Raw genomic sequence first — 62,238 nt, forward strand, 5'->3', positions numbered from 1 at the left:
TAAATAATGTGGTGCCAGCCCCACTAAAATTCCGGTTCTCTACCGTGAAGACGACAATCAAAAGTCTTAAGGCTGGAAAATCACTTGGTATAGATAAAATTACTACCACGATGCTGCCCAACTCAGCACTGAGAATTATTTTGTTCATATTTAACTCAATACTACATATTGGATATTTCCCATCCTCATGGAAAATATCTGATATAGTTATGATACCAAAACCGGGAAAAGATGTCACTCAACTGACGTCATACCGTCTTATTAGCATGTTATTAATATTATCAAAACTTTTTGAAAAGTTGTTACTTGAGAGACTTATAGCGCACCTTGACGAAAATTGCATTATTCCTGACCATCAATTTGGTTTCAGAAGGGAACATAGTACTATCGAACAGGTACATCGGATAACTACAATTATTCGGAAAACCTTCGAGAGCAAGCAGTATTGCTCCGCATTATTTATTGATATATCTCAAGCCTTCGATAAAGTCTGGCACTATTGACTAATACACAAAATTACTAGATTACTACCTGCGAATGTACATAAACTGCTTAAAAATTATATACAAGAACGATCTTTCCAAATCAGATCAAAGGATGTGATCTCGACACGTCGAAAATATCCGCTGGAGTACCACAGGGAAGTATTCTTGGACCGTTCCTATATATTTTATATACTGCAGATATGCCTACGAGCGCACTGACTCTCACATCTACATTTGCGGACGATACCGCTTTTTTAAGAACACATGAAAACCCCGCAATAGCTTCTGAATCACTCCAGTTTCACATAGGCGATTTGGAAAAATGGCTGGACAAATGGAAAATTAAGGTCAATGCAACAAAATGTATTCACGTTACATTTACTCTAAGACGATATCTCGGTATCCATCTTGATCGCCGTTTAACATGGTCCCACCATATTGAAGCCAAGGTAACACAAATAAAATTAAAGTCAGTTCAATTGTACTGGCTAATTGGCCCACGGTCTGCTCTAGACTTGGAATACAAAGTGCTTTTGTACAAAACAATTATAAAACCGATATGATTATATGGCATTCAGCTATGGGGAACAGCCTCCTCATCTAACGTTGAAAAATTGCAAAGAAAGCAGTCAGCACTGTTAAGGACAATAACAGGTGCCCCATGGTACATTCGCAATAGTAATATCCATAGGGATCTCAATGTCCCCATAATACGCGAGGAGATCAAACTCTCCAGTTTAAAATACTTTTAAAAACTAATGGATCATCCAAATCCCCTTGCCAAGGAGTTGCTGTCATTTGATGGTCATAGACGACTGAGGCGATTGGAAACACTGGATCTGGCCAGATAATCATTTAACGAGCACTCATTTTGGACATTGCAGCGGTAATAACAACTTTAGTTTTAGTTTAGGTTAAGATTTTAATACTTATTGTAAATTTCTCAAAAGAAAGATTCAATAAAGAAAAAAAGAAAAAAAATATCCTTCAGAGACACTAGGCATTCTTGGAAATACTAACCCTTTGCAAAGAGTAACTATGTAAATATTCCTGATATATTGTATATCTTACGATACTAGTTAATATCTGATTAAGGTTTAACGTTGTTGAAAGCAACCTCTATATCCAGCACTCTAAGGCGGCTAAAGTGTATAGTTCAGGGATCTTTATACTTATAGGTTAACTAAAGAGTGAGTAGATGTAAATTGCATGTAGTCATGTTGATAGCTTCTAACTGCCCATCGATTTCGATATTAACGTCAAAGTTTTTCTGCCTTAAATTATTCATGGATTTTCACTACAAACCTAATTTTAGAAAACCTAAGTCCTCAGTTTTGTATACCTTTCAAGTATCTGAGAATCCTTTTTACAACGATTCAATGTTCTGTACCAAAATTTGTGTTGAATAGACTCAAAACACTTACAGCATGTGTTATGTAAAATAATAGTGATATAATCACTGAACAAGTTTCACATCCCTGAATTGTATTAATGTGTTAGTATGTGTATGTTGTATGTGAGTATCCTTGTTATAGTTTAATGAATGACATAACGGTTCGTTAAAGGGTAAACTTTGAAGCTTGTTAAATGGGTTTAATTGAACGGTCTATAATTAATGCTCTGGGAAGGCAATTGTTTACATATCTACATACTATTCTTTTCAATTGCCAGTTAATTATAAGTTTGTCAACTGTTTCTAACATTTAGTAAATAATCAAGCAGAACGTTATAATATGCATTGTAGAATATATTATTTCGGCTGGACTTTCTAGAACTGATAAGATCTTTCAGCTCAGGCTTAAGTGCAAGCCGAATCAATTATCCTCCACTGTTTGGTAGGGTCTGTATATTCCGAAAAGCTATTTCACTGAGATTTTGTATTGGCAGAACTGGTCCGTTTTATTTTAGTTCCACTGTCCACTAGAACGTCCGTAAAATCCACTAGCGTATGTGACATAAATTGGACAGCTGGTGGTCTGTAACACCAAGTGATTCAAAACTAAATAATATAAATCCAAATGCAGCGTGGTGCCTCTGAAATACAATCCAAGTACTTCGAAAGCTGATCAGGACCGTACCTACAAAGGATTTTGTTTCGGGAGCTATCAGTACAAAATTTCACGATACAGTAAACTGCGAACAAGATATCGGGAAACCAAGCTGCACCTCTCACCCTTACTGTTGAAATTACGAACAAGTTTTCAGGTTCCCAGGAAGTGTCTTCTGTCTAATCAGGTGATACGAAACCGCTAAGTGATCAAAGGTAATCTCGTGTTTGATGTCATCTCGAAATAGGTAGGATATGTTATGAGAAAGTTCTAAAAGAGAAACCGACCCCCTTTCGCTCTACAATTCGTTGATGGTATTACGACTTGGTAAAATTGATAGCTTGAACGTGCGATTTGTCAAGTTTCTCAAGCTGGCAATCGCACTATTGGTTGGCCTTTGGGATGGAGCAAGATGTCTCATCCGACTCTGTGGACGAGAAACCACGAATCATCTAAACAGAGGAAATACTGAAACTTCATTATTCAACACATTATTGGACTCTTACCAAGAGATAGGAAATCGTCAATACTTATGATGACTTCTTTCGAGTTTATTTTGTAAAAGAGTAAAATTTAGGTGTTTTTGTTCTTAAACTAATAGCGGTGTTCACTGTTAAGTGCGAATGGTCTAGCATCATTGCAAATGCAAAATTTTACCGCAATCCAATAACAAAATACACACAAAAACATTTACAATTTTGCATTTGCAATGATGCAATACCATTCGTACTTAATACTGAACTCCGCTAATGTGTATAAAATTGTGAAATATAGAAAATATTTGTTTAATTGATAGCTTCTTCTTACAAATCTCTCAGAATGGCAATATTATTGAAATCTGTGAGTATCCTATCAATTTTAATATGAATCTTATAAATACTTTTTTAAACTAAGTAGTACATAAGTACATCATACATAAGTAAGTATTTAAGTAGATGCAATAAGTCATTCTACGCCTTATTTGTTTAATTATATTACAATCATTTCACCTCATTTCAAATACAGTACATACTCTGTAGTTTATTGTTGATTTAACGTTTAAATGATTTTCGTCTGGCAAAAAATAAACGAAAAGAAATAAAACAATATATTTAAAGAAAATCAGACAATTCAGAAATGTTTGTGATGATTTGTGTCTCTTGTTCTTTTATTTTTCTGTTTGGCAAATGGAAATTATTTGAAATATTTAAGACAATTTGTCAGTAAATAACGTGATGATGATTTCTTTGTTAAACACTATAGAACGAAATTATGTGAAATGACGCTGCATCAACATGACAACACTTTAAATTCATTTATCAATTTAATTTGTTAAATCTGCCCATAATGTTTATTATTTTATTTTTTTTTCTTCGACACACTTGGGCAAATTTTACAACATCAAATTGTCTGACAAGTAAATTCGTAAATGAAAATTGAATACATTTTATACATTCGTACATGTAAAGAAGAGGAAAATAGGTATTTCAATACAACAGCTAACATGTCCATCCCCAATATAAATTTCAACATATTGGAGATAAATTCACAGACGAACGACGAAAATATCTGTGAAGAAAAACCGCTGATCATACTTGTACTCTGGTTGAAACTACGACCGACCACAATTGTGTGGTGATGTGGGACTACAGTATGTAGGGAAAGGAAAAGATACATGAACACAAGATGTATGACTCGAGGGTGACACCCCGTATGTCAACAGTATTCTGATTTATACGATCATATGAAACGCTTCGTTGCAACTTGTTAATTTGTTCGTTCTTCTCAAAAGCAAAAAATTTATACAAACGAGCACTCGAAGTATGCACTTTTTATTTTCTGAGGATTTCCTGCGTTTTCAAACAGCTTTGAATTCCAAACTACCATGATCAATGTTATAACAAATAAGAAAGTATAGCCGGTTAAGCCCGACCACATGATACCCTACATCGAGCAGATAATTATTTTATTTGGATACCAATATTTTTAAGATATTTTATTTGTTTACTGTAACCATATATATGGTTGATACAATCATGTGAATCGTAAATTAACCATATTATGGTTACCACAATCATGTAAATGGTTACTGTGACTATAATATAGTTAAAAAACTTGTAACAATATTGAAATGGTTACAGTAACCATGCCCAACTATATTTTTTCTCAGCTTGTAGAAACCAAGAGACTTCACATGAAGTTAAAATCATCTAGCCTTCACTGGTTAATAAATATATACTGAAACTGCAATACTACCCAAATCCGCTTGGTCGGCTTTTCGCACAGAGCCAAACCAGATCAAGGCTTTGGAGAGGAGATCTACCACCCCGCTAAGATGAGGTCCATGCATCAAGCAATGCTCTCTTTAGAGAGCAATTAGTTTTAATTTTAGTTATAAGATTTAATCACTTATTGTTAGGCCTAATGATATAGGCAGATTCAATAAATATGTAAATAAAAAAGTTAAAAAAAAGACATTAACTTACAACATTTTTTTCAGTTAGTATACTGCTCCCTTCAATCAAAAAATTAAAACTTTGACCCACTGTAAAAAAAAATTCAGACCAACATGCCCTTTCAGAATTATACCATGATCAATGTTATAACAAATAAGAAAGTATAGCCGGTTAAGCCCGACCACATGATACCCTACATCGAGCAGATAATTATTTTATTTTGATACCAATATTTTTAAGATATTTTATGGAGTTAAATAAGGGTACCATGAATAATTACACTGTCCAACAGCATGTTTGGAACAGAATAGCGACCGTATAATTCTGAAAGGGCATGTTGATTAGATCATTTTTGTAGAATAAACTTGTAGTCCAGCTGCACAGTGTGGTAGATAGCAAATCTAACTGGACAAAATTAATAAATCACGTTGGGTCCACTTCTCACTTATGAATCATATAAAAAATGAGTTCAAATATATAAACGATTATAAAAAACCAAAATTTTTTTTCGCAATGTATTTTGGGAGTTTTTACCCATTCTTCAAAAATTTTCTTTCGTGAAAAAGTAGAAGTCATACTGGAAAAGTGAAAAAATGTATGGCGGTCGCAAGAATGCGCAAGATGTTTTTGATTTACCTTGAAGTGAACACTTGAAAGATTAACTCAAATATAGTTTTACACCGGAACTATCCGGAATAAACAGCTTTAACTCTACTTGAAAAAAGGAAATATTTTATTTTTTCTTTGTGTAGGACATACTGGAAAAGTGAAAAAAAATGTATGGCGGTCGCAAAAATGCGCAAGATGTTTTTGATTTACCTTAAAGTGAACACTTGACAGATTAACCCAAATATAGCTTTACAGCGGAACTATGCGGAATAAACAGCTTTAACTCTACTTGAAAAAAGGAAATATTTTATTTTTCCCAATTTCTGATCTTCTCACAAAAAATATTTTTTTTTAATAGTTACAATGGAAATAATTAAATGAAAATTGTTGCATATTTCCTTGAAATCGAGCTTAATAATAATATAAAAAATTATGACAATAAAATCACCGTAGCCTTTTTAATCATAAACCAAAGTCACACAAAAAATACACTTCTCTTTGAAATCTTAATGTACCTGTTGACAACAGCTTAGTTTTTCCTAATCGGAGCTAAAAACGAAAAAAAAACAATACATGAATTACAGTTCCCTATTGTATTGAGAAGCTCATTAAATGATCAGATGGAATGTTGCCAGACATTTATTTTTTAATTTTGTCCAGCTAGATTTGTGATTTACCACAGTGTGAGCTGGTCTGAATTTTGTCTAAGAGAATTGTTATTGGCAGAGTTATATTGTGGAATTTTATGGGGATAATTTTTGTGTAAGATCTTAACCCTCTATCTCCTCTCATTAGGGGTCAATTTGACACTTTTTTTTTCGAGAAAATCAAAAAAAGTCCTTTCAAAAAGGACATTTAAGATCCTCATAAAATTCCACCATATAACTCTGACAATAAGAATTCGCTTAGACATTAACTTTTTATTATTATAATGATACCAAAGCACTATAGGTTAAACGGCTACCAAAACTGTGCTAAAGTCCAATTTTTCAAATGCAAATATTGCACTTTTTTAATGCCATTTTGTAACCAATATTCCAAATTAAATAAGTCAGCTTTTTGTTTCTGGTAAATATTAAATTCCATTTGACAACACGCAGTCAAAGACGTTGCATCGTAATTACTTAATAAAATTTGTTGAAAAGCCTGTATTGCTTTCAAATTAATTGCATGTTTAAATAATTTCGCGAGTTATAAACAAAAAAGTGAAAATTGAGAACAATATTAAGTAATGTTTTTTGTTAAAAAATGTGATAAAATTGTTTAACTTACTTGAAATAAATCCACTTTTATAACATAACCTTAAAAGTGCTGCGATTGTTTTCAAAATGTAACTATGTGGAAACTTTTAAAATTTCGGCAAAGTTCGGCAGATTAAATGAAATCAGAAATGAATATATTGAAATGTTATAAACCAATTTTCATTTACATATAATAGCCATTTTTAGCCGTTTTCGAATAATACTATCTTTTTTTGGTTATTGTTTGAAATTTGGCTTAACAAAAATTCAAAAAAAGAAAAATATTATGCCGTTTTCAAACATGTAGTGGACAAAATTGAAGTAAACATATTTTCAGATGAAATGGAGAAGCGTATAACGAAAACAGTAAATTTGTTATACCCTACACCACCATAGTGGGGAGGGTATAATGCGTTTGTGCAGATGTTTGTAATGTCCAAGAATATTAGTCTAACACCCACCTTAAAGTATACCGATTAAACGATGTCCGTCCATTTGAAATTTGAAAAGCAAATGAGACTCTTGCCAATGTTTCTTTGCAATCTATTTTACTTCATATTGCTGAAAAATTTTTGAGATGCAAAAAGACGCTGTAATGGAAGCGGAGACGACATATTTTTTAAGCTCCGAATTAATATTAATATTAAGCTGTACCTCAGATCCATTCATTTCCACATCATTTTTAAATAGGCGCTTAAAAAAATGGAAACTTTCCACACTTCCACCTGAAGTAATTTAACTGTTATGTTGCAGTGAAGAATGGAAGAATTTCACTTTAGCCACCAAGACAATGAAATTAATGAAAGAGAAGAGGACCATTTTGATTTAAATTTACAAAATGAATTAGATTTAAGCAATTACTAAAAGTTTTAATATAATTAAAATAAATTAATGTATTAGTTTGCATTAATGATTGCAAATGGGTTAATTTTTGGTCTTTAGTGGGTTAAATTCCATTTTTTTAATAGAATTATTCTTACTTTTGAAATACTTTAAGGTTTTGGTTTGAATATCATGATTTTGTAGTCGTTATTAATTTAGCACAGAAAAAGTAGTCATTTAACCTATAGTGCAAAGCCAGGTTAGGATTTGACCGTACCATCCTCCTATAGACCAATAAGCTTGCTTCCTTGCTTATCGAAACTGTTCGAAAAAGTGTTCCAAAAGAAAATCATATCATTTTTAAATGAGAAAAATATAATCCCAGTTCATCAATTTGGTTTCCGGGAACGCCACGGAACAATCGAACCGGAGAGATAAGAAAATCCTTTGAATTAAAGAAATATTGTTCAGCTATATTTTTGGATGTCGCTCAAGCCTTCGACAAAGTATGGCACAAAGGCCTGGTATATAAAATAAAATGTTTGCTGCCACCATCTATCTACTCAGAAACTATTGGAATCTTATCTATCGGACCGTATATTTACAGTTAAGTACAATGATTACGTGACAAGAGAATATAGGATTGGAGCAGGAGTACCACAAGGAAGTGTTCTTGGACCTACCCTCTACTTGACTTACACCTCTGATTTGCCTACGAGCGATGACTATTTCTACATTTGCTGATGATACCGCAATTATTAGCTCGCATGAAAACCCATATATAGCATCTAGTATACTAGATGGCTACTTAAGATGTGTGGAAACATGATTAAACAAATGGAGAATACGTGTAAATGAGTTAAAAAGCAAACATGTTACGTTCACACTGAGGAGGGGATGCTGTCCACATGTCACACTTAACAATGTTAATATACCTCAGTCCGATTATGTTACATACCTTGGTATTCACATAGATAGAAGACTTACTTGGCGCCGTCATATAGAAACCAAGAGACTTAACATGAAGTTAAAATCATCTAGCCTTCACTGGTTAATAAGTGACCAATCAAAGTTAAGCCTGGACTATAAAGTCACCCTGTATAATCATTTTAAAACCAATTTGAACATATGGAATCCAATTGTGGGGAACGGCCAGTAATTCCAGTATTGAGCTTATACAGAGGGCCCAGTCGAAAATTCTTAGGACCATGACGGGTGCACCATGGTACATAAGAAATGAAAACATTCACAGGGACTTGGAAGTGCCACTAGTGAAGGATGAGTTTAAGAAAGTCCGCGATAAATATATACTGAAACTGCAATCCCACCCAAATCCGCTTGCTCGGCTTTTCGCACAGAGCCAAACCAGATCAACGCTTTGTAGAGGAGATCTACCACCCCGCTAAGATGAGGTACATGCATCAAGCAATGCTCTCTTTAGAGAGCAATTAGTTTTAATTTTAGTTATAATATTTAATCACTTATTGTTAGGCCTAATGATATAGGCAGATTCAATAAATACATAAATAAAAATGTTAAAAAGAAAGACATTAACTTACAACATTATTTTCAGTTAGTATACTGCTCCCTTCGATCAAAAAATTAAAACTTTGACCCACTGTAAAAAAAAAATCAGACCAGGTGGACTATAAAAATTATCTACTCAACATGCCCTTTCAGAATTATAGGGTTGCTATTCTGTTCCAATCAAAAAGTCTCAATTTGTTGGACAGTGTTATGGACCGATCGTCACAAAATTTGATAGTGTGAGTTCGGCTGATATAAAACTTATTTGTGCTGAATTTGTTTTGGATATCAATCAATATAACTAAGATATTTATGAGAGCTTAACTATTTTCAGATAGGGCAGTATAATGGGGGCTAGGAGAAATAAAGGAGCGATTCTAATCAAATTCATAGAGTTCGTACTTGGTATAATAAAACTGTGTCGAATTATCTTTGAAATTGCGATCTGTAATTTGATTACAAAGTTTACATTAACGGACGAACATCGCTCAATAGACTCAGAAAGTGATCCTATATACACTTTAAGGTGGGTGTTGGGCCAATATTATTGCACGTTACAAACATCAACACTAACCTAATATACTCTCCCCACTGTGGTGGTGTAGGGTATAAGAACACAGAAGTATTAGCATCCTCGTATTTGTATTTGACTATTTGTGTATGTAAATTAGGAGTATAACAAAATTTCGATCAGTTTTCCAAACATTTTCTAAATAATGTTATTTTTATATCCTACACCACCATAGTGGGTAACTCAATTTTTTTTAAAAATAGCGATTTTTGTTTATTCCGGTAGACAAATGTCACATGCGCCTTGCCTCAAAATACAGATTTTTAACGATTTCAAAAAAAGCCCTAAGTCAAGTCAAAGAATTTTTGAAAGCAAAAGCCCTAACTCGTTTTTTTGTTTAGTTTGATTGGTTATCACCAGGGCAAATATTTCTATGCAAATGCATGTTTTAGTCAGTAACTCAAAATAACTATTGACAATTTATCTTTCCGAATCGTTGTTGTATATTTTGTTATAAATGCATATTTTGCATAATTTTCTTTTAAATGAATATATTTAGCATATTTTTCCATTTTATTACATATTTAATTTTCTTTTGGATATATGTATTTTTATATTAGTGACACTGTACATTAGACCGTACCTCAAACAAAAAAATTCCGCGTACATCCCCTAATGTAATGTATTTCTGCAAGACAGTTACAAACCATTTTTTTTTGCCGAACGTAGGTGTCGTTTTTGCATTTTTCGTTATATCTTAAAGTATGATATATCAATATTTTTTCTGAGGGCCATAGACCTCAAGTATCCCGTTCTAGTATTTATCCACCAGATTTTTGTTCCTATCACCCTAATGTACTACCCTAATTTCAGAAAATTAATGCTTGCAAGAAATCATTAAACTTTTGCTAACGAATTTGGTTAGAATCGGTCCATTATTTCTCCTTGCCCCCATATAATTGCCCTATCTGAAATTAGTGAACAGCGAACAGCTTTAGCTGTTCGTTTATATTTTCCAAGTATCAAATTCGCTTCTGAATCGGATTTTCCCACCTATCAGGAAATTTAACAGCTTTATGTCGCAGAGTGTGATTCAAAAAATGAAAATGGAAACATAAAATTGTCCTATCCATTTTTTGCTCAATTCTTGAAGGGATCGAACTATTCCATATTTAAACCTAGGAAAAAATTAATTCCTCAACTAAAGACGAGTGCTGCATATTATAAAATGAAGCCACAACTACATAATTTCACAATATACAATATTTTAACACACGAATTGGACAATTATGTTTGGGATGAAACAAATGGATGTCTAGTATCTTCCGTTTTTGCGACGTGTGTTATTAAACACTTGTGGAAGATCCTAACTCGATCGCCAGAATTCCACCACGTAATTGTTTACTCAGATGGTTGTTTCTACAAAACCGCAATGTAATATTCTCTAATGGATTATTGGCTTTTAGTATGGCTTGAGTCACATACTCAACTGGAATGTGACTCAAGCCATTCCCTTATATAAAGAAAAATTAAAAATAAGCAAATAAATTTGCCATCGCAATTTGTGCAATTAATAAGTTGGTACGAAAAGTTCCAGCACCCCTACAAGCTCACCATTTGCACTATGACTATTTTCTAAATTAAAAATATACTCCCTGATTCACTTTATAAGGTGTAAATAGCAATCTCAAAAAGACCACCTACAGGATTTGAAAAGTTTTTACTTTAATATTGTCATCTTTTTTGATAACTTGTCTTATAAGAAATAATTTTTTACAGTTCACATCTGATTTAATCCTCTTAATTTCATAAATTATCTATTTCCTTTTATTATTTAAACTTGAATTATTATAATAATATGTGTTATTTTCAACTCAATTTAAAAAACCCTAACTTATTTTTTTTTCAAAAATATCAAAGAAAATAGGCCCTTTTTAGATAACTTAATTAAAATAAAAAAAAAAATAAATGAGAAATAAAATGTGTTGCCTCTTTTTATTAAAAATTGCATCAAAACTTTTTTGTAGAACAAATTATTAAATTTTAAGAATGTAGACTTCATTAAAAAGCTAAAAAATGTCTTTGGTTTTAAAATATAATTGGATACAAATAAAAAAATTCAATAAAAATTTAATATAAAGAGATAAACTGACTCCATTTCTAATTTTGGTTAAATACAAACCTGTCACCAAAATCATTTCCATTAGATTTTGTTCTACCTTCGTTATATTCCAATTAATTCTCAAAAAATAAATATTTTATTAATTATACCCTTCACCTTCGTTGTCATTCCGTTTGTAATTTCCACAATATAATTTTCCGACCCTATAAAGTATATATATTCTGGATCCTTATAGATAGCGGAGTCGATTAAGCCATGTCCGTCTGTCTGTTGAAATCAATTTTCTGAAGACCCCAGATATCTTCGGGATCCAAATCTTCAATAATTCTGTTAGACACAGTTTTCTATTTAAAATCAGCAAAATAGGTCCACAAATGGCTGAGATATGAGGAAAAAACCAGGACATATCTGGATTACTAACCTCTTTTTTTAGCACAAATTTGTTAGACGTGTTTACTCTTACAATTGTTATGTAAGCTTTGTATAATCCTAAGTTTTGTATAATCCTACGAAAAAGAAGTTTTTAAAATAAATAATAGAATTCAAATGTATTTTATTTAGTGGTTACGTCTTTTATGTCAAATATTTGTCATGTGTGACCCTACCTTAAGTCATTAATATAGACAATATGAATATCTAAAGATAGATATTTCAAAGACCTATGCAACGACGTATATAAGGCCATAGTAAGTTGGACCTACAATGGGTCAAAATTTAACCCGATTTTTTCACAAAAAAAATTAATAAACAAAAAAATTTTTAAAATTAAAAAAAACAAGTAAGAGTGCTATATTCGGCTATGCCGAATCTTATATACCCTTCACCTTTGTTGTGGATGCATTATTATTTTTTATAATTAGTATATACAGTGAATGTCACTTAAAATCGTACACCATCGTAGTCAAATTTTATTCATTAGTTTTAGAAAGTTGATGTTTTGGAAATATTTTAAAATGCTATTTTTATATTGTGTGTGCTATTACCTATCAGAAAATTGGGTATAATTTTAATTGCCCTTATCCACAAATAAAAAAATGGGTAAGACTGTCAGTGCCCAGAATATCAACGCTTCATTTAAAATCGTAAAGGCACTAAAAAATAGCAAATGATAGGATACAAAGTATTAGGATTATTTAATATTAACATTTTTTTTTAATTTTTAAAATTTTAATTATAATTTAATATAATTGTACGAATTTAAGTGAAATATGAATTTTGTGATGTTCTTTAATTTTCATCAATATTTTTTTAACGAATTGAGGTTTTGTTAACTTTTTTGTTGAAATACATATTTTTTGTTCCAATTAATAAAATGGCTTTTAATTTTTTATATAATCACCAGGGAAACCGGAAATATGCTCTAAAAAAAGCGTTTTAGGCGCTTTAAATATGCAGTAAAAACTTTAAAATATGCTCTTAAAATTTAAAAAATATGCTCTTAAAAAAACAAACTTTTACATAATTTTTAACCAAAAAAAATTTACTTAAATTTTCAAATAAAAATCGTTGTCTATTGAATCTGAAAACATTTTTATACATAGAAAATGTTCTTTCGACATCAACTGATGTTACAGGAGCAAATTTAAAAGACAATATTTCTTTAACACTTAGAACGGTTAAGTTTGAATTAGAACTAAAATTTGATATTTAGATGATTTTAAAATAGTGCTTATTTTATATTAAAACAAGTAAGAGAGCTATATTCGGCTGTGCCGAATCTTATATACCCTTCACCTAACTATACTTCAAAATAAAAAATTTTAATATTTTTAGGTGAACAAAAATTTTTTTTCAGTTTTTTAATTTTTTTTTTTTTAGGTGAACATTTTTTTTCAGTTTTTTAATTTTTGGATAAAAAAATTTTTAGAATTGTTATTTTAAATTTAAAAAAAAAATTTCTGTTTTTTTAATTTTTTTTTTGGTGAAAAGCCATCTATTTTTCGATTTTGAATTTTAAACAAAGGAAGTAAAAACCTGTAACACAACATCGAAAAATAAGTAAGACAAAATTTGTTTTTGATAAACTCAAAATATGCTATTAAACAGTAAAATATGCTCTAAAAACGCAAAATATGACATAAATATGCTCTTAAAACAAATATATGCAAAAATATGTATTTAAGGGTAAAATATGCAAAAATATGCACTAACAAATCGATGCCAAAATTCTTAAATAGTTCTGAAACATGTAAATATCTTATCCATGTGCTCATTAGACTCACCAGAAAAAACATGCATTTGCATATTTTGGTTTCCCTGATAATCACCTATTATTGCCTGTATAATTTCATAATATTTAAAAAAAAAATATGTTGTACGATTTTGAGTGACACTCACTGTATGTATGTACATTGCCCACTTTCAGCGTACAGCACCCTAAATTTATCAAGAACACAAAAAACAACAACAACGCCAAACGAAACAAAACACCAAAAGAAAAAACAAAATACGCAAGGCAATGAAACCAACACACATCCAAACATACGTTTAATTGTATAAAAAACAACAACAACGCCAAAAGAAACAAAATACGCAAAGCATGCACATTCAAACATACGATTTGTTGATTTTTTGTCAAAAAAACCAACACACAACCAAACAAACGTTTAGTTGTATAAAAAACAACAACAACGCCAAAAGAAACAAAACACAAAAAAACAAAATACGCAAAGCATGCACATCCAAAAACATACGTTTTGTTGCTTTTTTGTCAAAAAAACCAACACACAACCAAACAAACGTTTAGTTGTATAAAAAACAACAACAACGCCAAAAGAAACAAAAAACAAAAAAAAACCAAATACACAAAGCTTGCACACCCAAGCATACGTTTTGTTGTTTTTTTGTCAAAGCATGCAATACATTGTGTTTTTTGATGAAATTTTCAGAGGTTGTCTCGGATTTTTGCTCATATCTCCGTTATTTATGGACGGATTTTGCTGATTTTAAATAGCAAAATTCTCGAAAGTATGTCTGACAGAATTGTTGAAGATTTGGATCCCGGAGATATCTGGGGCCTTCAGAAAATTGATTTCAACAGACAGACAGACAGACAGACGGACATGGCTTAATCGACTCCGCTATCTATAAGGATCCAGAATATATATACTTTATAGGGTCGGAAACGAAAAATGTAGAAATTACAAACGGAATGACAAACTTATATATACCCTTCTCACGAAGCTGAAGGGTATAAAAATTGGGTTAGAGGTCTATCCCCGTCTCTTTCTAATGTAATGTGAATATTAATACAAGAATCCATTAAATGAATTATTTAAATCTTTAGAGAAATTAATTAGCCTCATTTAATCATGAATATTTTGGTTGTACCACTTTAATTCTCTAATCTGTATCTCATCTACTATGTTTTTTCAAAACCTATTTTCGTCTACAGAAAATAGTATTTTGTGGACGAATCATCTCAATCTATAGTAGTTTTATCCACTGTAAGTTCTGCTTTTTCAATTCAAATTGTTTTTTTTTTTGAAACTACCTTAACCCTTTCAGAAATTTTGTCCAATATATTGGACATTTTGGTTTTTCTTTTTAAAGTCATTGACGCAAATGGATAGATTTTTACAGTTAATAGCGTTATCAAAAGAGTGTTTACTAGATTGAATATACATACAGTGGTGGCCAGGAATTTAAGACAAACATTGTTTGCTAAATTCCATGTGATTGTCAATTATTTTTTCAAATATTTCCACAAATATGTATGCATGAGACTGTTTTAACACACAAGTGTGTTTTATTCGACTGTGGCAATTCATACATATTCACCATGAACACATAAAATTTTTCTACAACTTGACCAAAACAAATTTTTTTTTAAATAAACATATTTTCTCACATTTATATCATTATAATTTTATTATGTTATTAACAGCGGATGTTCGTTGAGGTGGGTCAACGTATTTCCACATATCTTTGTCCATATATGTTTTACCGATTTTTTCAAACATTTTTCAGAAACTAGTAACATTAATAATAAATTTAATACCCTTAGAGGTACTTTTATTTTGGCTCTATCGCACTTAAAATTCAGTTGATGAAAAAAATTCAAGTATTTGTCTTAAATTGGTGGCCACCACTGTATGTATATTAGGGTGGCCTTAACAAACGAAAGTTGGATTTTGGCCATTCTCAACCCCCAGTTTGGTGAACATTAATAAAAAAAAAGATTTTAAAAGGCAAGTCGCATTGTCTTTAACAATGCCGTTAAACTAGTATTTATTCCAATATATTAGAATTAATATACCCATAATTTTCTTGGTATAATTTAAAGAGTCCTAACATAGTCCATAGTTAATTATTTTATGTTTCTGCACAAAATATAAGTGCATATTCATTTTTTAGGACATATTTTGATTTTTAAATTAACAATAAGTTATTTAGTTAAGCATACATTTTATAGAAATTTTGAAACAAAAATATTTATTATTACAATTAAAAAACAATTTTTTACATTAAAAGAAAAATATTTACATTAATTTTTTACCCCCATTGTTACAATGTATAATTATGTTTTAAGTTGTACATACAACCAGACATCGTGATAATGGGGGTTAGCCGATCTTAATATGTCATATTTGAATTTTTTATTAAAAAACCGTAAAAGTTTTATGTTGCTGATTAGACCATGTACATACCATCCATATTTATTGCTTACATTTTTTAGCCAATACATATAATGTAATCAATGTAAATTACATTATTTACATATCAAGTGTAGTACGTAGAATGAAATTATACCTTGAAAATACATCTCTGGTTACAATTGCTATTTAAAATCCTGCCTTATCGACCTTATTAACTTACATGTTAATGTTGCCAGATTTACCGTAATTTGCCCATTAAAAGATAAAAACAAAAATATTTTAAAGATTTTACAAAGATAATTGGCATTAGTCGACCAGCTTTTATTTTAATACATATTTGTTTTGCTGTTGAAATATAAAGGTACGCTCACACATGGCAAATATTTACTCAAAAAATCGTAACCATTTTTTTTAGAACAAATTTGTTTTATGTTGTTCAAGTCTTTTGTGGATCAAATAAAATTAAAGATTTGTTTTGAATTTTGTTTCAAAAAATCGTAACCATTTTTTTAGCACAAATTAGTTTGATGTTGTTTACAAGTCTTTTGTGGATCAAATTAAACTAAAGATTTGTTTTGAATTGTTCTAAGTAAAAGGAGATTTTGGAAATAAATAAAAAGAATTAAAACATATTCAGCTTTTACGTCTTTGTCGTCAAATATTTGACATGTGTGAACCTACCATAAGAATTATAAATACAATGCTATCTCTCCCTCACTTATGATATGTTCAGACTTTAGTTTTTAATCGCGTTTAGGCAAAATGTTGATTAAGTTATTCAAAGCCGTTCATATTACATTTGATTAAGTTGACAGTAACAGACAGCTGACTAATAAACAAAAAACAGCAAATAAATTTATATTTCATTTAAACATTAAAAATGGAAAGAAATACTTTAATAAAGTTAGCAGCAGATTATTTTAAAGTTATTAATAATGGAATTGTGAACATAAATGAATCAATGTAGTTTATGATAAAATCCTTTCTGTCAAAATTTACTTATTAACTTGAAGTTATTAACAAATCATTGAAATGTATGGCTAATCATATCGATTTTGATGTGATTATAGCTTAATCACGGTTGAGATGAGTTTTAGCGTACAAGAAAGTAGACTTACAATTTCTATATGCTACAAGCGGTTTCTTGATTTAAACCTTTAACTTTGACGATTTTGTACTTTTTTATCTGGCAACTTCATCTTACTACAACTTTTTATAACTCTGTCTACAAAATAGTAGTAAAAATATCGAAAGAATTTTTGTATTGTGTGTTGTTGTTGTTCTGCATATATTAAAATAAACAAAAAAATAATATTTTTTATTCGGCTTTAGTTAATTAATATTAGTTCATAACAAAAGTATCCAACTAGTTAACAGTGAAATCAAATACATTTTATTATAAACTTTAAAGTTAAATGTTGTTTTTGTTATAATTGAAAAAGTAGCAACAGCTGAAGCAACAGTTAATAAGTCAGTAAACGAGTCAACAAACTGGCTGGTTTGTTGTCCGTCTGTCTTTCTGGTCTTCGTCGTCGCTACGAGCTGGTTAGATTTTCTTTAGAAGAGCAAGTTTCTGTCTTTTAATGGTGTGTTGTTTTTGTTTATTTTTAGTGACGTTTTATTTTATTCATTGATAATGAAGATGGCTAAAATGAAAAAAAGAAGTTTACAGAATCATAGCTCAGTTTAAGACGAGCTATTAAAACGCAAGAGAGTGTTAAACGACACGCGGACAAAAAAAACTTTAAATATTTTTTTAATTTAGAAATTAAAACTGGATTTTTTTTATTTGTAATAAGATTACTTTTGGAGTGAGAAAGTGTGCGCTTGGAGTGTGTATTTCCATCTCTTGAATTTTATAAATTGTGCCATTAATTATCGTTTATTAACAAACGATTTCAAGAGGTGAAAAATATAAAAGAAAAACGAAAGTGGTCTTTTTAACACTTCATTCAAACAATACATATTTACATCCAAACAAGAAGACAACAAATTTACATGCTTCAACTTAATCATTAACATCACCACTGCCAGAGGAGTGTATAAATGACTGATTAGGAAATTCTTTTTGCCACTTGTACATTCGAATTGTTAGTGTAGCTTTTGTGAATACACTAATGAATTTATTTAAATCAAAAGAACATTAAATAGAGAAGAAGTGAATGAAGATAAATACATTGAAAACTTCCAAAAATGCTGCCTCGTTTTCGTTCCTTTTATGGTAAAATTATTACCTTTACACTGGTGGCCTTAGTATTCATTGTTTATATTAAAGTATTGCAAATCGATGAGGATGCTTCACTAACCTCGTCATTTGAGAAAGCCGCTTTAAAACAAAATCCTTTTAGCCATATTGATAGTGAAAATGATGATGAAAATGTGAATGAAAATGAAATACCACGACCAGTGGCTGCATTGCATAAACCACCATCGGTTGATTTCAATTCACCCTACGAGTTGAGCGTACAGCTTGATTTGGCCAAACAGGAAGTCGGCTTGGGTGATATGGGCGATGCAGCTTATTTGGAGGGCGCTGCAAAAAAACGCGGTGAAGAAATCTACAAGAAAATTGCTCTTAATGAAGAGTTGAGTGAACATTTATCGTATAATCGTACCCTAGACGATTTTCGCCATCCTCTGTGTGCCAAGCAACATTTTGATGTAGACACCCTGCCGACAACAAGTGTCATTGTGATTTTCTACAATGAACCCTACTCGGTATTACTGCGTACAGTGCATAGTACGTTGAATACATGTGTGGGACGATTGTTGAAGCAAATCATTCTGGTAGATGATGGAAGCACCAACGATGAACTGGGAGAGAAATTAGACTACTACATTCGTACACGTATACCATCGGGAAAAGTCTCAGTTGTACGTTTAAAAAATCGGTGAGTAGCTATAATCAAATGCTTTTATAAATGAAACATTTGTTATCAATCTTTGAAAATAAAACAAGAAATACATACAATTTCAAATTTCGTATCGAAGATATGGTATAGCAAACACTTTATCTGAAACAAATTTTAAAAATTTTACTGTGATCTTTTAAACTTTTTCACTTCGGTCGGTTGAACTTACTTTAATTTATAATTAAAATTAGTAGAAATCTAATACTGCTACTCAAAATTGTAACTACTAAGAAACATAATAATAAATTCTCTACACCCGTTATGTTTTAAGTGAATATTAAAAGTTTTTCATGTTTATGATGGTTAAAAATAAACATTTATTATATTACACCTCACCTTTTTTAAAAGTGCTTTTTTATAACAACAAAAAACTTGAAATCTGTTTTGTAACCTTGTTTTTTCGATTTGCATAAATAGAAGAATTATAGCAGCCTAAACACATTTAAATTTATAGTAGTGTTTAAATATTCATTTCAACATGATTTTTAAACTTTTTTGTGTGCATTTTTTTTTTGTTTATTTAACTGTCAAATACCTAGACAAGACTTGTTTTATTAAAAGCTTTTCTCTTTTTTTTATTTAAATATCAAAGTTAATTTAAAAAGGTATTTTAAAAAAATTGATAAATTTTTGGTCTGTTTCAGTACTAATCAGATTTACAGGTTTTAGTCAGAATTAATCAGATAAACAACAAAATATATTGATATTTTTAATACAGGAGCGATTTCAAGTAAAACCTGCAACTCTGGCCGGTACCGGAGCAAAGCTTTTAATTTTAATTTTTGATTGTTAAATAAAATATGATATCAAGTTAAATGTAATAGATTAAATAAATGATTTTAAAAATGTGTTCAGTATTTCTAAATTTTTTACATATTTTCTTCTTTAAAAGCAGCAAAAGTTCTTTAACATGTATACTGCAAATAATGTTTTGTGTAAAATATGAGGTTGCAAACACCCATGATTAAAACAAATTTTAATAAATAAAAGCAGTTTTAAATATTGTAATTTATACAACCTACTTCTATTATTTTTATATTGTAAAAATAGTTCAACAGCATTCTTCACCATTTCCAATCCTAGTTCAGAAGTTTTTAATTGTATTTCAGAAAATTCTAATTCTTTTATGATAAATATGTAGTATATTGTGATATATCACAAACGATTTATTTGAATTTAATTTTGAACAAAAAGAAAAACAAACATTTTGTTTCAAGTAGAAAAGAATCGTTTTGGATAAATTTTATGTTTGTTTTTTAATTAGAATACAAACTAAAAAATTGGCTAGAAATGTATTAAAATCGGGTCTCTGCTTTTTATATCGATATTTGAAGATTTGAAACTAACCCGAATATTGTTTTTAAACAAAATTTTTACAAAAAAGCACTACGAGTGTGTCATGTCGCCCCCTGAACGGTTTAAGGTTGCATTCAGAAGTAATAAAAGAAAATCAAAACATAGAATTATATTTGAATGCAACCTTGAAACAGCTGTTCAGGGGAACGATTGGTACAGGAAAAAGATGGAGAAAAGGCGGGAAAAGATTAAGAATGAGGGAACGGGTAGGATATGGTACAGGAGGAAGAAGAGTTTTTTTTTTTTTGGAGAGAGATGGAAATGAAGATAGACGTGGTTTTTGTTTGCACATTACACAATTAATTAAAATTTAAATAAACACAAAAATACACAAAAAGAAATTTAAAGCACATAATACACAATTATTTAAAATTTAAATAAACATAAAAATACACAAAAGAAATTTTAAACACAAAAATAAACAAAAGAAATTTAAACACATTTAAAACACAAAAATACACTATTTGGAATACATTACACAAGTTTGAACACAAAAAGAAAACACAAATATACAAAAATTTAAACACATTTAAATCACAAAATTAAAACACAATACACTAAATACACCAAATACATCTTTAAATAAAACACGAATATAAATCATCACACACAAACTTAAACACATTGAAACACAATTAAGGAAACGTCACGATGAAGGGAAGTTATGTACTGTTTCGGACAGATTAGACCCACACACAAACGGGCAATAATCTCCCCTAAATCAAAGCATTCCTGTGTGTGTTCCTAAGGAATTAAGATGATGGCGTAATAGAGGATAAACGGTAAGTGAGCTAGTTTTAAGACTGTAGGGTATAATTAGGGGCAAACCCATAGTTAATGGGCCAAAGGTTTGCCATGGAAGAGGGTGGGCAGGCCAAGCAGCAAACATCCGCTGCGGCCAAGTAAGTATGAAGTTGCGATGCCTAGGAATAGATCAGGGGGAAAATTCAATAATAGGGAAATTTGAACGGTAGTTTTTTATTCATTTTTTAAATATATTTTTATATTTAGATTTTTTTTGTTCAGAGGCTTGAGGGTGATTGGATGGTGGAATTTACGCCCCCTTTACCGGCTCAGCCAGGCATTGCCACCTTATTTTGATTAAGCGTTGCCATCCAGTCATCCTCCAAGGGTTTTCCCAAAAAAGTCTTTGACAAAAATGGCGCCCAACAATGGGGGCCCGAAATTCGGGTTCCTTAGCAGATCAGTTTACTTTATGCTTTTCGTCGAATAGTGGTCATCTTTTTCAACGTAAGTCATGCTGACTAAGGTCAATCGTGGTCAATCAGCATCTGCGACGTGGGGAAAGATGGTCCTATTGGAGGAAAAACAAAAAGTCTTGCTATTAGTCTGTTCTCAAGGGCACTTGTAAGTCACATTACAATAGAATTAATATTCTAGTAATGGTAGCTACAGTGTCCTGGAGAAAAGAGTAACATGCAAGAAACACATTTTTTTTTAAAGAGCAATAGAATAAAGTGGAAGTACTTGCATTTTCAGGCTTTTTTTTTGTGGATAAGTCGTGCTAACTAACTCTTTCAGGGGTGGTTACACAGCGATCCACAGGAAGGTCTGGAAATGTAAGACTTCAACTCCCGGTTATGTTCACCCGTTCATATTTTCTTGTTGTTGTTTTTATTCCTGGGAAATTCTTAGATGTCGTCAATATCGTATTTCCTTGGCAAAATTTATCCCTACAGTTTAAAAATAAGCTCACTCACATCAGAAAGATAAGTATATATCAGTATTAATTGAGTTTTCTTTTGCATTTTAGTTAAATTTGTATATATTTTTTTTTTGTGTTATTGTATACATATCAAATTCGAATTTTAAAACTAGTTTTAAATTAGAATTTGAATACAATTTCTTTTAAAAAATTGGTATATTAATTGCTAAATATTCAAACTATTTAATTATTTTGAATTTGCATGTTTTTTTTCATACTTTTTATACTTTACATATATTTTTTTTTATTTGGTTTATTTTTCATATTAAAATTTTTTCTTTGTATTTTGTATGAATATTTTTCTTTTTATAGAAATATTTAAATATTGAATTTAAATATATCTCTTTTTATATTATTTAAATATTGAATTTAAATATTTCTCTTTTTAATAGAAATATTTAAATTTGGAATTTATATATAGATATATAGTTTTTTAATATTTTGAATTGTTTGTGTATTTTTCTTTAAATTTTAATTTATAAATTTTCTTTTTATAACTAATTCTACGGTAACAGACATAAAAATTCTTTTCAGGTTGCTGTTAGTAGGAAATAGTTTTAGATTCGGTTTACGAATAGCTTTTGATTTTTTTTTAGTTATAGAATGGTAGAGACTAGGGCAAGTAAAATGCAACGCGACTCTGCTTCGACTTCCTCTAGGCCTATCCTCGGGAGTGGTATCACCCAGATACCAACCAGTTCAACGGCCCTAACTACAACAACAGCGACCGTAACACAGGCAGCTTTCAGTGCTAACTCGGCACAATTAAATCCACAATATGCGCCAATAGTTCAAGAAAGAGTAATTGAGAGCAACATAACCTCGCCCACTTATAGCAGCCTCACTGCACAACATGTCCGTCAGGAGTTTCGTAGCAGTATGGCAGCAAATCAGCTAAATGTACAACCGAGAGCAGCAGAGGTACAGAATATAGTTGAGTCAACGCTAGGGCTTAGGCAGGTGGAAATGATGCGCTCTATGGAAGACAGGCTCCGCGAGATTGTGCCCCAGATTGTAGCCGAAAGTTTACGATCATTGTCTCGAAGCTCCGAAAATCAGGCTACATGGCAACAATCACCACCTCAAATCAATAGGCAACCACCACCATTATTGAGAGGACCACCGCCTAACATCCTACCAAACCAAACCCCAGTAAGGCCAGCACCACGTCCAGATAGATCGTTCCACCAACCAAACACCAACAACAATATGCCACCACCAGACAATAATAGCACATTTCAGCAGTATGACATGAGGCCACCGTATTATCAACCACCTCACAACCCGGAAGTTTCCAGAAAACCAGGGCTAGATAAGTGGGGCGTCAACTTTGACGGTACCTCCAAAACAATGGGTGCTCAAGAATTCGTCTTTAGAGTGGAAGAAATGCGGAAAGACTATGGAAACAGCTGGTCGGACGTCCTAAGGCATTTCCATCAATTGCTGTCTGGTGATGCACTGGAATGGTACTGGATGCAGAGGAGACTTCAGCCAATACACTCCTGGGAGGAATTGAAGGAAGCTGTTATCAGTCGTTTCCGTCGATTCAGTAGCGACATGGAGATTTACCGACAGATAATGGACCGCCGCCAGTTGCCACAAGAGTTATTCGAGGATTTCTATAACTCTGTGCTGAAATTAAGAAGCCAACAGTCAAATCCGATCAGCGAAACGGAACTGATCGATATCATGAAATCGAATTTGCGAACCTCGATGGCCCAATTAGTGTTCCCAATTCGGATGTTTGGCCTCAGTCACTTCCGGAATGAGTGCAAGAAGGCAGAGGGACTATTGTACAACCAGCGCCAGAACTATGGTCACCGCCAATATGTACAGAGAGTCAATGAGCTGGAATACGTTGAGGAAGCTGCTCCGGAAATCGACGTAGACGCCATAAATAGCTCGAAATATGTCTGCTGGAACTGCCGTCAACCAGGCCACGGATATATGGACTGTCCATCACCAGCTCGGCGTCTATTCTGCTTCAAATGCGGTATGGACAATACGGTGACACCGAAATGCCCAAGATGCACGGGAAACAGGCGACCGGACCCGCTAACAACTGGGGAGCAGCGTCCGAATTCCGCAGCCCAGTGAGCAGACTGGAGGATATTAATGGCCTAGGGAAAGTTGATCATGACGGGGTCGTTAATATTTTAGTTAATAGCAAAGTTAGGATTAGTAAAACGGCAGAAGAGTTTAAAATTAGAGAAATTAAACCATTGCATTTGAGAGTCAAAGAGTACGAGGAGGCTAGGAAGAGAATTTTCGGAAAGACGCGGATCGAGAAAGCTAGATTAAGATATAGAAAGAGAAAAGCACTTAGGCGTGAGATCGCGAACGTATGCTTATACGAGGGCGAAGATACTAGATTATATACCCGTATCTCTATCAATGGGGTAGAGATTGAGGGTCTTTTAGATAGTGGCGCGACGGTAACGGTCCTCGGCGAAGGATGTTTCGATGTCGCGAGAAAAGCGGGCGTGGAAATTCGAAAGTTTCCGGCTACGGTAAGGACAGCAGACGGTAGATCTCATAATATTCATGGTCGGTTTATAGCAAAAGTAAAATTTAATAGAATAGAACGGGATATCTCCTTCTATCTTGTACCGACCTTGAAAAGGGCGTTATTTCTGGGCGTCGATTTTATGAAAACCTTTAGACTTATTGTTAATTTAGATAGCTTGACCACAAATGATATGCTATGGAGTGAGGAGGCGGGCGAAAATCCGTCAAATCCTTCCATGCATATCCTTTGTGATCAGGACAGAGAGTTATTAGAGGCAACTATAGCCAAGTTTCCATCTTTTGTGGAAAAGGGGCTTGGGCAAACAGATCTAGAGATACATACAATCGATACGCAAGGCGCAGTGCCTGTAAAGCAGAGGCATTACCCAGTTTCACCAGCTGTGCAAAAACTTATGTACGCGGAATTAGATAGGATGCTTGCTATGGGAGTAATTGAGACTAGTCAAAGCCCCTGGAACAATCCAGTGACGCTAGTGCGCAAAGGTACTAAGAACAGGCTTTGTTTAGACGCACGAAAGCTCAATTCTCTCACAGTCAAGGACGCCTATCCACTTCCGCATATAGAAGGATTGCTCAGTAGGCTGGGTGACACGCACTTTATATCTAGTGTGGATTTAAAAGATGCTTTCTGGCAAATCCCACTAGATATACAGAGCCGTGAGAAAACTGCCTTTACAGTGCCGGGGAGACCACTTTACCATTTTACGGTCATGCCTTTTGGTCTGTGTAATGCAGCTCAAAGGCTATGTCGTTTAATGGATAAGGTGATTCCTTCCGACTTGCGAGATCGAGTGTTTGTATACCTAGACGATTTGCTCATAGTTACTCCTGACTACCACACCCACATAAAAATACTTGAGCGAGTTGCTCTACTACTCTCTAAAGCTAAATTAACAATAAATGTCGAAAAATATAAGTTTTGTTTTAAGGAACTTCGGTATCTAGGATATATTGTGGGCGAAGGCAAATTAAAGCCTGACCCTGCTAAAATATCCTCGATACTCGAATTTCCTTATCCAAAGACGCCCAGACAAGTACGCGGATTTATGGGAACTACCGGCTGGTATCGGCGCTTTATAAGGGACTATGCGACGATTGCGACACCAATTTTCGAGACCCTTAAAAAGGCAAAAACTTTCGTGTTTCCTGATGAGGCCAAACAGGCATTCGATAAATTAAAAAAGGCACTTACCTCGAGTCCAGTGTTAAGGCATCCCGATTTTACGAAACCATTTTTCGTGCAGTGCGACGCGTCTGACATCGGTATCGGGGCGGTTCTTTTTCAAAAGGACGAAATTGAGGGTGAACACCCAATCGCGTTTATGTCGCAAAAGCTAACTCCCGCGCAACGCAATTATTCGGTGACAGAGCGAGAGTGTCTGGCAGTGGTAATGGCCATAAAAAAGTTCCGGGCGTATATTGAATTAATGCCATTTACCGTTATAACTGACCACTCGAGCCTGAAATGGCTGATGTCGAACAAAGAGCTCAGTGGTAGATTAGCCCGGTGGAGTTTGTTGTTACAATCTTACGCATTCAATATAGAACATCGCCAAGGTAGTAAGAATATCGTACCAGACACTCTCTCGCGTTACGACATGGATGAGATAGTTACCGAAGTCGCACAATTCATCGATTTAGACTCGCCATCATTTTCATCGGAAGCATATACGGAACTACGGACGGCTATTAAGGAAAATATAAATCAGTTGCCAGACTTAAAAATAGTTGATGATATTGTATATAAACGAACCTTACATTACAACGGGGATAATCTTGCAGAAGATTTTTCGTGGAAATTGTGGGTTCCGGCTGATTTAACTAACGACATCATAGCCCAAGCTCACAACCCTCCAATCACCAGTCATGGAGGTTATCATAAGACCCTTAAACGTATAAGGGAATATTTTTATTGGCCACATATGACAGTCCAAGTTAAAAATTTTGTTATGAACTGCCAGATCTGTAAAGAAAATAAATCTTCCAACAAAATTTTGAGACCACCAATGGGCGAGAATGTTGTACAAATAGTTCGCCCGTTTCAGAAGATTTATATAGACTTTTTGGGGCCATATGTAAGGTCCAAGACCGGTAATTCTTTTATTTTTATTGTATTGGATCATTTCTCCAAATTCGTTTTGCTGAAGGCCATGTCGAAGGCTAATAACAAAAATGTCGTTCGATTTTTAGTGACAGAAGTTTTCCATAAATTCGGCGTACCAGAGGTAATTTTGTCCGATAATGGTAGCCAATTTGTTTCCAAGGAATTTAGGGATATGGTAGACTCGTTCGGAGTTAAACATATGAAAACTGCGATATATTCACCCCAGGCAAACGCATCGGAGAGAGTCAACCAATCTATATTAGCAGCTATTAGATCCTACTTAAAGAGTGACCAGAGAGATTGGGACAACCATCTCTCAGAAATAGAGTGTGCACTCCGGTCATCAGTGCACACATCAATTGGTATGACTCCCTACTTTGCATTGTTTGGAACGAATATGATCACACATGGTAGCGTGTATAAGCTGGCGAAGAAACTGGAATTGCTAGAAGATGCAGACATAAACTTCTTACCGAAACCATTGAAGAATGAAGTAGTACGCGATAGAATACGGGAAAACTTGTCAAAGAGTTACGCTCTCCGCGCAAAAGATTACAATAAACGCGCGCGCAAAGTTAATTTCCGAGCAGGTCAAGAAGTTTATCGACGCAATTTCACTCTTAGTGATTCCAGTAAACTATATAATGCCAAAATGGGAAAGAAATTCGTGAAATGTCGTATTGTCCGTCCGGTCGGGAATTGCTATTATGAGCTAGAAGACCTGCAGGGGAAAGTAATCGGTATCTACCACGCAAAGGACATCAAACAATAAGTACCTTTCCTTTTCTATGCCTTACCAAGTTTTCTTTCCGTCGTTTCCTGAAAATTATGTTTCTAGACCTTACCTTCGTATTTTGACTCAATTTTGTAATATTTATTTTGCTAATTTTACTTTAATACTCACTGTAGTTACCTCCTACGACATTTACCTTTTTTTTTTTTTATTCGTATATAGATTTGATTAGATTTAGTTTTTTCTCTTTAGTTCTTTTTAGTACTTTTAGATTTTCTTTTTTGATTAAATTAATTGACTGAATTTTAGGTTTTGGTTTTATAGATTTATATTTTTCATCTATTATTTTATTTTATAATTTTTTTTTTTATAATATTTTTCTTTAACATTATATCTAGGATTAATATATTTGAATTTACTTGAATTTTTCAGTTATAATTAAATTCTAGATTTAGTTTCTTTCTCATTTATATTTTGAATTTGAATTTTGAGATATATGATTTTGTTTTATTATAATTTAATATTTTTCTATTAGTTCCTAGTTTCGCAACATTGAATTTTTTCTAGTTGCTATATACAATATTCTTTAGCATATTTTTTTTATATTACCTAACTTAAGACCTTAATCAAAAACTATTTACACTCTATCAATTTCATTAGTATATCGTAGTCAGTAAGATCATCTTTCGTTAATAATGGATAAGTCGACGATTTGCCCAACCAGAAGCTTACGTTTCTAAACTAGTTACATGTTGTAACCGTCATTGGCCCAATAGTGCAACTCCTTTAACACCCTGGGGAACTATGCCATTAAGGGCTGGGAGTCGTTAGACACTTTGGACAATGACATGTTCTGAGTCCGGTCTTACAGCAAGTTTAAGCAAATATGCCGAGTTAAACAACTAGCTAGTCAATAGAAAAACTAAGTTGGCCCATTATAATCGACTCAGATATTACTGATAGATGTCCACCAATGAAACAGATAGACAATTAAAATAGTTTGTAAATGATTTAAAATACTTTTTCAAAAATGTTCTAAATCTTACTTAGCTAAATAATATTTTAACAATAATAATAATAAAATCGGATAACTTAAAAAAATTCCACTTACCGCTTGAACTCCACACCATCTATTTCAAGGCATTAAAATCTGAAAGGAAGAGAGAGAAAGTAGTTAGATTTTTGTTTTCTCGAAGTTTATTTGCAAACAAAAGTTTAGTTAGTAATTATGTCCGTTAAATATTGAAATTTTCTTTTTAGTTAGTGATTCTAAGGACTATCGGCTGTATTTATAACGAAATTGTAGGCACTGTGTATACGACGCACACCACGATCTGCCACTTAGCATTCCGAGTAGGCTCAACTTAGAGTTATCAGAATTTGTTTATAATGAATATTTGTCTAACGAAAAATAAATTTGAAAATCAACTCGGAAAAGTACGAGGAATTCCCAACCTACTCTGTTTGTTTTAGTCGATATTTCTATTTAAGTTTCTTTACTTAAATCATAAAAAGAAAATGTAAAATCAATTTATTTTGGACTTCTCCATATAAAATCTTACGTTTATTTAAAAATATATTATTACTGAACTGCTGTTGTTTATAGACTTAACAAGTTTTTGATGGTTTGCTAACATTCATTTAGCAATTGAATAAAAAGATACATTATAAATAACGCGTATATTAAATCCGTACAAAATTGTACTTATAAATACGGCTGTATATCTTTTAAAAACTTGGTAGTAGAATTTTTACTGAATATTTATTGTCAAACGAGGCTATATAGCTTTATAACGTTGTATTGGTAAGACTATACGTCATATATATACGGCATATAAACTGATATTTCGATTTGATTATATTGTATAAGACTAAGTGATTTGAAGAAAGAATTTCATATATAAATGAAATTTTTTTAAAGTCCCTTAAATAAATAAATAAATAAATAAATAAATAAATAAATAAATAAATAAATAAATAAATAAATAAATAAATAAATAAATAAATAAATAAATAAATAAGTAGATAGACACATGAAGAAATGTATGTATGAGATTACAAGATTATCGAAACCTAGTAAAATATAAAAAAACAAGGGTTAATTCAAATATTATGAAAAATCTTACCTGTAAATAGGGCCTCTGCATCTATGGCCGGGGAAAGATTTCTTGTGGAACAGACAAGGATATAATTAGTGAATTTGATTTAAATACATTATATTTGGTACTCACTTTTTACTTTCGATGGGGCACCAAAGAGACAATATGTCCAATAACTAGCTACTTCATACATCAACAGTTGTTTTATCTGAAATGAAAAATAAAAAAGTTAGATTATTAACAAAAATAATAAAATTTATTGTAAAGTCCTATTCAATGATACCCAGAATGATCAGATCATTTTCTGGATATATGAGAAATGTACGTTTATATGTATTGATGTTTAATTCTTATAACTCCTAAACTAAGAGAGACAAAAATGTTAACGTTGTTGAGTTTATAAATTATGTGTGTATCAAAAACCGGCTTCGTAAAAATCACTTGGTTTGAATACCAAAATTTGTGTATAACAATAACTATTTTCATTTGTTAATTACGATAGATGTAAGCCCCGTCTATACTTGACACATAACTATCATAACAGCTAATGTCGTTTGTTGACAAGACAAAGTTTACTGAACAAAAGCAATTCTTTATCGTGTCAACCATTATCACAATTAGCATGACAGAAATCTATCAGGTATAGACATAAGTTAACCATCGCAGTTATAACCGAATGCATGCCGCCGACAAAGTTTTGCAATGCCGCCGTTCAAAAAAAAGAAATCAACCGGCGCAGTCTTTGAGCACATTATTTTGTATATTTTTTTTTATATTTTTCACTTTTTGTTTACCTTTTTTTTTGTTCGATTTATAAACAAAACAACGCTTTTCTTTTACTCGCGTTGTTTGTTCTACAACAATGAACATACATTTTGAGTTCTAAATGTTTGTCCACCACTAACACACACACCACCATTTTTTCACATATTTTTATTTTTCCTTATTTTCCACACACTTAAACAAATATACTAAATAACCACCCAAATACGTACCAAAATTACACCGAATTTATATAAATTAGAATGATAATAAGGGATTACTTACCATTTTAATTTCTTTATTTTATTATAATGGCCGACCGTCCGTCCAAGCCAAATGCATTTTGTTAATTAGGTTGCCAGACGAAGATAATATTTTGGCGTGGGTAGGTGCTGCCACATTTTCCCAGATGATAGGAGGAATTGCCACATCAACAGGGAAGGTTAGGGTGTGCCGTAAACCGGAAGATTATATATCTTAATAGCCTAGGGTGTGAAGATGACGATAACAGATAATAATGTTTATGTCCCCTCCCATTTCGTTTATTCAAGGATATAACGAAATGGTGGGGTTTGTCATGTCGCCCCCTGAACGGTTTAAGGTTGCATTCAGAAGTAATAAAAGAAAATCAAAACATAGAATTATATTTGAATGCAACCTTGAAACAGCTGTTCAGGGGAACGATTGGTACAGGAAAAAGATGGAGAAAAGGCGGGAAAAGATTAAGAATGAGGGAACGGGTAGGATATGGTACAGGAGGAAGAAGAGTTTTTTTTTTTTTGGAGAGAGATGGAAATGAAGATAGACGTGGTTTTTGTTTGCACATTACACAATTAATTAAAATTTAAATAAACACAAAAATACACAAAAAGAAATTTAAAGCACATAATACACAATTATTTAAAATTTAAATAAACATAAAAATACACAAAAGAAATTTTAAACACAAAAATAAACAAAAGAAATTTAAACACATTTAAAACACAAAAATACACTATTTGGAATACATTACACAAGTTTGAACACAAAAAGAAAACACAAATATACAAAAATTTAAACACATTTAAATCACAAAATTAAAACACAATACACTAAATACACCAAATACATCTTTAAATAAAACACGAATATAAATCATCACACACAAACTTAAACACATTGAAACACAATTAAGGAAACGTCACGATGAAGGGAAGTTATGTACTGTTTCGGACAGATTAGACCCACACACAAACGGGCAATAATCTCCCCTAAATCAAAGCATTCCTGTGTGTGTTCCTAAGGAATTAAGATGATGGCGTAATAGAGGATAAACGGTAAGTGAGCTAGTTTTAAGACTGTAGGGTATAATTAGGGGCAAACCCATAGTTAATGGGCCAAAGGTTTGCCATGGAAGAGGGTGGGCAGGCCAAGCAGCAAACATCCGCTGCGGCCAAGTAAGTATGAAGTTGCGATGCCTAGGAATAGATCAGGGGGAAAATTCAATAATAGGGAAATTTGAACGGTAGTTTTTTATTCATTTTTTAAATATATTTTTATATTTAGATTTTTTTTGTTCAGAGGCTTGAGGGTGATTGGATGGTGGAATTTACGCCCCCTTTACCGGCTCAGCCAGGCATTGCCACCTTATTTTGATTAAGCGTTGCCATCCAGTCATCCTCCAAGGGTTTTCCCAAAAAAGTCTTTGACAAGTGCTAAAATTATATCTTAAATAAAATATTTTTTGTACTTTATACTTCAAAAGTAATTTCTAGAATCCTAAAGAAACCGGGTTTTCATCAAAAATAATTATTCGTCCTAATCCGAAATAAACCAAAACAAATGTACTATTAATTTCCATAAAAAATAACAGTGTGGATATAAAGCAAGCTTTTCCCAAACATCAATAAGTTATTAAATGTTTTAAAATACTATTGTGTAATTAGTGATGTGCCAAATTTAGCTTTTTAACTCATTTTGATAATTTATTTTTCTGAATATGTACTGCTGCCGCTTGTCCAATAAATATGTGTTGGTAACAATGACAAAGCTTTATAATGAGTGTGCTTTGAATTATGAAAATTCATAATCGTCTTGATTTTGTGAATGAACACCCATCAATCTAATAATTTTCATCTTTATGCTTTCCTTCATTATAACTTTTAAAAGTTATTTGTAAAAACTTTTATATTTTGTAAATTATAAGACATTAAATGAAGACTTTATGTACATTAGAAATGTCCTTAAAAAATAGATTTGCTTTAGATGGATCTTATTTTGTTCATTAGTAGCTGAAACTAACTACTGAAAAATTTAAGTACAATCGGATAAATATAACCCGTGTCGGAAAACGATTGAAAGTTGTAAAATTGGGTAAAAATGGTACTTTTTTGGATATCTTAAAAAAATTCCCTATTTAAATAATATTTTTTAACCATTTGAAATAAATCTTATCTTCTAAAGAAAATTGTTGAACTATTTGAAAAGTGCATTTATTTATGTGTGCTAAAAACTTTTCGGGGCAATCTTATTTCATAAAAAAACAATTTATTCCTACCATGGCTATAGTAATATTATTTACCTTTATATTTTAAATAATTGCTTATTTTAGTTCCTGGTTTCAATCTGGACACTTTTTAAACTAATTATTTTTTATAAAGAAAACATTTTTATAATTTATTTTATTTTTGTACAAATAAATTTACAAATTATTTCAACATAATAAATATTTAATTAATTGTTTTTGTAGTGTTGAAACATTGTAATTATTAAATAATACTATTAAAAAATCATAGCTCGTTTTTGAGCAAACATGTAATTGATTCAAATACGAATGAAATTGAAACTAGTTAAAAGTTACACAAAATTTTACAAATTGTGAACGTATTTTTAAAATTATCTTTCGCTAAATTTATTCCCGAGTCATAAATTACATTGTAATGCACATTCCGACTTCTTTCTTTGGATTTCTCCATTTTATTTTGTATTATAATTTGTTTATAAAATTCAGTTGTAGTAATCATAGAGAACATAGAGCGAAAACTAGAAAAAAACTCAAACAAAAATATTACTCAATGTAATCACCATACGAGTGTTGTTTTTGTTTTCACATAGTTTTTTCTATTGAACTTTATTGAACTAAATCTAAACAACAACAAAAACACTTACTCTTTTTTCGTTGACTTCTCCTGTGCATTCGACACCGTTCCAAGAAATAATTTATTTTACAAGCTCACATGTTTAGGCTTCTCTTCGAAACTAGTTAGAATTTTGCAGAAAGCATATGAGAACAGAATGCTGCATTTGGGACGGATTGAGTCTTTCCAAGCCCTTCTCGGTGAATATAGATGTAAAACAGGGTTGTATATTAAGCCCAGTTCTATTTTCCTTGTATCTTAATGATATTGTAGATGTTCTCCCTGGGGGAGTAGATGTTGCTGGTACAAAAGTGAAAATACTGCTGTATGCTGATGACATAGTCATTTTTGCAGATTCCCCAGACGTTTTACAAAGTATGATTGATGCATTATACAATTACTGTTTAAGGTCGAACCTGACGGTTAATTTAAATAAATCAAAAATAATGATATTTATTTAATTGAAATTGTTATCAGTTTGTTTTCCCCATATTTTACCCTAACAAATATCTGTATTTTATCTATAATTACGTACATATTTCGATTCTTTTGCATTCAATTGCAAAAGTATTTATTTAGTAGCAAAATTTTTTCAAAAACTGAAAAATTTGCATTTTTCTCTAATTTTGGCGAAAAAAGGATTAATTTCCAAAATTTTTTTTTAATGTAATATTCTTTAATATAAATAAATCTACACATTTCTAGAAAACAATGCAGAAAGTTAACGAGTTTCACCTATTTATTCCATATTAACAGTAAAATTTTGCATATATCTGAACTTTGACCTAGATGCGCTTCCAGAAATCGTTGCCCGATTTGGCTCAAATTTTCAGCACTTAACATTTAGGCCTAGTGTCACAATATTCCACACGGCACTCTTCAAAATTTTAACAAAATTTTTTTTCCATACAACTGATTGTCAATCTTGTGTACACTTCTCTATTGTGCTGCAATAGCGAAGAATGGAGAAATCATTATCAGTATGATCCAGCTTTTTAAATAAGTTTTTGATATTGGTGGAAATTTTAGGACTTGAAGATTCATATTTTAGTGAAATTAAATAATTTTGTGATTTGTTCGGACGTCATTCACCTTAAAAACTAAAAAGATTATAATTTGAATTAATGTAAAATTTTAATGGTTACAGACATCACAATAACATTTTGAAGTCATATAGATCTAAATATTCTTAATGGCATTACTATTGTTGCCATTCTTTGTTTTAAAGCTCCAAAATTCCTAAAACGGGCAAAATGTGTTCCAAAAACTGAAGTTATTTACAGTGTGATAGTAAAAACGCTTTGTGTGTATATAAACAACATATAGGGCTATATAAATGTGAAGAGTTTTTGAGGATCGGTGCTTTGCGATTTTTACAATTTTTTACTCTAACCTAAAATTTTGTTTCAAAATGTTTGGATAGGGATGGGACAATGTCCGCTTAAGTGGGTCAGATTTTACTTTACACGTTTTTGAATTAAGTTCACTTTCCAGATCATACAAAAATTGTATATAGTCCCGAAGAACTTTTTTCTTTTTTTGAAAAAAAGATACACGCATACAAAGTTGCAACATATAAAAAGATGCTTCAACTTTGGATACATGTAACTTTTTATAGGGACGAGATAATTATCAGGTTTATTTTATTTTCGTAAAAAAAATTTGTCCCGTCATATATAAAATACAAAAAAAATCTCGAGCTAAATTTAATAAAAAACCTAAATATCTCTTGATCTAAAATAGATAACCTACAGATATAAGTCTATTTTTTGTAGACCTTGTCAAGGACTATCTATATTTTAAATTTCACCTCATTCGGATCATAAATGGATTTTTGTCGTTTTTTTTTAATGTGACTTCCTACTGATACCCATCCCGCCTATGAAGCTGATGAACTGTAAATCAACTCGAAAAACTTCTGCTGAGTAAATAATACAGCACAATGTAGAAGTGTGGACTTGACATACTATTTTAACAAAAAATCTTTGTTTTAGCTTAAAAAAATAGTAAAAACGAAAGTGTTTAACGTTCAGAATGTATTAATATGTTCACAAGACTTGTTCAGCTTTACCGTAAATACAAATTTTTTCTTCCAAAATGTTATTTTTTCGCAAAAAATTTAAACAAAATTTGTTTGGTAGACTCTATATTATTGACATATATAGTTAAACGGTATCACCAAGTCTGAATTAGCTGTTGGTCAATAACAAATTACACCTTTTTTTTGAGGGACCACTGATTTTCAGAATGTTTGGAGGCTCATAAAAAAAATTGGTCGCCAAAATTAATATAGGGTTTTACTACCCTTTGGTAGTAGAATTGAAACTATAATGTCATGACCGGGTGTTTTTTGCACTGTGAAAGTAATCGTGTAAAAAAGTAGTTCTAATGTATTTTGTTTTTAGTTTTAGCTAAATTGCTCTTTTACTACATTTCTAGGGTAACTACTCTACATAGTGAATACCGCTAATTTTTTCTGTGAATCAATTAATTAAAAATGTGTAAAAAATATGTTTTTCTGTGTACTTTAATGTTTATTCAAAAGAATTATTTTTATCAAAAAAGTTAAAAAATTTAGATTTATGTCAATTATACCTAAATCACTGAACCGATTGACTTGAATCTGATAGACATGTAGGAAAAATTGCTACATTTTGTTTCATTAATAAAAATATATCTGCTTCTAAATCACGAATATGTGTGTGATTCGTGATTCATGAGTATCTTTAATGTAAAAAGGTAAAAAGTTAATTTTGTATTTTTAATTAACATATTACACTATGGCCGGGTAACTTATCAAAATTTTAAACATAGTTAAAGCTTAATCAATGTCGAAATATATTTTTTTCATACAAATTAAAAAATTTTATCTTTGATTAAGCCTAAAAAACTATGTTTAAAATTTAACTAATAGCAGTGAGGAATCAAATCAATTCAAAATAACTATGTACACAGGACAGGATTAGCTAGTTATTAATACAGAATAAGTTCAAACCAATTATTTATGGGTTGAGTTTTATTGTGATAAATGTATGCATCATTTATTTCATCCGTACTCTCTATAAATAAAACAAATTGATTTGTACATACATACATTCCAATTTCTTATCGATTTATAAATACGTTCACGACGTAACTAATTAATTAAGTTATAATATTTTGAAACATAGTGGTGCATGTGTAATTCTAAGTTAAAAAAGTAAAGTTTCTATAACTTTTATTGAGACTGATAATTAATATTTTGCAAACCGTAAAAAGGAAATGGTAACTTTAATTTGGATTATTTCGATAACGGTGACTTAGTATTTCGTGTTATTTTCTTAATGGCACATCGATATCCTTTAATAGTCAAAAATCTATCCTCAACAATGTCAAATCCGTTCGCTTGAAAAACGAAACGAAAGTATGACGGTTAAGGTAAATTGATATAATAACACTTTTTGCCAACTCCTAAACAAATAGAGATATTCGGAAATGGTTTGGTGAAAAAAATGCACGATTGCTTTCAGATTGTGAAATAAAAAAATTATAAATCTATTTTCGATAAGATATTTAAGTTTAGGATACATACATTTTATTACCCAATTTTATTTCGAAAATATTAAAAGTGCAAAATTAAACTAAAGCAGGTGTCGGAACATTTTTAGTTTGTATTATTTATGTCGCAAAAAATTCGAAAGTACTATTCACGACTTTACCATTCCATAACTCTTTGCTGGTTGATGGAACCTAAATTTATCATAACTCATATTCTTTTCTTAGATAAGCTAAACAGAACTTAATAAATATCAATTTCGGTTAAAAATATAACATCGTTTAAAAGATTCCATTCATGATAACTTTTCTTAATATTTATTGCGTAAAAAAAAAAGATCTAACGATGTGGTTTTTAGTTAGATGTTATTTATATGCTTGTAAGCAGTATCCAATGCTTTCCAAATCGAAATTGAAATATTTAAGAATTTGCATGAGGTTATAAAAGTTCGTTACCCCAGATTTTAGTTTATTTCGATAAATGGTCACATTATAGCATATTATCCTGAGTTTTTGAGGATTTGTGGTTTTATATGAATATTTAAATTTTTCCTGGCTGTAACGTAATTATGAAATAGTGCGTAAATGACTCAATTGTTTGGCCACAGGTGTTTTTGCACACCACAAATAGACTTCATATGTGTAAAATTAATTTTCTGAAACTTGAGTGTAATTCTATGTACATATTAAAGGCCTTATTCACACAAAATTATTAAATTTAAACAACGTTTTAAGATCAAATTGTGTATAAAAATTTTGCTGTAAAACATTGTTTAAATTTAAATATTAAATTTTTTTTTATAATTTTTTTGTACAATACAATTCTGTTAAAAATATTTTTATTACATACATATAATAAAATGTATATTTATTAATTAAACACTTTAAATCATGAACATTTTATTTTTAATTTAAAACAAGAATTTCGACCAACTACAAAATTGCGGCTTTGAACAAAGTAAATAAAATTAGCTTTGTAACAATAGTTAATGATTGACTTTCGTAATGTTAAAAGTAAATGTACTTGCAGATATACATACATACATACTACGTACATAAATATGTACGTAAATATTATGTAATTATTTGAAAATCGATGGTTTTACAAAACAAATATCAGTTACAAATTAATTATGAACATTGTACGTATGTTCACACTTACATATTTATGTGCGTTTTTTATATGTATTGGCCTTCTTTTCTCAATTTCCAATTAGACAACGAAACCAACAAGTTTTTGTTTGATTAAAAAATAAAAGTACATACTATATACTACGTATCTATTTCTTTATTTAATTCTAAGTGTGATCAGTCTAAGAACTATGATGCGGGCTTAAAAGTATACACAGCTTAGAAAAAAGCAAAAGAAAAGTAACATTTTTGTATCTATTATAGACGTATCACATCTACACATGTAGGTAAATAAAACAAAAAGCTAGTCAAATAATACCACTATTCCGTTGCGTACAAATACTCATACATTAGTGTTTTTATACATACCGACGATTATATAGATTTTTATGAGTTTTTCAACCTTTTTATTTATAATATTTTTTGATTTGTTGCTGTCTACTTGTATATTTGCTTTTTTTTTTTTGTTTATTTGTGTACATATGTAAGTATTTTTTATTAAATATTTTTTTGTGTGTTCTCTTGGGTCATTTCGCAGGTTGGGCTTAATACGAGCCCGTTTGGCAGGAGCACGTGTAGCCACTGGTGACGTCTTAATATTTTTAGATGCTCATTGTGAGGCAAATATTGGCTGGTGTGAACCACTGCTGCAACGCATTAAGGAATCTCGCACAAGTGTTTTAGTTCCCATTATTGATGTCATTGATGCTCAGGACTTTAAATATAATACAAATGGCTATAAATCATTTCAAGTGGGTGGCTTTCAATGGTCTGGTCACTTTGATTGGATCACTGTCTCAAATCGCGAGCGTAAAAGGCAGCAACGAGATTGCAAAGAGGATGATTTAGATGTTTGTCCCACATACAGTCCTACCATGGCTGGTGGCCTATTTGCCATAGATCGTAGTTATTTCTGGGAAGTTGGTAGCTATGATGAACAGGTGGGATTATAATTGATTATTAGTAGAAAAATAAATGTTTAATGCAATCCTTGTTTTTTTTTATCATTTTCAGATGGACGGCTGGGGTGGTGAAAATTTAGAAATGTCCTTTAGAATCTGGCAATGTGGTGGTACAATTGAGACTATACCCTGTTCCAGAGTTGGTCATATATTCCGTGATTTTCATCCTTATAAGTAAGTATTAAGCAGTAATTGACTTTTTTATTTTTTTATATTAAAACATTTCGGATTTGGGTGGGGGGTAGTTATTTCCTTTTTTTCACCCCCTGGATCCACGCCTGGTCTAGATTATAGTTCAGTCAGTCTATAGTCCAGGCTATAGTTTAGTCAATCTATAGACTATCCAGGCTATGGTTTATTCTATAGTCTAGACTATAGTTTAGTTCCGGTAACTAGTTCAAAAACGAACATTAATCATATAAGTCTTAGAATATCCATCAAATTTGGTGGTACTGCATCTCATAATTGTGTTTGTTGCTGTGTTGGAGGAGTTTTAATTTAAAATAAACTAAATTCGGACTTATTTTGAAAAATGAGAACGACATTATTTCTTGTTTAGGCTTTGAGCATGATACAACCATTATTTTATTATTTATTGTTATATTATGGGCTTCGAGAATATACAAAGTTCAGGATTTTTATTTATGTTATTTACAATTACTTAAATTTTAGTGGGTAAAACTGTTTACTATCGTCTCATATATAGTTTCCAAAAAAACGAAGAATTTCAAAACCACGGTTTCAGTTTTAAAAAACATAAAACCGATCTGTTTCGGTTTTGTGATATTGTTTTTTTTTAGTCCAGACTATAGTTTAGTCTAAATTTTAGTTTAGGCTTTAGTTAAATCACATATAGTATGTATGTATATCAAATTATATTTACATACTTGTGACGATCATTACTCTTTAAAAACACTTCTATGAGTAAAGTAAACAACGTCAAAAAATTTTTTGCTATAAATAGTGGTCACGATTTTTAAGTAAATATTTGCCAACTCGTAACTTACTTTTAGTAATGATATAAACAATTTTTTATTTGAATTGTGATGATTTTATTTTTTACAGGTTCCCTAACAATCGTGATACTCATGGCATCAACACTGCTCGTATGGCTTTAGTTTGGATGGATGATTATATCAATATCTTCTTTTTAAATCGTCCTGATTTGAAATTCCATCCTGATATTGGTGATGTTACCCACCGAGTTATGTTACGCAAGAAATTACGTTGCAAAAGTTTTGATTGGTATTTGGAAAATATCTATCCGGAAAAATTTGTACCCACCAAAGATGTTAAAGCTTATGGAAAGTAAGTAAAATTTGTATTTATAAAGTAAAAATATACATACATATATTAGAGCTAAAGAAGTTTCGAAATAAATTTTTAATAATATAAAATTAAGCTAATAGATGATGGGAACTTTCAAGAGTTTTACCGAATATTCGGCTTTGGTTTAGGCTTCTAAATTATTTTTCTGTTCACCAAAATCTTTCTCATTTTACCATCATATCACTTTATATTAAGGTAATTCAAATGCGAAAATGCAAACTTAACATACATTATACGTATGCTGCGAATTTGTGGATTTTCGCTAAGGTAAAAAATAGTGAAGTGAATTATCTTATGTTTCATTTACACATACATATTTGTTTGTAATAATATATTTTTAAACAATTTTTGAGAGCTTTCTTCGCAATTCTTTTTTTTTAAATTTTTAATTTGTTATAGATTGCAATCTTTAGTTACAACAAATCAATGATTTTTACAAATATTTTTTTTCTGGCAAACTTTAAAATAAAATTAAAGAGGTTTCTTAAATTATTGCATATATTTTTCCCCTTATACAATTACAGAGTACGTTCGCTAAATTCCAATTTATGCTTGGACGATCTACAACAAAATAATGAAAAACCCTACAATTTAGGAGTTTACTCGTGTAGTAAGGAGATTGCCAAAACACAATTCTTCTCCTTTACCAACAACAACGTTCTACGTAACGAATTAAGCTGTGCCAATGTACAGCACAGTGATTCACCGCCATATTTAATTGTAATGACGACTTGTTTCGAAAACGACGATCTAAATGAAAAATGGCAATACTCAAATAATCGCCTAAGACATCTTAACACTGGCATGTGTCTGGACCATCGGGGATTGCATCAAGGCGATTATATACAAGTATCAGTCTGTGATCCTTATAGTAAAACACAAAGTTGGATAATTGACCATCGTGATGAGAACATATTGCCACAGTTATAAAAATTATTCCCCATTTAGGAGTCCTAACAACGAGACGAAAACTTTTGTCAATTTTAAGAAAAAAACAAAAATAGAAACAGAAACAAAAATATTGTATATAATGAAATATTTGTATCCTTAGCTTATATTAATCCTGCCCTCATTTTTGTGTATAAGATGGAAAAACTGATTTAGTCATTATACATATAAAAAATGTAATTTTAAATTAATTAATTTTACAGCATAACTTTGATAATTTTGTATAATCAAACAGAAAAACATAAAAAATATTATTTACTTTTTAACAGAGAGTATAGACGAATTATTTGAACTGAACTTTTTTTCCTTAAACATTTGACATACTACTTAAAAAAGAAATAAAAATTTGAGATTAAACTTTTTTATAAAAATTGTGTATGAACTACATATTTTACAAGATTACATCGAATGATGTATATATACAAATAGGATGACTTCTAATGTAAAAAATATATTTATAAAACAATCTAATCTATTTTTTATTTAAGGACTATTCAAATATTAATTTAAACAAAAATACCATGACTAGTTAAAATTTCACTCACACTAAAAACTACTGATATTTTTTTTTAAAATCATAATCTAAAATATCAAAGGAATTCCTATTTTATAAAAAAAAAACATAAAACAAACGAAATATAATGTAAATATACAAAATTACTACTGCAATACTTAATTCTTGATATCAAAAACGCTTTAAAAGCATTCCATACACACCACTAAAAATTATAAAAACAAAAAAGTCAAAACAATATCAAACAAATTATATAAAAATAAATGCAAGACATAAAAAGCTTCCTATAGTTAATATATACAAACATATATATAGTTATAAACAATTTACATTGCAAATACAAGGTCATACATATTAATCACAAAAATATGAAAAAAACTACATACAAATATAAAAATATTTTTATATTCTTGGTTGTACAAATACAAAATTTATAAAAAAAAAATAATAGTAATAAATAAATGAAATAATAAAGGAATATATTTTAATAATATGCTTAAAATAGTATACAAACTATAAAAAACTGCACTAATATTTAATTGAATACGTATTGACAAGAAAAAGAAGCAACACACACGTACAGTGGTGGCCACCAATTTAAGACAAATACTTGAATTTTTTTCATCAACTGAATTTTAAGTGCGATAGAGCCAAAATAAAAGGACCTCTAAGGGTATGAAATTTATTATTAATGTTTCTAGTTTCTAAAAAATGTTTGGAAAACTCGGTAAAACATATATGGACAAAGATATGTGGAAATACGTTGACCCACCTCAGCGAACATCCGCTGTTAATAACATGATATGACCGAAACTAATGGAACTAAAAATACGAAATTTGGTCCGAATATTTTATAATAATAAAATTATAATGATATAAATGTGAGAAAATATCTTTATTTAAAAAAAAATATTTTTGGTCAAGTTGTAGAAAAATTGTATGTGTTCATGGTGAATATGTATGAATTGACACAGTCGAATAAAACACACTTGTGTGTTAAAACAGTCCTCATGCATACATATTTGTGGAAATATTTGAAAAAATAATTGACAATCACGTGAAATTTAGCAAACAATTTTTGTCTTAAATTCCTGTCCACCACTGTATATTCGAATGTGTACTGTGCATTAAGAAAATGGATGTAGTTTTCTAACTCACATTTTAATATTTTTATTTTTTAAATATACGATTTTTAAGAAGTTTTAGAACCAAAAATAAAAATTATATTTTTTGTGATTTTTTTTTCTGTGATCAAATTTTATTGTCGTATAGCCAGTTAAATTGATTTTATCGAAAGTCCAATTTTCTATTAACCGTTTTTTTTATAATTGGGTTTTTATTGAAATTGAAAATAACCAAATTGTGAAATCCAATTTAATTCTCTTAATATTAATTTGATTTTCTGCATTTAAATTTTTAGTTTATCAAGGATTACTTGATTTCAATATGTATTTTCTCAATATTATTCTGATTTTCTCACTCAATGTTAATTTATATTTTCTCAATTTGAACTTGAAGTGGTATTGAGCAGGGGCTCCAATCCACAAAATTATTAAATATTAAAAGAAAAAATGTCTTTCGATGGCCATCCTGCGGATACAGTGATACAAAAGACAACGATAAAAATAGGCAGGGATTCTCATGTAGCTATTCTGTTTTGTTGAAATCCATAGATTACGGAAATACTTATCTTTTTTTTCGAACACTTCGTTTTACGGGTATAACGAAATTCTAAAAGTTATAACTTCAAAACATCATAAATACATATCCATGTTATTTTTAAACTAATTGAAAAATTGTTTCTTTTGTTTGAGATATATGAATTTTACCTTTTAAAGAGTAACATACATATTTGTAAAAATCGGTTGGAAAATGGTTGAGAGAACAAAATGGTTGAGAGAACTACATATCGTCGTCAAAAATCCAAAAGTAACACTGTGCATGATATTGGCACTATTTTTTTTCTATCAAGAGGAGCACCCATCGCCTTTAACTAATTCGGGTACGTTGAGTTACGCGAATGTATATTGTGCAACCTCCCCCATTTTCGAAATAACGGTATATCTCGAAAATACGAGCTAACCTAAAACAACGGATGGCACCACTGAATTCAGCGTAGCCGAATTAGTTTAACCATAAGCGTAGCTAGACTATTCTTCTGGGGTGGGCAAGTGCCCTTCCAAATAGTAAAAATAAACAATTTTTTTTATAAAAAAAAAATAATTTTTTATTAAAACAAAACTAAAATATCACAAAAATTCAGTTTGCTAACATAACTACTTCATTTTTAATATTTAAAACTGCTAATTTATTTTATAAAATATTTTTATATATTTAACTTCCAATAATCAACTGAAGGAATAGAATCCGGCAAATCCAGATTTTAACTTTTACCTAATGTTGATTATATATAAAAATCTTCAAGAAAACTTTTAATTACAGCGTAATTTTTAATTACTGACTTACAATTTTCATATCTACAACTCCATCTAGTTGTGCAAAGGCTGTTTATTTTATACTGTTTAATTTGAAGAGCTTGGCTTAGGCTTTTTAAATCATTATTATTTTCTGGTTTCGAAAAGTGAATGAATAAAGTCTCTATGCTAAGAATGTTTGCGCTGAGCCTATCGGATAAACAATGAACCAAAATGGCTTGCGGATTTGACTCCTTTATTTTAGCTTGTAAAAACCAAACATTACATGTGCTCCGTTGTACGATTGGCATTGGAATATTTTTTAACTTTTTGGGTTCCAAAAACCCCATGATTAATGTTCTAGGGCACAGGAATCTCATAACGGAACAATCTACAAATCCAAAAAAATCTTTCTGCGACTTTCCAAATTTGTATCTGGGGTGGGCAGATGCGAGTCTGGGGTGGTTTTGCCCACCCCAGCACCCCCCTATCTACGCCAATGAGTTTAACCCACCGGGTGCCCCGCTTGACAGATTCTTCAACTAGCACAGTGTAATCATCAAAACAAATTAAAATCGTGTTTTTGATTGATTCTGATTCTTTAGGTGAAACTACATGCCTTTACAAATGTTTAGACTACTGTGTCCAAAAATAACGCTTTTATATCCATAATTCAAAATATCGTATCAACATGTGCAAGATTTTCATAAATGAAACAAAATATTTGATTTTTTTTTAAAAAAAGTAGGCATTTATTTATCATCTTATTTAGCTATTAGCGTGGATTTCATTTTATTCGACAAGGTAAAGTATACATTATTAAATAATTGAATACAACTTTAAGCAATAAGTACATTTAAAAATTTAGGTAAAAAATCTAGAGACTCTGCGGTTAATATAATCTGTGCTTTGGCTTATGAGTCATGTCTAAAAAGAAATGGCAGGACCTGAAAATAGTGCTTCCTACGGACTGTCATTATTTTTATAATAATATTCCATTTGAATAACACAGTACAACATTTTTCAGTCCATTGCTTTGGGACTCAATTCTGACAATTGCACGTGAAAGTAGCCCCAAAAATAAGAACTTCTGTATCATTAGTTTTGTCAAGTTGGCTGCCATAATAATTTAATGGCCATACGAATTTTTTTCCTCAAGGTGGATTTTTATCACTTTTTCTATATATTAGCACGGTTATATCTCGTATACCGTACGGAATATCTCTTTTATGGCTGAAGAAAAGTTTTAGATATTGAATAGTAGAAGAAAAGTACGGAACATACCTGCCCGAAAAAGTTGCATCCAGTGCCTTAAAAATCTCAAAAATGTAAATTTTTTTTAAATTTTTTACCAATTTTTCACCTTTTTTGTTCAATAACTGGATTACAAATCCAATTATGGACCGAACACCATGAAATTAGGTCGTGTGATTTGTGTTTATATGGAAGTTATTTACCATGAATTTTGCTTGTATACCATCATTTTTAACAGATTTATTCACTTTAAACTGATTTTCGGAAGCGGGTCTTATATGGGAGCTATGAATAATTATGGACCGATCATAAAAAAATTTGGTACATATAATTTGCTCGGCACAAGGACGAAGCCTGTTGAAATTGGCTGAAATCGGTTCATTATTTCACCAAGTCCCCTTCAAATGTCCTCTCGAAATTGGACTTTATCGGTCATAAATGTTTAATTTATATATGTATCTACACAAATTTCGCTCCAAATAAGTTTCATATATACAAAATTCATGTCACCAAATTTTATTATGATCGGTCCATAATTATTCATAGCTCCCGCATCCGAAAATCCCTTTAAAGTGAATAAATCTGTTAAAAATGAAGGTATAGAAGCAAAATTCATGATAAATAACTTTCATATAAACACAAATCACATGACCTAATTTCATGGTGTTCGGTCCATAATTGGATTTGTAATCCAGTTATTGAGCAAAAAAGGTGAAAAATTGGTAAAACATGGGCATTTTTGCGATTTTTAAGGCACTGGATGCAACTTTTTCGGGTAGGTATGTTCCGTACTTTTCTTCTAATATTCAATATATACAACTTTGCTTCAGCCACAAAAGAGATATTCCGTACGGTATAGGAGATATAACCGTGCTAAAATATAGAAAAAGTGATAAAAATCCACCTTGAGGAAAAAAAATTCGTATGGCCATTAAATTATTACGGCAGCCAAATTGACAAAACTAATGATGCATAAGTTCTTATTTTTGGGGCTACATTCACGTGCAATTGTTAGAATTGAGTCCCAAAATCATGTGTTGTACTGTGTAATGAATTGTTTTGGTTTATTTCTATTATTTGTTTAGTTTTTAATTGAATTACTTGTGATTTATGTCATTTTAATTATAAAATTACACTGTCCAACAGCATGTTTGGAACAGAATAGCGACCCTATAATTCTGAAAGGGCATGTTGAGTAGATCATTTTTGTAGAATAAACTTATAGTCCAGCTGGTCTGAATTTTTTTTACGGTGGGTCAAAGTTTTAATTTTTTGATCGAAGGTAGCATTATACTAAATGAAAAAATATTCTAATTTAATATTTGAGAGAATTCTTATTGTCAGAGTTATATTGTGAAATTTTATGGGGATAATTTTTGTGGAAGACCTTAACCCTCTATCTCCTCTCTTTAGGGGTCAATTCGAACCTATTTTCGAGAAAATCAAAGAAAGTCCTATCAAAAAGGACATTTAAAGATTAAAATATTCTACGAAAAATATTCTACCAAAGAGACAAAAGTTGTAAATAAAGCCATTTACGCTTAATTAGCAAAATTACACTCCATCTCGGGTCTCATATTTTTTAAAAATATCTCCAAAAAACCAAGTATGATCCGAATGAGCTGAAATTTAAAATATAATTAGTCCTTAAGGAGGTCTACAAAAAACATGCATACATATGTAAGTTATCTCTTTTAGTTCAAGAGATATTTAAGTTTATTAATTCTGCTCGATCTTTTTTTGGTACACAATTTGTATATGAAAGAGTACCTAATGCAAGAGGGTGTAAAGTAAAAGTTGGCTCACTTAAGCGGACCTAGTCGCCTCCAGATCTATCCAAACTTTGCCAATTCAAAAAAAAATGTTTGGTTTGAGTAAAAAATTCTAAAAAGGCAAAGCACCGATCTTCGAAATAGTCCTACATAAAAAGTTATTTTACTAGCACACAGTAAATACAGTCACAGTAGAGTCTTTTCTAAAATAAACTCAATTTTTGGAACACATTTTCCCCGTTTTAGGAATTTTGGTATTTGAAAAAAAAGTGTCAAAAATTATAATGCCATTGATTTAATGACATTTGGATCAACAAATAAATTTTAATTTTATTTTACGAAAGAAAATGTTCGTTCGCATTTAGAGAAACAAGCAGTATATTTATTCATCAGGAGCTCCATAAACCTTGCTCCCTTTTGAACAATTTTTTTATTATACCCTTCACCTTCGTGAGAAGGGTATATATAAGTTTTTCATTCCGTTTGTAATTTCTACATTTTTCATTTCCGACCCTATAAAGTATATATATTCTGGATCGTTATAGATAGCGGAGTCGATTAAGCCATGTCCGTCTGTCTGTTGAAATCAATTTTCTGAAGACCCCAGATATCTTCGGGATCCAAATCTTCAATAATTCTGTCAGACATGCTTTCGAGAATTTTGCTATTTAAAATCAGAAAAATCGGTCTACAAATGGCTGAGATATGAGGAAAAAAAACAAGACAACCTGGATTTTTGACCTATTTCTGACCTATATCTGGATTACTAAGACATTAATATAGACAATATGGATATCTAATGATAGATATTTCAAAGACATTTGCAACGACGTATATAAGACCATAGTAAATTGGACCTACAATGGGTCAAAATCGGAAAAAAAATTTTAACCCAATTTTTTTTTCACAAAAAAAAATTGAAAAAATAAAAAAAAAAAATTTAAAATTTAAAAAAATTTTAACCCGATTTTTTTTTCACAAAAAAAAATTGAAAAAATAAAAAAAAAAAATTTAAAATTTAAAAAAAAAAATTTAAAATTTAAAAAAAAAATTAAAATAACAATCGAAAAAATGTTTTTTCCAAAAAATGAAAAAAACTGGAAAAAAAATTAAATTTTGTTTACCTAAAAATATTTAAAATTTTGAAGTATAATTTGGTGAAGGGTATATAAGATTCGGCACAGCCGAATATAGCACTCTTACTTGTACCATGCAAAAATACGGCCATTTTTTCATGTTCCAATGTTGGATGCATGTAACTTTTTATAGGTACGAGATATCTGTTACAAATTTATTTTTATTGTATTTGAAATTTTATCGCAAATATAGAAGATATTTAAAAAAAAAATTCGAAACTCCGTAAGCCCGCCACATCTAAAATACCAAAAAAAGATTGAGCAGAATTAAAAAAATAAATAAATAAACCTAAATATCTCTTGACTTGAAAGAGATAACTTACATATGTGTGCATGTTTTTTGTAGATCTGCTTAAGGACTATTTACATTCGGATCATACTTGGATTTTTGGAGATATTTTTAAAAAATATGAGACCCGAGATGACTTGTAATTTTGCTAATTAAGCGTAAATGGCTTTATTTACAACTTTTGTATCTTTTCCGCAAAAATTTCGTAGAATATTTTAATCCTTAAATGTCCTTTTTGATAGGACTTTTTTGATTTTCTCGAAAAGAGAGGAGATAGAGGGTTAAGGTCTTCCACAAAAATGATCTTCATAAAATTCCACAATATAACTCTGACAATAAGAATTCTCTCAGATATTAAATTACAACATTTTTTCAGTTAGTATAATGCTACCTTCGATCAAAAAATGAAAACTATAAGTTTATTCTACAAAAATTATCTACTCAACATGCCAATCAAAAAGTCTCAATTTGTTGGACAGTGTTATTAATCTTAGTAAAACTTTAAAATTAATTATTATTTTTTATACCCTTCACCTTCGTGAGAAGGGTATATATAAGTTTGCCATTCCGTTTGTAATTTCCACAATATAATTTTCAGACCCTATAAAGTATATATAATCTGGATCCTTATACAACATCTATTTTTGACCTATATCTGGATTACTAAGTCATTAATATAGACAATATGGATATCTAATGATAGATATTTCAAAGACCTTTGCAACGACGTATATAATACCATAGTAATTTGGACCTACAATGGGTCAAAATCGGAAAAATATTTTTTAACCCGATTTTTTTTTTACCAAAAAAAAAAATTTAAAAAACATAAATTTTTTTTTTTTTAATTTAAAAAAAAACTATACAAAAAAAAATTAAAATAACAATTCAAAAATTTTTTTTTACAACAAAATGAAAAAAACAACTTTGGAAAAATAAAATTAATTTTATTTACCTAAAAATATTTAAAATTTGTATTTTGAAGTATAATTTGGTGAAGGGTATAAAGTAGACTTGCCAACCGTCCAGTTTTCGTCGGGACAGACCAGTTTTAGAATCGAATTTCCCGTGTCCCGCCGATACTCTAAACGGGACGCCATTTGTCCCGTTTTGAAAAAAACATAACTTTTTCATTAATTACCACAAAAAATATAAACAAATTGGAAATACCTTTTCTCAAAACTGAAAATCACTATTTAACATGATGCACTAACTTCTAAGAGTTCCAAAAAAACTATTTCAATTATATATCAAATAAAATGTAAAGTATGTATACTGTAAACATTTTTTAACATTCATGAAAAATAAATGGCACGATAACGATACCCGCTCTAGGATGCTTGTACCTTTAGTTAAAGCTGAGTTGTTGGTTAATTTCAGCTTAAGATGTGCTGAGTTTGTTGAATTTATTACTTCAAATAAAGATTTAATAAAAGTGATTAAAAATATAAATTTAAAATTAAGGTCTGAAATAATTAAACTTTATTAAATACTAGCATAGGGTAACATAGAGACGAGACGTAATTGTCAAAAACCTAACTCTTGCAACAACAAAATACATGCTAATCAATGTATTTTGTTGTTGTATCAGACATATAATTTGTTATATTTTTGTTTGACAAATCGGAGTGTCTCGTCTCTATGTATAATTCTCTATGAATACTAGCTTAACCCGTTGTGCTTCGCTATCCCTACGTTGTAAAATAAAAATATGTGGAAGATTTTATAAACTATTTTTTTATTAATCCGCCCATTTGAAAAAATTAGGTAAAATTATAAAAAATAATTTTCAGACAAAGTTTGAAGAATCTCGCAATTTTAATTATCCGAAGTAAATTCTGCGATGTTTTACGGCTTTCACAGTTATAGTTCATAAGATATTCCATAATAACTATTTACTTTGTATGGGAAATTTCAAAATAGCCTATTTGTCATTTCAGATATAGGGGAACATACTGAACAAATATCAAGAGCATCGGTCCAGTGGTTTATTCTGCTATAAGTCACAAACAAATAAACATACATACATTAATTTGGTCCTATTAATATTAACTATTCCTATTTATACCCTACACCACCATAGTGGGGAGGGTATTATGCGTTTGTGCAGATGTTTGTAACGCCCAAAAATATTAGTCTAACACCCACCTTAAAGTATACCGATCGACTTAGAATCACTTTCTGTGTCGATTAAATGATGTCCGTCCGTCCATCTGGTTGGCTGGCTGGCTGTCCATGTAAACCTTGTGCGCAGAGTACAGGTCGCAATTTTGAAGATATTTCGATCAAATTTGGTACATATTATTTTTTCGGCCCAAGGACCAAGCCTTTTGAAATTGGCTGAAATCGGTCCATTATTTCACCTAGCCCCCATACAAATGTCCTTTCGAAATTGGACTTTATCGGTTTATAAATGTATCTCCACAAATTGCGCTCCAAATAAGTTTTAAATATATAAAATTCATATCACCTAATTTTGTTACGATCCACAGAGGGGCCAAACATACTAATTTTGCGGATTAATTGAAAAAAACAAATTTTTAAGTATCGTGAAAACTGAAAGTGCCAGCTTAAAGAGCACAAAATTCTACATTACCAGCAAAAAATTAATGTGAAATATTAAAAGGAATTTTTATAGTCACGTGTTGAAATTACATATTGTGAGAAAAAACCCTCAAAAATTGATACAAAAAAATAAAAAATTGCGCAAATAAATACTATTTGTGATAGGTAATTTAAAAAAATTAACAAATCTAATTATGCAAGCATCAAAATCAGGTATTTATTGATATGTTTTGGTTAAATTTAAATTTGAATTATTTGTGGAAGTGGCTTTGACATTAGTTTTTATATTGGAAGTGCAAAAAAAAATGGATTTTGTCAGTTCAAATGGACATAAAGTTATTAGCTGGGCTCAGCTGGGCAGAGAATTTAATCTTATATATAAATAGGCCACACGTTTTTTTGTGGTACACTTTTAAGTATGTTATTGACCACCAATATTGATGAAACATATATGGTTTAAAAGTTTTCTTTCTCTAGATATGCACAATATAAAAAAATATTCTAAAATTCTTTCCATAAAAGTGGTAAAAAGCGTTTTAAAAGTGGTCGAATTTCGGCCACCAGGCGATCCTAGTATAATTTAAAAGCCTGGACAGTTAGGCGTTGTTTCAGAAAAAATTAGGTTGCGCATCGCTGCGCCTCATAAGTTATATGTAAATTAGTAAAGGCTTCACCCTTTAAGTCTACCATCAAAAAGCACTTTGCGATTCTGATAAACGTTTTATTGCTGTCGTTGTTGTTGTTATTGTCATTGTTTTTTTTTTTGTTTTATAAGAGATGTGCAAGTGTTGTGATTAATAATACGAGAGTCACGTGTGAGTCAGGCCTGGACGTGGCTATATTCTTGTATTATAATGAGATAAACAATAATAAACTTTTACCAATTACTTTTCTTTATTTCAGTTTAGTTTTCCATCCATTGATTTTCTAATCGTGAATGAATAGCACGCGGAATTTTAACAATTTAACTCTCATGCACTCACGCCTGTATATGCTTGTTTAAAAGTTTTTTTTTGTGATTAATTCCAAGTTTTTTCTTGTGGTTAATACGAAGTCATCCTATAGCAGGCTATTTAGCTTAATAAAAAAATCATGTTAGTGAGCGCGATCGCGATCGCGAGAATTTTAAAGTTTTATATCGGGAGCCAGTTATCAGTCACGTTCAGATCTGTAGTTTTTATATTGTCTCATTTCAAATATTGTGTTGTATAAATTTCAAAGCAGTGCATTTAAAGTTTGCAAGTCTTTTAGTGGCAGGAGTTGGGAAAGATCTCTATTATTCAACCACCCATTACTAGTTAATATAATGATATCATCTTAAAACAATATGGTAGTTTTTTATCAATAACATGCATAAATTTAGTGTGTCTCACTGATGTAGTTCTATAGATATAGGAGAATTAATAATTAATTTGTATGGGGGGAACCCGATTCCACCCTCGTATACCCTTACGATTTTGGCGGAACGTGTAGTTTGTTTTTAGAGTTACCCGCAGCAAATTTAGTGTGCATAACTATTGTAGTTCTATAGATATAGTACAGTTAATAATTATTTTATATGGTGGGTAATTGACTTCCCCCTCCTATATCCCTAAAATTATGTTACAATATGCGGATTGGTCTAAGGGCTACCAGCGTAAAATTTTGCGAGCGTCGCTATTATTGTTGTTGAGATATTAATAAATCCGTAAAAAAGGGGCATTTGACCCCACTGTGCGATCGGTCCATAATTAGTCATAGCTCCCATATACAGTGAGCCTCAAAAGTGAATAAACAGCAGCGAATTTTTTGATTTTTTAAGATCATGAAAATCATTATAGTCCGACTTAAATCTATATTTTTCACAACCAAAGATATTATTCAAGCCAATCTCTATCAAACCGAAACTTCAAAATTTTAATCATGGATAAATTTTAGAATTTTCATTATCTTAAAAAATATCCAATAATTTTTGGTGTATACTCACTTTTGCGGCTCACTGTAGACCTGCTTCCCAAAATCACTTTAACGTGCATAAATCGTTTAAAAATGTTGGTATACTCACAAAATGCAACATAGTAAACTTTCATATAGACATAAATAACACGACGTAATTTCATGGTGATCGGTCCATAATTGGTCATAGCCCCCATATAAGGCCCACTTCCGAAAATCACTCAAAAATATAAATTATTGAAATTTTAAAAAAAAAATGTTTTTGCTCTATTACTTAGTGTAGGGTATTATATGGTCGGGCTTGACCGACCATACTTTCTTACTTGTTTAATTATGTTTCTGTTTTGTTAAAGTTTTATGAGTAGATTTTACACAATTAAAATAAATGTGTTATAGTTGATTTTAATAAATAAAATAGGATAATAATTATAAACGAATTTGTTTGAATTTTTCTCTGATCATTTAGCGGTGTCCCGTTTTGGAAATTTCAAAAGGTGGCAAGTCTATATATAAGATTCGGCACAGCCGAATTTAGCTCTCTTACTTGTTTTAACCAATTATTGTTTAGGTAAAGTAAATACGTATTTTTTAAAGAAGACAATAATTTATAAAAAATAAAAGAGGATAAATGCATTTGACATTTTAATAATATTTATTTCAAATTTGATATGATATGTCCTTTTGTTTCAGAAATCACAAATGCAAAATAACGTAACTTTCGTAAAATATTTTTGTTTTATTCTGAAATATAATTTATTTTTATATCTGGAAGTAATTGAACAAATTTGTTTGAAATGTGATTTAAATTTAGATATTTTGAGTTTTTATATAAAAAATCAATTTTTGTTCAGAAATATGAGTGATCACAGATCGAGCTGCTTTTCTTAATTAACGCTTATTGGCCAAGTTATTAGCGATTTTAGATATTTTGAGTTTTTATATAAAAAATCGATTTTTGTTCAGAAATATGAGTGATCACAGATCGAGTTCCTTTTCTTGATTAATCGCTTATTGACCAAGTTATTAGCGAATTTAGATATTTTGAGTTTTTATATAAAAAATCGATTTTTGTATGAGTGATCGCATTGATTAAACACTTATTGCGATCCTTTTCTTGATTAAACGCTTATTGGCCAAGTTACTAACGATTTTTGATATTGTGAGTTTTTATATAAAAAATGGATTTTTATTCAGAAATATGAGTGATCACAGATCGAGCTCTTTTTCTTGATTAAACACTTATTGGCCAAGTTATTAGCGAATTTAGATATTTTGATTTTTTATATAAAAAATCGATTTTTGTTCAGATAGGTGAGAGGGGGCACCTTTGAACACTTTTTGTTTTCAAGCCTCATAAAAATTTATGTTTTTGAATTATTGATTTATATATTTTTTTATTTGTTTAATGGATAAAGTCATTATGTTCAAATGTGCCCCCATACGGGACAGCTTTGAACGGCAATTTTTATCATGTAGCGTTTCGATTTAAATTCGATTTATTTATGAAGAAAAACCATAAACATTAACATTTAAAAATAAAAAAACAATAAGGCCCTAATTTTGTAAATCACGTCACAAAGTGATATTTATATGGAAAGCAAAAACAAAATTTCAAAAATTTGTTTTTGTTTTATATACAAATTCTTAACAGAACAAACGCATCAAGTGTTCATTTGCCTTTCATAATTTGAAAATTTTGTATATAAAACAAAAACAAATTTTTAAAATTTTGTTTTTGCTTTCCATATAAATATCACTTTGGTGATGTGATTTACAAAATTAGGGCCTAAATTTATTTCACAAAAGAAAAAACTCTTACAAAAAAATTTACAAAATTTATTGCAAACATGGTCACCCAACTACATTCGGTCGACGACTGAAAAAACTAGCGAAAGTTGTTGACGTTGCTAGAAAACAAGGTTGCCATGTGAAAAACTTGGTTAAGGGTCGGAAAAAATTGTTAACTGAGATTTTATTAACATTGTTCAAAGGTGCCCCCTCTCCCCTATATGAGTGATCACAGATCGAGCTCGATGAGTGGGCATGGTCAAATTGTCATTCCGTAAAAACCTAAGTTGGACTATGGCCAACATTTAAAAAAAAAATTGTCTAATCGATCCGGCCGTTCTCAACTGATGCAATTTGACAGTTGAGACATTTGATTTTTATACCCTCCAGCTTCGTGAGAAGGTTAAATATAAGTTTGTCATTCCGTTTGTAATTTCCACAATATAATTTTCCGACACTATAAAGTAAATACATATAAGGAGTGAGATCGAAAAATTCTTAACATACATATATGTTTATAAAAAAGAAACCACTAAACTTACAGCTTTAATTTTTTTTTTATTTGATTGAAATTATTATTACAATTTACAAAAAAAATTATTTTTATAGTTTTAATCACTAGTGATGAAATTTTGAACCTTTTTCGGAAACCCTTCCATTAACGTTTTTATAGTGCTTTCTGTCACTTTGCTCGAACATGTAGTCCATCTCCGTTTAAAATCTACCACACTTTTGGACACCTTTTTTGTACTCTTCAATTCTCTTTTAACAAGAGCCCAATATCTCTCCACTGGCCTTAGCTCCGGGCAGTTTGGAGGATTTGCCTCTCTTGGTACAAATACCACATTATTGTTCTTGTACCACTCAAGGGCTTGTTTGCCATAGTGACAGGATGCCAAGTCAGGCCAAAAATAAGTGGACACATTATGAAGTCTTATGAATGGAAGCAGCCTTTTTTGTAAACATTCCTTGATGTAAATTTCGGTATTTATAGAGCCCGTTGTAACAAATGAGTGGCTTCTTTTGCCGCAACTGCATATTGCTTGCCATACCAAGAACTTTCTGGGAAATTTTGTCTGCTTTTGGGTCCTAAACTTTTCTTCAACATTCCCTCGAGCATCAGCAACATAAAATTTTTGACCTGGAAGTTGCGAAAAATCTGCCAGAACATACGTTTCGTCATCCATTATGCAGCAAGAATATTTTTTTATAAAACTTGACTTCAATTTCCGTGCTCTGTTTTTGGCCTCTAAATTTTTAGTAGCGTTCCTGTCAGGAACTTTTTGAGCCTTGTATGTTTTTAAACCTGCATTAGCTTTAACTTTTCGTACCAAATAGTCCGAGCACTGAGCTAACCGGGCTGCTTTCCTACCGGATGTGTTGGGAGCTCTTTTGAAAATGCGTTCTATTTTTTTGGCTTTAGAAACATCATGTGGACCATTCCTTCTACCTGAACCAGGTTTTCTATCAACTGACAAGTTCTCCCGGTACTGTTTAATAACATTGGAAACAGTTTGACGGCAGACCTTTGTATGCTTGGCCAACTTTTTGTAAGACCAAGTTGGGTTTTGTTGAAAATATTTAATAATTTCAGTACGCACTTTTTTCTGGTCACTCATTTTAATCAGATTAACAAAAAAATTAATATAATTGACATTACACATAATAACTGACATGTTTTTCAAAGGTAACTTGATCAAAAAAAAATTCAAATAATACTTGGGTTAAAAAATGTAATGAAAAACGTGTGTTAAGAATTTTTCGATCTCACTCCTTATTCCATGTCCGTCTGTCTGTTGAAATTAATTTTCTGAAGACCCCAGATACCTTCGGCATCCAAATCTTCAATAATTCTTTCAGACATGCTTTCGAGAAGTTTCCTATTTAAAATCAGCAAAATCGGTCCACAAATGGCTGAGATATTAGGAAAAAACCAGGACAACCTCGAATTTTTACCTATATTTGGATTATTAAGTCATTAATATAAATAATATGGATATCTAATGATAGATATTTCAAAGACCTTTGCAACGATGTATATTAGACCATAGTAAGTTGGACCTACAATGGGTCAAATTCGGAAAAAATATTTTTTAACCCGAATTTTTTTCACCAAAAGAAATTTAAAAAACAAATTTTTTTTTTTTTAAATTTAAAATAACAATTGGAAAAATTTTTTTTACAAAAAATTAAAAAAACCACTTTGTAAAAAAAAAAAAATTTTGTTTACCAAAAAATATTTAAAATTTGTATTTTAAAGTATAATCTATATATATAAAAGAGTAACGTTACTGACTGACTGACTGATTCATCATCGCACAGCCCAAACGGCTGAAGCTAGAATCACGAAATTTTAACTGTGGGTTCCTCCCTCCCCAAAACGATCCGATAAGAAGGGATTTTTGGAAATTCGAACGTTTAGGGGGTAAAAAAGGGTAAAAACGGGTAAATTCGGTAACCTTATATCTTCAAAACTAATAAAGATACAAAAAAACTTAAAATAGCATGTTACTCCATTTAAAAAATAAGCTGACAGGTGTTTCGTACTTTTTGGAAATTCGAAACTTTTAGGGGAGAAAACGGGTAAAAACTGTATTTTGGTACTTTTTTTGCACCCTATGTATCTTTTAAACCAATAAACATAGAAACAAATTTTAAATCGTATTCTTTAATTAACAAAAAATAAAAAATATAAGTTTGGTACTTTTTGGAAATTCGAACCTTTAAGGGATAAAAATTGTGTTAATTTTTGGTACTTTTTCATAAAATATGTTTTACTCTAATTTGACATAGACATACGAATATTTTATTATGAGCTCCCACCACGTTACAGAAATTTATTTGAATGAAATTGTACCACCTCAATGGGGATAAAAAAGGTACCAAAAAGGGGATAAAATCGGGAAAATACATTATATTTGAAATTATTAAGCCAATTTTGATAATTTTTTTAACCTTGGTTCCTGGATTCATACAAAAATTAACTAACAGGGTGTTATTTGGATCTCGAGTACCAAGGTGTATATTGGGCCAAATCCGGGTAAACAGTTTGGTACTTTTTTTAAAACATATTTATTCTTGGGCACATTAACACAGATTTTAATATTTTGATACATGCCTGTAGCATAAACAATTTTGGCAAAATGGAATATTTTTAAATTTCAAACTTGAGGGGTGTTCAAGTAAGAAAGGGGAAATTGGTACTTTTCTCCTAATGGTACTTTTTTAAAATTTAAATTATTTCAGTTATCGACATTAAAGTTAGCTGATATGTATTTGAGTGAAGTTAGTGTTAGGAATAGGGGATCATATTTAGGTACCAAAATGTGTGAACTGTACTATAGGTATTTTTTTGTTCATCTAATGGTACTTTTTTGAAATTTCTATAATAATGGACTTAGAAACATGAAATTAAACATATATGGTCCTAAGTGAGTGAGAATTATAGGGGGAGATTTTTTGGTACTTTTTCTTTATTGGAATGGTACTTTTTGTAATTTCTTCACCAATGAACCTAGAAACATGAAATAAAGCTTATATATAAACCGAGTGAGTGGGAAACCACAAGTGTGGGTTTTTTGGTACTTTTTCTATATTCTAATGGTACTTTTTTGAATTTTCTATAACTATGGACTTAGAAACATGAAATTAAGCATATATGGTCATAAGTGAGTGAGAATTCTAGGGGAAGACTTTTTGGTACTTTTTCTTTATTCTAATGGTACTTTTTGAATTTTCTATAACTATGGACTTAGAAACATGAAATTAAGCATATATGGTCCTAAGTAAGTGATAATTCTAGAGGGAGACTTTTTGGTACTTTTTCTTTATTTGATTGGTACTTTTTGTAATTTCTTCACCAATGAACCTAGAAACATGAAATAAAGCTTATATGGAACCGAGTGAGTGGGAAACCACAAATGTGGGCTTTTTGGTCCTTTTTCTATATTCTAATGGTACTTTTTTGAATTTTCTTTAACAATGGACTTAGAGACATGAAATTAAACATATATGGTCCTAAGTGAGTGAGAATTCTAGGGGGAGACTTTTTGGTACTTTTTCTTTATTCGAATGGTACTTTTTGTAATTTCTTCACCAATGAACCTAAAAACATGAAATTAAGACCGGAGTGAGTGGGAATCTACAAGTGACTGCTTTTTGGTACTTTTTCTATATTCGAATGGTACTTTTTGAATTTTCTGTAATAATGGACATAGAAATATGATGTTAAGCATATATGGTCCTAAGTGAGTGAGAATTCTAGGGGGAGACTTTTTGGTACTTTTTGTTTATTCTAATAGTACTTTTTTGAATTTTCTATAACAATGAACTTAGAAACATGAAATTAAGCATATATGGTCCTAAGTAAGTGAGAATTCTATGGGGAGACTTTGTGGTACTTTTTCTTTATTCGATTGGTACTTTTTGTAATTTCTTCACCAATGAACCTAGAAACACGAAATAAAGCTTATATGGAACCGAGTGAGTGGGAAACTACAAGTGGGTGCTTTTTGGTACTTTTTCTATATTCTAATGGTACTTTTTGAATTTTCTATAATATAATGGACCTAGAAATATGAAATTAAGCGTATATGGTCCTAAGTGATTGAAAATTCAAGCGGATACTTCATGGTACTTTTTGTTTATTCTAATGATACTTTTTTTAATTTTCTATAGCAATGGACTTAAAAACATGAAATTAAGCATACATGGTCCTAAGTGAGTTAGAATTCTAGTGGAGACTTTTTGGTACTTTTTCTTTATTCGAATGGTACTTTTTGTAATTTCTTCACCAATGAACCTTGAAATATGAAATAAAGGTTATATGGACCAGATTGAGTGGGAATCCGCAAGTGGCTGCTTTTTGGTACTTTTTCTATATTCTAATGGTACTTTTTGAATTTTCTATAACAATGGACTTAGAAACACGAAATTAAACATATATGGTCCTAAGTGAGTGAGAAGTCTAGGGGGAGACTTTTTGGTACTTATTCTTTATTCAAATGGTACTTTTTGTAATTTCTTCACCAATGAACCTAGAAACATTAAAAAAAGGTTATACGGACCCGAGTGGGTGAGCAACTACAAGTGGGTGCTTTTTGGTACTTTTTCTATATTCGAATGGTACTTTTTGTAATTTCTACACCAATGAACCTAAAGCCATGAAATTAAGCTTATATGGACCCGAGTGAGTGGGAAACCACAAGTGGGGGATTTTTGGTACTTTTTATATATTCTAGTGGTACTTTTTTGAATTTCCTATAATAATGGACCTAGAGTTTCTAAAAAATCGAAGAATTTCAAAACCGCGGTTTCGGTTTTAAAAAATTAAAAACCGATCGGTTTCGGTTTTGTGATAATTTATTAAATCTTAAGTATTATAGAAACAAAATTAGTTGATAATATAGGAAATGATATACAAATCTAAAATTCAAACTTGACGGGTTATGGTTTAGTGAATGCGAATTTAAAAGTGATAATCAATGGTACTATTTCATTATTGCAATGGTACTTTTTGAATATTTTATAATAATAAACCTAAAAATTTAAAATTAGCAACACATTTTGCATTTTCTATAATAATGGACCCAGAAATATGAAATTAGACATTTACAATTAGATTCACAAAGTGAGACTTGGTAGTACTATTTCTTTCTTCTAATTGGGGTGGCGAAGCGCACCGGGTCAGCTAGTTTGGTATATAAGATTCGGCACAGCCGAATATAGCTCTATTACTTGTTATTTATATAAATGTCATAATTGTTACGTTATCTGTTAGAGTTTTCTTCCTGGAAAATCACCATATTATAATTTGTTTCCAATAGTTTTTAAAAAATTAATAAAATTATTTAAAATCTCAATCTTCAGTGAGTTTTTTTTTTAGAAAAGTGTCCACTTTAACATTATTTACTGTGTGATAGTTATATACATTTTTAGAATTTTTTACTCAAACCTTAAATTTTTATGAAAAATTGGATATTTTCCCCTTGTAAATGCACCTCAAAACTTCAGCGTCGTTGCGCCACCAGTTAACGTTATCCTATCATCCTAATATTTTACACAATGTGTTTCTACAATACATAGAACAATTCTAGAGGGGGGGACGGTCAAAATTCGCAATTTTATTTTTTTGGAGCACTCTAATGTACATAGTTATATACATTTTTAGAATTTTTTACTCAAACCTCAAATTTGTATGAAAAATTGGATAGAGCTATGGGGCTTAAGTTTACTTAAATAAGCCAAATTTTATTTCACATGCTTATGCATTAAGTTTTCTTTCCTGATTATATATAGTCCCGAAGAAATTTTTTGTCATGTTTCAACTTAGGATGAGTGTAACTTTTTATATGGGCGAGATATATTCAGAATTTTTAAAAATAAGTGTAGACTTATCTAAAAAATGAAAAAAAGATAGAGCAAGATATAAAAAAATAAATAAACCTAAATATCTAACTAAAAGAGATAACCTACAATGTAGGCGTATTTTTGTAGATCTTCTTAAGGACTATTTTATTCTCATGGACTATTTTATTGCATTTAAAAAAAATCAGCTAAAATTTTATGTTCCCTTATTTTTGCAAAAAATCTTCTAGCTTTTTTTAATTATTAAAATTTGTATACATTTTTTGAAAAGAAGACACAAGACCTAAGTAAGTTTCCTTAAGAAACCATAGGTCTTAAATCAAATCTTATCTTGCACATTTTTTTTGGTATAGTTTATTTATATATAGAATACCAGATATACATATTTCTATTTTTATAAATTCCCCACTGTGAGTCGTTTACCTGATAAAGTTAGAATCTCAGTATCTACCATTTTCAATAAAAGACCATCATAACATATAGTATTTTTGTTTAAGTATCTATGTAAGTATTGTTTATTTATTGGTTTGTCTTTTTTGTTTGTTTATTTATTTATATTTTTAATT

General features: G+C 30.7%; 1 protein-coding gene across 1 annotated transcript; it reads left to right on the forward strand.

The window, feature by feature from the left end:
• Positions 1–17,771: 17,771 nt before the first annotated feature.
• Pgant1 (Polypeptide N-Acetylgalactosaminyltransferase 1) lies at positions 17,772–42,646 on the forward strand. Its single transcript, XM_065511357.1, has 5 exons — positions 17,772–19,289; positions 38,939–39,341; positions 39,415–39,536; positions 40,428–40,670; positions 41,216–42,646. Exons 1-5 carry the CDS (start codon positions 18,592–18,594, stop codon positions 41,619–41,621), a joined length of 1,872 nt encoding a protein of 623 aa, XP_065367429.1. The 5' UTR covers positions 17,772–18,591; the 3' UTR covers positions 41,622–42,646.
• Positions 42,647–62,238: the final 19,592 nt, after the last annotated feature.

This window comes from Calliphora vicina, chromosome 5 (assembly GCF_958450345.1).
Source record: "Calliphora vicina chromosome 5, idCalVici1.1, whole genome shotgun sequence".
Lineage (NCBI taxonomy): Eukaryota > Metazoa > Arthropoda > Insecta > Diptera > Calliphoridae > Calliphora > Calliphora vicina.

Excerpts from the sequence above, each read along its gene's own strand:
- Pgant1 (XM_065511357.1), top strand. The coding sequence starts at position 18,592 with ATGCTGCCTCGTTTTCGTTCCTTTTATGGTAAAATTATTACCTTTACA. Across the intron at positions 39,537-40,427 it reads CGTGATTTTCATCCTTATAA|GTTCCCTAACAATCGTGATA; the intron begins GTAAGTATTAAG and ends TATTTTTTACAG. Across the intron at positions 40,671-41,215 it reads GATGTTAAAGCTTATGGAAA|AGTACGTTCGCTAAATTCCA; the intron begins GTAAGTAAAATT and ends ATACAATTACAG.